The 72,089-nt window shown below is 38.1% G+C and overlaps 1 protein-coding gene across 1 annotated transcript; it reads left to right on the top strand.

The window, feature by feature from the left end:
- Positions 1-14,367: 14,367 nt before the first annotated feature.
- GPR37 (G protein-coupled receptor 37) lies at positions 14,368-38,749 on the top strand. The gene is made up of 2 exons (XM_019452617.2): positions 14,368-16,285; positions 32,987-38,749. The coding sequence occupies exons 1-2, from the start codon at positions 15,263-15,265 to the stop codon at positions 33,803-33,805; spliced, it is 1,842 nt and encodes a 613-aa protein (XP_019308162.2). The 5' UTR covers positions 14,368-15,262; the 3' UTR covers positions 33,806-38,749.
- Positions 38,750-72,089: the final 33,340 nt, after the last annotated feature.

Here is a 72,089-nt window from a genome sequence, read left to right as displayed (position 1 = left end):
AGAGATGTCAACTGTGCAGAATGGGGCATAGTCAGTTAAGGAGTTAAAATTATTCACCCTTATACAGTATTAGAAAAAAACGAAAGTATATATTATATATGTGTATATATCTATACATACAGCTATAAAGAAATAAGACCTATATGTTAGATACAGGTAGATACTAATACACACAAACATGGCCTGATAAGGCAATATGGAAATAAGAATATGAAATATGAAAATAAGAATATGGAAATAAGTAAAATGTACAAAAGCTGGAGACAAATAGTTTGTGGATAATAATTCTCTTCTGTTTTTTTCATGGCACAGTTTCTTCCAAGTTTCTTGAGTTAAAAGGAAACAAAATGTAAAATATTTCTATCCTGTAGAAATAAGTTTTGTTTCACTTCCAAGTTGAATGGACTACTTTGACTTAATTACTTAAGTCAAAAAGGTTTTCAGAAATTAATACATAAATTTTGCTAAGCAATCTCATTCTTCACTGTACCCTCAGCTCCTGGAACAAGTGCCCGGGGTTATCAGAGATGCTGAAGAAGTATTTGATGAATGTATAAGTAAATGGAAAAAAATATAGGATATGACCCCACCTTAATGGTCTGTATACCATTAAAGGCTGTATATGTTGAGACATTTATATCCTTAAACTGTTATGTTAATGCTGCCTGTATTAGTTAAGGTTCTCTAGAGAAGCAGAGAAAGAGAGAGATTTATTGATGAATTGGTTCACACGATTATAAAGGTCGGGAAGTTCAAATTTTGCAGGGTGGGCTGCCAAACTGGAGACCCAGAGAAGAGCCAATGTTACAGTTGAAGTCTGGAAGCAGTCTGCTAGCGGAATTCCTTCTTCACTTGATCTGAGCCAAAAGGCGGAGAAGCGATGCGGAATTCCTTCTTGTGTGGGGAAGGTCAGTCTTTTGTTCTATTCAGGCCTTTAACTGATTGGATGAGGCCCACCCACAGTATGGAGGTGCTTTGCTGAAGGTCCACCAATTTAAATGTAAATCTCATCTAAAAACACCCTCACAGAAACAGTACTTAGAATATATCCCCCAAATCACCAAACTAATCTTTTCACCTTAGTTAAGTAATGAAATCAGTCAGCTCAAAAGGCATTTTGAAAGTTTACAATTTTATTATTTACATGTCTACTACACGTGTGGCCCTTTGCTTCATACTGGCCTTACGTAGGTGAATGAAATAGACTTCCCATATTCACAGAACTTACCGTTTGATGGTAAGATAAACATATTTGTAATATCACATTATGATTTTCATGTGCAACGTGAAAAAAAAATGCAACCTAAATTTTCTCTCCTTAGTGTCACAATTACACACTTACGACACCGACTTCTTGTTCTTTGTGCAATGCTCACCCTATCACTGTGGCCTCAGCTCTCCTGCCTTTTCTAACAGTTGCATCCACAAAGGCCACACTTGTGTCGATCGGGACCTCGGCACTATTGCTTGTTAATTCGGATGAGTTGCCGTAATGCTCAGAGTCTCTCCGTCTTCATTTCTAAAGTAAGTGAAATAATTTCCACAATGTCACAATGGGATGGTAATGTGATCGACAGAAAGCTAGAAGGTTTTAGTGGCAGTTGGTTAGGAACTTTACAGAGATAGCAAGAACAGAGAGCAGTTACATACAATAGGGGTTGACACGGGTTTTAGAGGTGCAGGTATGGCTTCTCGTATTCCCCCCGGAGGCCTGTGGTATCCTGCAGCTTTGGATGACGCTGCCCGCGTGGAATAAGGACCCTACCAAGCAGGAGAAGCTTCCCTTGCCATTTTCAAGGTTCTTTATATGCTGCTGTTGGTATCAACCAGGCTGTTGTAGAGACTCTGGCTACGTGCCTCCCTCCTCACTAGGTGCAAATAACTAGTGCAAAATAAAATTAGCACCTTCCTGAGCGTTTATATGGAGGTGGAATGAAGTGAGGTTCTATTACCCACGATCAGGCTTCAGCAGGCCTGGGCTTCAAGCTCTGTGAGGGCCTTTCCTGCAAACAACTAGCTCACAAAGATCCAACGTGGAAATGTTTAAAGCACCTGGCATATAACAGGCGCTCAACCATTTAAAAACTGGAATTCCGTGACATATACGATGTGCATAATTCTGTAGGTGTATTACTGTATTATTAAATTGAGTTGAAAAGACAATATTCTGGGATCTGGGTTCTCTTTGTTGCTAATGTCAGCCATCACTGCAAGTTATTATATTACTACGAACATATTATTCTGTATATTATCATTGAGTGTACTGTGCTCACACTGTATTCAGATTTTTCATATTCCTAACCTCTTGTGCATTTGCTATATTTTAAATTCTCTAAAAGAGGAACACCGTTCACCTTTGAATGTCACCAGATATTTTATTCATTATTTTGCTCGGGAACAGCAGTGTATATGCTTAAAGGTGATTATTCAAACATTTAATTGGTTTTAGGATGAGTTTTTTTCTTGATTCTCTTTATCTTAAGAATAGCAAATTGTACTACTTTTGAACACAAATTATACATTTAAAAGAGGCATTTGGTTGTGTTATGTTACAAGTGAACAACATGCAAAACTTGTGATTGTGTTTTATGTCTACTGACTTAATATTCTCTTTATATATGATGCTATATTTGTGTTTTTCCACAATCTAGATATAAACCACTTTCTATTCAACTCCAATTGCTCTTACCATAGGAGAAACTGTTAGCAAGGACAGTTGTCTGTTGGTAAAATTCACAAGTGATCAAATAGAGTACAAAAGTAAACGTGACTTTGCCACTCAAATAGCCTGACACCGCCCCCCCCCCCCCCCAGCAGACACACACACGAACGTTCGCACGCACACCACTGAGCACTCCATTGACTTTATAGATCTTTCACGATGCAAGTAAGCCCTTTATCATGCCATGCCTTGATGCTTCATGGCTTGGCTCCTTTGTCTTGAGCCCCGTCTCCAGCCACAGCACCTTGGCACGCTCTGCTTTAGCCACAGTGGCCTTCTTTTAGTCTCTCAACTGATCACATGCCTTAGGACATCGATGTTTCTTCTGCCTGGAGTATCTTTCCCTTCCCTTGTTGAGTAGTTACCTTCTAAGAGTCCTTCAGAACTTCTTTATAGAAGCCATCTTAGACCCTCTGAATTGCTTAAAAGACTCCAGTCATAGATCCTAAGCATCACATAGCTGTCCTTTGTCAAATTTGTCTCTACTAAAATTTCACATTTACTTGTGTGAACTCTTAATTGCTATGCCTGCCTCTCCATCTCTGTTAAGCTATGGGCTCTGTGAGGGAGTATTTGTCAGTGTCTGCTCACCGTAACAATCCCCCAGTGCCCAGCACTGTGCCTTGGAGTAGCTGAAGCTTGATAAGACCCTGTAGAAAGAGTGAAAAATGAGTATGAGTAGAGCATGAAAGCATATAATGTTGGCCAAGTTTCAAGCCCACATATTTGTGCGATTGAATATCAGAAGACATAATAGATGGTTTAATTTATGTGTTTGGAATTTAAAATCAAAAGATTTCAATGAAGGAAGTGTTATTTATTTCTGCCCTTGCTTTTGATTCCTTAGGGCACCTGCTAATTTGTCAAATGCCTTTGATGAAACTGTTTGCATTTGGTTTAATTTTTATTTGTTTTCTTGTCATCCTCAGGGAGCAGAATGTCTGTCTGACTCACCCTGACAGATCAGCTATGGCAGGTCTGCTGTTATAGAAAATTCTCCACCCCAAAGGCTCTCCTGCAGGGAAGCCTCATGAGCAAATGCTGTCATTAGCAACCGTGCATTGCTGAAGACACACAGTGAGAAAATATGTCAGGCATTGTTTCGATGCATAGGTTTAAGTAGAAAAGTATAAAGATTTTCAGGATATTGAATACAGATTAAAGCAATAACAACCTTTAACCCGAATCTTGAGAGTTTCCCTTTTCGTTTTTATTTTTTGATTTTTCTTCCCCATCTTTTGAGAATTCATGCATTTGTCCTTGTATTTTTCAGGAGAAAGTACTTTCATCAGAGAATGTTTTAGCTATATGATTGGATTTCCCTTCACTTTTTACATAGTCTGTTTCATACTTTTTGATAAGATCTCTTTTTTCTTTTTTAAAAATGTACCTACAACCATATCGCACTGTCTTGTGCGTAACAGATAACCAATGAGTGTTTGTTGAGTTAATATTCTGCCCTCACAAACCATTCTGGGAAATAGTAATTTTTTTCATTTAATTTGGTGAAGGTGTAATGTTTATTTTTTAATTTTCGAAACTGTGTACTAGTGGGATAATACCCGGCTCTGCATGGGACAAAAAAGTTGGATGAATGAATTCCTGATTTGACCAAGAATGAAGTCTCTTAAAAAATAGCAGTAATTTTGGGTGCCTGGGTGTCTCAGTCAGTTAAACGTCTGACTCTTTGTTTCAGCTTAGGTTATGATCTCACAGTTTGTGGTTTCAAGCCCCTCATTGGGCTCTATGTGGAGACTGCTTCAGATTCTCTTTCTCTCCCTCTCTCTTTGCCCCTCCCCTGCTCACATGCTCGCTCTCTCTCTCTCTCTCTCAAAATAAATAAATAAACTTAAAAAATAGTACTAATTAGAATAATAGTCAGGATTAAAAGCAGATTATTAATGGGTACTTTGAGATAATTGTCTTACAGCTGTTTTCTTTCTGGTTGTTATAGTTCAGGAGGCATCTATGCTTTGCTGCTAATTAAAGAAGGATTTGAAAAGGGAGGATGGGTTTGAGATTCATTTGTAAGTCTAGTAGGAAAGGAATCACAGAAGTATTATTTATCCTACTATATCTAGAGAAATAGTTGTAATAGGAATTTTCTTATCTGATTCAAGTAGATCCTATAGTTGGTTACATCACTGAAGAAGAGTCAGTGTGAGGAATCATCAGAAAGTGATTCATGCCTGCCTTAAATATTTTAATCTTTATAAAACATAAATCTGTTGTTTATTTAAATCTATTTCTGAATATCCTTCATTTGTCTTTCTAACTATAGATTGCTTTTCTGTGTGCCTTTATCCTCAGTGGAAATATGGCTGCCAACAACACCTGTCTGAAGATCTACCTAAACGGGAGCAACTCCCCATACCTTCTCCCTGTTTCTTTCATAGTTGGAAAAGTTCCAGACGTGGGATTAATTGGCTAAACTTTGGGTAATTTGACAGAGCCAGTACTAGGACAATAAACTGGGTGGGCATACTTCCCAGAAGAGTGTGTGTGTGGCTGGTGGTAAGACAAAACAAGGGGTCCTTGCAAAAATTTCAGTATCTTCATTGATATTCAGCAACTAAAATAAATCAGTTAAATAACAGTTACCAGCTCTGGATGTATGTGAAAGTACACTCTGATTTTACATGCATTACCTTTTCCATCATTACAGCAACTTTTCTAGTCAATGCATTGAAGACCCATGACTTTTCCCATTCAGAACCCCTTCTCTATTGGGAAATGCCCCCACGATTTTTCCGTGAATTCACTTAGCCATTCTACATATAGCACACACATAGTTCCTGGCATAGAGGAGGTAAGCAATAAGTGTTATCGAATAAATAAAAGATTAATATGGATTTAAACATTGCTAGAATCAGAATAAGTAGATCTCTAAGTCAAATGTCATCTAAGTATTGCCCTAATTGAGCATCCCTCAAAAAGTAAAATTGACAGTAAACTTTCTTCCTTAAGAACACAAATTCTCATCCATTATTCCTAGAAACCCTGAACTGCTTGGTGTTCTCTATACTTCAGCCTTTTTTCTGTTCTCCCTATTTTTGCTGGACTCAATCCCTCTGCTTGCACCATGGACTCTTCCTCCTCCCACTTCAATAACTAACCCCTACCCTTCTGCCCTTGTACCATCCACCTCCTTCAGGAAGCCTCTCTGAACCACTGGCTGGTGGTTCTTTCTCTTCACTCTCAAAGAACTTGGGTTCTAGTCCAAGTTCTGTTCTGCACTGCATGATATAGGGGAAATTACCTCACCCATTTTGGTTTCAGTTATTTCTAAAACAAAGGAGGTTGTACTAGATGAATGGTGTTTAGTTTCTTTTTAGCAGCCAAATCCTCTTATTTTATAAGTAAAATTCTTTCATGGAGTTCAATCTACACATTAATGGAAGTCATGTCAGAGGGTGCAAGTATCGTGTTTTCTCTAATGATCTAAAAAGCATCTTGAAATCACGGAAACTACTCCACTCTACACTGCCTAAAAGAGGCCACCCTTGTGGACACCTTGTAATCCCAGGGGCACCTCGCTTAGAAGGTAGAGCACTGCAAGGGACTTCAATCATATTACATTATGTCCTCTCTGTCATACGAGAGGAGATAATCAGCTTCTTTGTTTTCTGATAGTTGAAATGAAAGCCTTCCCTTCTCCAAAAGGTAGATGCTCAGGAAAGGATATTGAGTTCATGAAGGGATGAGCATAAAACCAGTCCTAAAAAAGCACTCTGTGGACCAGCTGGGGCCTTGGAAATGGCTGCATATGGTAGCCTGAAAATGCAAACACTAAAGAACTAATCTCAAGTACAAATTTAATTGCCTTAGCCAAATCTTAACATTTTGTTAATTTAACCACTCAAAAATTTTCTGTTATCAGATCAGTTTGTTGTAGTGATAATACTCAGTCACACCCTCTCAATATATCAAGTTAAAAATCACATAAAGGAGGTCTTCTAGGGGTTGTCTGGCTGCCTCAGTAGGTAGAGCATGCAACTCTAAATCTTTGGGGTGGGGTTGTGAGTTCAAGACCATGTTGGGTATAGAGATTACTTAAAAATCACATCTTTAAAGGAGATCTTCTAAAAAGGGGAACACAAACCAGAAAAAATTATACTCAAAAGGTTTATTGTTTCCCTTTTGTTGACCAATCTTTAGGGTAGAGTTTTATGACTCTCACTCGCAAAGCAAACCTTGTTTTAGAACCGTTTATATTTCAGCTGCTAATCAAGAAAATAATTGTGAAAAGTGCCAAGACTCAAGGCTTAGATGTGTTCATTGAATTGATGTCTTTGCTGGAGCTAAAATTTAAAAGGTTGCTGAGAGACAGCCAACTCAGTGATGTATTCTCTTTTAAAATCCTTCTAACTATCTCAGCTCTTCACTTTTCATATAGAAATGCATGATCTTCCTTATTGGCTTGGTACAGAAAAATTGCATTCTGGTCAAATTTACTAGTATTTTTAAGTTTTAAATAAGATAATGCTTCTCTAGCATTAAAAGTTTGGCTTGACTTGCTTTTATGCTTGAGTACTATTCAGTGCCAATGTTACACAAAAACTGATTTGAAGAGTGATGTTTGGTCAGAGATGGGGCAACAGTAGAACAGGATGATTTGTTTTGGAGAGTCTTAGAAGGAATCTTATTGATACAATATACAACAACATGGATCCAAACATTAGAAGAAGAAGTATAATGTGTCTTTTATAATATTACATTTTCTTTGGATAACTGTTGAAAAGTTCTGCTTACTGTGATTATTTACAGGAATAGAACTAAAGTAATAAAATTGCTAGGGAAGACATATTATTTGAGAAGTTATGAGGGACTAAAGCCTGAGGTACTCTGGTTTCCTGGGATATCATTATTGGCTCAGTGCCAACTAAATATCATTGCTTCTCAACAAATTTTCATAAAATGGTGGGGCTGCATTTGATAAAGAATTACCTTGATGAAGAGACGTGAAAGGTTAGAATGTTTGGTTATATAATCTTCAATTTTATCCTTTTCTGCATTCAAGTTTCTTTCCAATTAACAACAACAAAAAAGATTTAGTTATGCAATATAGTGTAGTGGTCTAAACATAATTTATGCAGCCCAACAGCTACATAATTTTTTCTGGAATAAGTAAAGGACCATTTTAATTATTGTTTCATTTAAAATACTTTACATACTTTAATATTGACATTTTATTTTTAAGATAGACATAATCATATTAGTGTTTTATCCCAAACAGAACATTTTTTCCATTAATTCTAATTAATTCTAATTAATTCTAATATGTGGCAAAGGGAGGGGGTAGAGTAGGTAGTCAAGGAAGCTACCAAACTAACATTTAGTAATTTAGGGATAGAGTTCGCAATCACAAACTGTAAAAAAAAAAAAAAAAAAAAGACATATTTTGAATCTCAGAAGATAATAAACTATTGTTTGCATGTTATAATTTCTTTTAGAGAAGTGGTCCATTTGAACTCTCTGAAGCCGAAAGGAAAGAAATATTATTTGAGAAGTAAATTGGGTGCTGAGTAAAACTTCCTCTGTTCAGTCATGTATCTTAAAAGTTGAAATAGTCATTTCTCTGATTTTGTAATGTGTCCTAACTTCACACCAAACACTAAACAAAGTGTAATAGATTGTACAGAAATGCCAAGACATGTAATAATTTACATGTTCTGTTTTGTATATAAAAAAAATCAATATTATATATTATAAACCCTGTGGGATGCTGACACAGAGAAATCCATGTTCAAATCAGTTCTTGTGCAGATAAATGACCCCTGATGTAAATCAGACAATGATTAGGCAACATATTTTCTGATCTATATATCTATAGTAGAAACTACAGAAATAGATGAGTTGTGACTATTCCTATTTTAAAAATTATGGTTACAGATGAGATAAGCTTTGGGAAAAGATTCAAAGACATTTGTTTCTTCTTTTTTGCAGTGAATGCTTTCTAAATTTATCCTATTACTTCAGACTTTCCTTTATCAACCATGATCTCCTTCACAGCTTGTGTATTCCTGTTGTCATTTAAATTTTGCTAATAGCAACAAATAGTTGAATACTAAAAGGAACAAAGACAGATATTGTACATTTTATGAAGTGTTTTCATATTTGCCTAATCATAATGACTTGAGTGGGCACAGCTGAGAACAGGTGTGAATATCATTGTTGTACAGATAAGAAAGTTGTTGCCAAGAAGATAAATGACTTACATTGTCCCAGGCTCCAACAGCGTGGCTGGAGCTCTCCGTAGTTTTATTCGTGGCCACAATAAGCCTTTACTTAAGGAGCCAGAGCATGGTAGCCATCCTAATAGAAAGGCACTGTTGTTCAGGCAGGTTAAGGAGGTATCATCTCAGACCAGCAAAGGCAGCCAGGACTTCCCTAAGCAACTCCCCAAGCTGGATACCTTAGTTCTGCAGCTTACCACTCTGAGAATGCTGCCCACCTGAGGGCAAGCATGTGTCAGTTACAGTGGGTTTCTGGGAAGGGTGCAAAGAGATTTTTTCCTATTGAGTTTGGCTTCCTTTCTGGGTAGAGGTGAAAATTAGTGACACATTATTGTGATCTAGAGTAAAAAGGATATAAAAATATCTTACCCTTATTAACCCAAGCTTCAAACTAATGAGATAAGAGGGGAGGCAATACCTCTGGTTTTATTTTGGTAACTATTTTTTCTTGTTCTGGAATTAACCCAGATTACCCCCTCTTGAATTTTTTTTTTTTTAACAAAATACGAAATGCGACAGAGTAGAAGCTCTCTCTCATCCCATTCCCGTCCCTCTACCCCCAGAGGTAACTAATATTCTGAAGCTGATATGTATTTTTCCTCCATATATTTTATACTTTTGTGATATATCATGTGTGGCTTACCATAGTGTTTTCTGTTTTTTTAAGAGTTACACAAATGACAGCATAGTATAGTTGACATTGAATCTTGCTTTTTTCCCCTGACATTTATATTTCTCAGATTCAGCCTTGTTGATATGTGTAAGTCTGGTTTGTCCTTTTCATGAATATACTACAATTAATTTTTCCATTCCTATATTGATTGACATTTGCAATGTTTCCATTCTTTTTATTAAAAACAAGTATAAAGGTTTCCTTATGCCCACATTCAAGAGCTCCTCTAGGGTTTATTCTTAAGGGTAGTGTTTCATGTTCAGAAGGTATAAACATCGTCAACTTTTTTTTTTTTAATTAAAAAAAATTTTTTAATGTTTATTTTTGAAGGAGAGAGATAGAGCATGAGCAGAGGAGGGGCAGAGAAAGAGGGAGACACAGAATCTGAAGCGGGCTCTAGGCTCTGAGTTGTTAGCACAGAGCCTCATGTGGGGCTTGAACCCACAAGCCATGAGACCATGACGTGAGCCAAAGTCAGATGCCTAACCAACTGAGCCATCCAGGTGCCCCCTTTTTAATTTTTTTAAATGTTTATTTATTTTTGAGAGAGAGAGAAAGAGAGACAGAATCTGAAGCAGGCTCCAGGCTTTGAGCTGGATGTACAGAGCCTGACGCGGGGCTTGAACTCATGGATCCTGAGATCATGACCTGAGCCAAAGTTAGATGCTCTATCAACTGAGCCCCCCAGGCGCCCCGTCATCAACTTTTTTAAGGTATTGACAAAATACTGTCTTCCGAGAGCAGGTTATGACAGCTCCCATTTCTTCCTACCGTGTCAAACAGTTGGATATTGACATTCTCTATAATAGTCTAATAGAGGTAAAATGGCATCCCATTGTTATTATAATTTGCAGTTCTCTAATTATTAGATTGACCATAGTTCCACATTGTTTTTAAAAAGTTTTTTGATGATTATTTATTATTATTGAGAGACAGAGCATAAGCAGGGGAGGGGCAGAGAGAGAGGGAGACACAGCATCTGAAGCAGGCTCCCAGCTGTCATCACAGAGCCTGACACAGGGCTCGAACTCACAAACTGCAAGACCATGACCTGAGCCAAAGTCCGACACTTAACCAACTGAGCCACCCAGGCACCCCTATAGTTCCACATTGTTAATGGTCATTTGAGTTTCTAACTTTGTGAAATTCCTGATCTCATCCTTTGTCCATCTTTTTAAAATTAATATTTTTTGCTTCTCTTTATAGGTGTTTTTTTGTAGATGTTGGAGGCCAGTCCGTTTGCCCTGTTGCAGGACAAAAAGTAAGTTCCGAAGATCTCTGTGGAACGTGGATTATTTGAGAGAAAATGATAAAATGGTAGTAAATAACCTCAAGACTACAGCATGCATGAGTGTTCCCATATTTGCTCCTCTTCATCGTAGAGCAAAATTTTAATAAGTTGTCCCAAACAGGGATACTGCTAGGGGGACCACCTTGGGAAGCCCTCTCAGTTTTACCAAAGTGCATGCAAATTAATAGAAATTGTATCACTTTGTTATGATGATTTGTGTAATAATAATTCAGCTTTGAGTGAGTTTGCTGGGTGATTACTTTGTATTTCAGGTGGGCAGTTGTAAACCTGTACAGTAGCATGTTTTGTGTCTTTAAAAGACCCACTGGAGCTAGACTTTTCTCTCATTGATAGGCAGCACTAGATCTTACTGTTCTTTTTGTACCACAGTTGGCTTCAAACCTGTAGCTTGATTTTAACTTTGCTGTTGGTTTCCTTGTTGGTTCAGAAATGTAAAACTTGAAGATAATCATATTTATCGTTATTATTTTTTACACTTTTTCTTCTTCAATCATATGAAATCTTTCCTACTCTTACATCATAATATTTTCCTATATTTTCTTCTCAAAGTTTTAAATACTTGTTTTCATATTAAAATCTTTAATCTGAAATATATTTTATATATAGCATTAAAAAAAGAAATATAACTCTATTTTTTCCCTCTATGGATTGTCAATTTTTTTCAGTACCATTTATTGTCCAGTCCAACCATTCCAACTATTTGTTGTTGTTTTTTTAAGTTCATTTATTTTTGACAGAGAGAGAGAGAGAGACAGAGCATGAGTGGGGGAGGGTCAGAGAGAGGGAGACACAGAATCTGAAGCAGGCTCCAGGCTCTGAGCTGTCAGCACGGAGCCTGATGCAGGCAGGGCTCGAACTCATGAACCTTGAGATCATGACCTGAGCTGAAGTCAGACACTCAACCGACTGAGCCACCCAGGCCCATTCCAACTATTTGTAATGGCAGTTCTCTTGCTATGTCAAATTCTAACGTAAGTTTATGCATGCTTACCTCTTTTCTGTTCTGTTTCATTGATCTATTTGGCACACCCTGCACCAGTATCATGCTCTTTTTGTTACTGTAGCTATATAAGCCTTGATACCTTAATTCGCTTTAAATTTTGTATGTAGGCTTATCTAATCTACAAATAACACCAACTGTACTTCTTTACTGCAACTATTTCTTTTTCTTGTCTTATTGCATTGGTAAGTATTTTCAGTATAGTGCTGATTATAGAAGAGATGATCCTGTCTTGTTTCATTTTAAAGGGAATGTGTCTGTTATTTTGACATTAATGTTTGCTGTATTTTTAAATTAACATTTGTTATATTAAAGTGTTTTTTTTCTAAAGGAGTTTGCTAACAGTTTTAATAATGAATGATGATGGCATTTAACCAAATGCTTTTTCTGCATCTGTTGAGATAAATATATCTTTGTCCTTATTTTCATAAATTGCTTAATTTCATAAATTATAAAAAAATATTCTGTTAGGCTATCCTGATATTTCTGGGATAAACCCTATTATATGCTGTATTTAAAAATAAAACAGGTAGTGTTGAAGGTTCCTCAAGGTTTTATTTGAGATAATTGGATATATGTTTGATAATATAAAAATCACCTTTTATATTAAAAAGGCTTTCACTGCCCATCTTTTTAACATATTTCCCTGACCCATTACTCTACTTCCTTACTCTCCATTCTTTTCTCTCTAGCACTTATCATCATCTGATGTATTGTATATTTATTTGTTTATTATCTGTCTCCCCCAAGAGAATATAAATTCAGAGGGAGCAGACCTTTATTTTGTTCACTGCTCTTCCCTAAATAATGTGAGCAGAATATTTGTTTATTGGATTCATGCACTTGAGAGAATTATTATATGTAAATGAATTAATGTATAAATGAGTGCTATTAACCCTTTTTTTTCCTTTTTCTGGCATTTTCCAATTTGATATTAAAGTTATTCTGGCTTCACAAAATGGGTAGCTATCAAACATTTCATATAAAGCATAATTACTCCTTAGGATTTGATAATGTCTACTGCTTTCTGATAAGTAGAACGTGATGAATGATTTCATTTCTTTAATGTTAAGGTTCTACTTAGGTTTCTAAAATAATTCTTCTTGAGCTATTTTTGGTAGTTAATATTTTCCAATAAAATTGTTGCTGTCTACATTTTCAGGTTAATTGGTATATTAGTTTATTATTACTGCTGCAACAAATTACTACAAATTTAGTGGCCTAAAACAACACAAATTCATTATCTTATACTTCTGGAAGTCAGAAGTGTAAAATGAGCAAGCGGGGACTTTTCCAGCTTCTAGAGATTGCTTGACTCATTGCACCACTCTGAGCCTTCCAGTTCCCTCTTGTAAGGACCTTTGTGATTTCAGTGGACCCACCTGGATGATAATTCCTCCTATCTCAAGATCTTTAACTGTATCACATCTGCAAAGTCCCTTTTGCCAGATTTTCACAGGTATTGGGAATTAGGATGTGGACATCTTTTGGAGGGCCATTGTTCTATACCTGTCACAATTGGCATCATATTTTTCATTGTATTTTCTCTTCTTTCTAGATGTTGCCTTTTTTTTTTTTTCATTTCAAAATGTGTTTTTTTTTCTTCGTCTGTCACTTTCTCTCTTAATTAGTTTGCCCATTTTATGTTATATTTGTCTGTCTTACCAACTATACCCTGAACAGCTTTAGCAGGGTTCCTGCTAAAGGTTGGAAAGGCATGGTCAGCCATGCCAAGTTAATTTTCGCCCACCTGTCATTTCCCACTAGTTCATCAAACGAAACTACTTTCTTTGTACTCTGGGCATTCTAAGTAACCCCTGTTAGCATGCTTCCTAACTCGGCGTTAAAGGTAACGATGCATCCTGGACATTTTCACTGTGCGTCCCATTCCCGCAACTGCTCCTTCTCTGCGAACGAAACCTCTGAGCTTCCTTTCTCTCGAGTCTCGGCCCCCGGGAATACCGAACGAGGTGAGCGGGCTGCTCACCTTACTACTCCTTCGGGGCCGAGGCCTGGGCATGCGCACGGCGGATGGGAAGAGAAAGCACGGGTCTCGCCCCTGCTCCTCCCCACCCGGCTCTGGGACCTGTCAAGCTGGTTCCGACATCTGGGGAATTAACGTGTCCCGCCCATCTCCAGCTCCGCGCCCCGCCCTTGTTCCCTCTCCGCTTCCAGCTTCTACGAGTGAAAGCAGCTACAAAGGGCTTGAATGAAACGTGTGTGGGTTTAATGAGTCGTAAACCACCAGGGAATCCAGTCTCCCCACAAACCGGCATCTCTCGGAAGAGGCAGAGGAGGGGGAGGAGGCAAGGAGCGGAGCGCTGGGTGTCGCCCTCGCGCGAAGCGACAGAGCCGCGGGGAGAGGCCGGGCCACCTCCCCCTTTCCGGCCATGCACCGCCTCGCCCGCGGCGGCTCCAGGCACCACACTCTCCGCCCGGGTAGCGCCCGCTGTCGCCGCCACCAGCTCTTTCGGCCGCCGGCACGGCACCGTCCACCGAGGAGCGGCGCCCGCCCTCCTCACTCCCGCCATCGACTCCCTTCTCCGCCAGGACGCACCGCCCAGCAGCCGGCGCCGCCCCCTGGTCAACTTTGAGCTGGAGGAGAAGCAACTTTGACAGTGACCACGGTTTCGCATCCCGCTTCTCCACGGCAGCCGCGGCCTGGCGAGTCGCTGGGGTTAGGTGGGGCAAGAGTTTCCCGGGCGAGTCTGCGCGGCGTCTGGCTGTTTGCAACCTGTTTCCAGCGAGCCGGGAGCGGGATTGTGGCTGCCAGTCATCTGAAGAAGGGGAACTTGTTTTTCTCCCCCCGTAGCGACCTCGGCTTACAACTGGAGAAAGCGGTTGAAAGGATGTAAAAAGGCAGCACAACTGTTACCAACTGGATAAAGCTGTATCGAAAGGATGTAAATAGGCAGAGCAACTGTTACCAAGAAGGCAACCACCCAAAGGCAGGGAGGAACGTGGGGCTTGGTCCGGGCTTCTCCCGGTAGCAACATTCATCAACAGTCAGGTGTTGGTTACAACTTTTCAAGGTCAGCCGTCGGGAGCAGTGACTCCCTCTCTGAACCTTGCGGGGGGGATACGCAGCGCTCGGGGTGGGTTCGGCCGAGAGATGCACGGGAAGCCAAACGAGGAAGGATTGTAGAGGGGGAGGGTTTGTGACCCAAGACCCATCCCCCAACCTCCCCGTAATCTCCCGTCCCCCACAGCCGGGGCGGGGGTGAGTATGTGACATGTGTCTAACTCTCAGCAGCAACTTAGGCAGCAGGTGTCGGTCCTAACCGGGAGCCGCGGCCGCCGGGTGCGCCCTCACCGAGCCATGCGGGCCACGGGCTCGCCTCTCGCCCGCACCTTGCGGCTGCTGCTTCTGCTACTGCTCAAGGTTTCTGCCTCTCCTGCCCTCGGGTCCGCTTCTTCGCCAAGAAACGAAACTTGCCTGGGGGAAAACTGTTCACCTGCACTGAGCCACCGTCGCAGCAGGGACTCTTGGGGACTGGAAAATTCTGCAGAAGACCTGCTAGCCCGTGCGCTCAGGGAGGAGGAGCAGGGGGCAGCAGTGCGCACACCGCCCTTTAGGGACATAAGGGCAGCTCCGGGCGGTGACCCAGGTGCGGGCAGAGGGGCGGAGGCGTTGATCGCAGAACCCTCGGGACCTCCATCCAGGCCGCCTGGAGCCTGGAGGTGGAAAGGTGTCCGAGGTCAGGAGCCCCCTGGAACTTTGGCGAGAGGGAACCCCCCGGCTCTCCAACTCCTCCTTCAGATCTCAGAGGAGGAAGAGAAGGGTCCTAGAGGCTCTGGCATTTCTGGGCACAGCCAGGAGCAGAGTGTGAGGGTGGAACCTGGCGCCAGCGACCTTTATTACTGGCCAAGGAGAGGCGGGAAACTCCAGGGCTCCCACCACGACACCCCACCCAAGACGGTCAATGGACTGTCTGGGCACGAAAGGAGGACAATTGCACCCCCTGGCAGGGCGCTGGCCCAGAATGGGTCCTCGGGCGAAGGGATCCACGAGCGCGGGGGTCCCCGCCGGGGAAACAGCACAAACCGACGCTTGAGAATAAAGAACCCCTTCTACCCACTGACCCAGGAGTCCTACGGCGCCTATGCGGTCATGTGTTTGTCTGTGGTGATCTTCGGGACTGGCATCATTGGCAACCTGGCGGTGATGTGCATCGTGTGTCACAACTACTACATGCGGAGCATCTCCAATTCCCTCTTGGCCAACCTGGCCTTCTGGGACTTTCTCATCATCTTCTTCTGCCTTCCGCTTGTCATCTTTCACGAGCTGACGAAAAAGTGGCTGCTGGAGGACTTCTCTTGTAAGATTGTGCCCTATATCGAGGTAATGCCTTCCAGGGGGTCTCAAGCTACTGGCTTTACCCATTTCTGGGATTTATAGCATCAGAACTGCTGTTCCACGTACCTACCTGGCTGCTGAACCCCTTCACTTTTTTTCTGGGTACCTTCCTCCATTTCTCTTGCCAATCATTGAGAGAGAAGGAGGGAGGAAGGAGGGAGGGGGGAGAGAGAGAGAGAGAGAGAGAGAGAGGCAGCTTTGTTCCCCCACCTTCAAATTCATTTTCTCCTGGATTATGATATAATTAATTATGATCTCATAATGTATAGAATTGTTTAGATTTTAAATTTATCTCTCTGAATATGGCATTTATATATATTTTTTATTTGGCACCTATCAGAGATTCTAGGGTTAATAAGTGACCAGTCAAGGTTGTCTTACCAGAACTCAGCAACCACAAAAAACCATGTTTTGTTTATCCAGTAGGGCTCCAATATGATTTCTCCCCAAGAAGATTATTGCATTTTTTCTTAAATATATAAGTTGGAATACTATTTTATTTAATAAAGGAAATCTGCTTTTGTCGGTTGGCTTCATGATATGTTAATAACCTTCCAAAATTAGTTTACGTGTCTTTGGCTATCTGCCATGCTATCCCATCCAAATTCTTATGTCATTTTTGATTTCTTTCCTTTTCCTTCTCCATTTCTTAACAGTTTTATTTCTTTCGTGTGAATGCACTTAAGCAAGAATAACACGTTGGCCATCATGGCATAGAATTTATATATAGATATATAAATTCCCAGAAGCATACAACATACACTTGTCATTTGTTAGGGTATTGATTGGCTATTTTAAGGGATTGACTAACTCTAGAAAATTTCTTAAGAAGAAGAGGGAATATAACAGGTTCCAAACTTTGGAAACAAAAATATTTCTGAGGAAAATCTTTCTGTTTCTTCTTACAGCTAGTGTCCTGAACCATTATTACGGTGGTTGGAATTTGCTCTTTAAATGGCCTCTCTTTAAACACCAGCTCTTGGAAGGAGCCCAAGTGCTTTGTTGCCAGTTGTGTTTTTAGCCAGCTGGCCCTTGATTTCCTCCATTCAGACTGCCCATTTCATTTATGGAAGCAGAAGAAGGGAAACTGTAAATATTCCAGAGCCCCTGATCCTGTCTGGCACCAGGGCCAGTGACACTATGTTCAACATTGTTCCAGGGCCTAAAGCTAGGGGATAAGTAAACAGAAAACAGTACCTACTTAGAAGAAGTAAGGGAAGAGACAGTAAATGAGACCCTCTGTTATCCTGGCAGGGATCAGATGCAGAATCATTCCATGCTGGCTAAATCAGCTGTTGCTGCTTCACCAAGACCTAGGGTTTCTCTTGTTGCCAGGCTCCAAGTAGCTCTGAAATGTCTAATTTATTTGGTAGTTCATTTTTGAATTGCAGAGGAGGTAATTGAATTCATGTAAGAGAAATGCGCCTATCAATTGCAGCTTCAAGGTCAAGATTTAAGATTTCTCTGATTGTTTGCTTGAATAATGCAGAAGAAATTGACATACAAGAATGAGACAAAAGTAAACTATACAGTGACCAGGAGAGTTACCTGCTCCTCCTCCCTCCCCCCCCCCCCCCCCCCCCCCCCCCGCTGCCATACAAGAGAAGTGTATTGGCTTGTCTAAAATGTACTGGGCATGATAAAACCTTTATACATTAGAGGGGAAAAAACCATATAAAGAAGACAGAAAAAAAATGGGGAAAGAAAAAACCTATTATCCAAGTTCTTGAAAAAAAAAAAACTTTAAAAGAAAGGAATCCCATCCAAATTCAGAAAAGGATATAAAAACTCAGGTTTAATGCAACCTATGAGTTTTGAGTGATGATGGTATTATGTATGTCTTTTCATTGTTTTTCTAACTCTGAGGATTCTTAAAAAATGTGTATTTTCATTTGTATTTCATTTTTTAATTCTCTGCTTCTTAAGTTTATTTTTTACCTCTTTTATTATTAAAACAATTACTGCTTTTTTTGTTTTGTTTTGTTTTGTTTTTTGCTCTGTAGTTTTTCCTATTCTTTATAGCCCTATTTTTTTAGTTATTAGTACTAGGTTTTATTTTCCCTAGAGAAGCAAAGGTTGGAAAGAAATTTACTCATTTTTTTCTTTAAAAATTAGACTATTAATATACATTTTTTATTGTTAAAGTAATGAATATCTTCAGATGTAGTGTTTCTACATTCCTACCTAATCCTATTCTTCTGAAATAATTTTATAATGTGTTAGTATGTTTTGTGAAAATAATTATTGGATAGTAGTATCAGCTCCATAGTTCCTGATTTTGAGAACAAGAAATACAGTCCAAAACTCAAAATAAAACAGTTCTGCCTCCAAGAAGTAAGAGATTTAGTGCCTGTTCCGTGTCACGTCCCTGAGAAATCCGACCCAAATGTGGATATTTGCTTCACAGGAAGTTTATTGGGGTGTGTGCTTAGGTTCAGTGCCTCCTAGGGAATGAAGGAAGCAGAATTGGGCAGGGGGGAAAGTTGAACCGTGATCCCACTGAGACCTCAGCTGATACCACAGGGAGTTGCAGGGCCCCGAGGGCCTTGTACAATATCCTGAATTGAGGCAAGATGGCCCAGACTTTATGTCCCCTAAAGGGACCAGTCACTGGATGCAAGTTGCTTCCAGGAAGGGGGCATAACCTTGAGCTGGGTGGATCTCTCTAAAGGGCAGTTCCTAGAGAGGGATGCAGCTAAGAGCCGTCAATCACCACTAGTCCCAGAAGTTGGAATCAGCACTTTATACCTGAAGGAATTCTGTGGGGAGGCAGTCTGGAACCACAGCCCTCACTACAGTGGCTTTTGAATTATCATGTTAAATTAGAACCAGCGGGCAGTCTGATCCAACCCTCTGATTTTAAAGATGAAACATGAGACCCAGAGAGGAGAAATGATCATCTCAAGCATATATACCTATTCCGTAGCAGCCAGACATTTTGCCTCAAGCTTGTTTATTAGACAAACATCTAGGAGGCAAGAATGTCCAGGGAGTGTTTTCTTTCTATGTCTGCTCCTTGGTGTCTTTTAAAGAAGATTTTTATATCCTGTAGGTAGGGAAAAAATAAGCCCAGTTAACATCATTTGCTATATGATGAAGTTTATGGCTTTTTATATTCTTAGGTTTCATCTTGTTTGTCTTAAATTAACAGTAAGTTCCAGGGGTGCCTGGCTGGCTCATTCGGTAGAGCATGCAACTCTTGATCTTGGGGTTGTGAGTTCGAGCCCCACATTGTGTATAGGGATTACTTAAAATAAAACCTTTGAAAAAACCCAGAATATTAAGTTCCAGAGTTGGTAGCTCTTTTAAAAAAAAAAAAAAAAAATTTTTTTAATTTCAATAATCTGATACAATTGCAGTTTTTAATATGTCAAGCATGATTACTTTAGTTACCAAATCAAGTTATATAGGTTACATTTCATGTTCTCAAAATCACGAAGTGTTTTAGATTGGTAAAAGACACTATAAATAATTACATTTCTTTAAACTTTCTCAAAAACCTTTCCCCCACCAAATTGTTTTCTTCTTGACCACAAGACTTCTAAAATTATTTGAATTTTATTTCCTTTTATTTAGATTTTGCCTTCTCTTCACTTTTTACTTTCTTATATTTACTATATTTGTTGACATCCCCCCATGCACGTTATTATTGATTTATAGTGTATGATTTACCTTTTAGATAGTAATCTGTTTTGCCTTATCCAGTGTTTTTATTTTTAATATTTCTTAGTATAAAATTTTATCCACAATTAATTTTTATTTTTTATTGATGTATAATTGACATATGATATTAGTTTCGGGTGTACAACATAATGATTTAATAGCTGTGTAATCATGAAATGATCACCACAATAGCTCTAGTTAGTATCCATCACCTTACATAGTTATGACATTCTTTTATCTTATGAAAATCTTAAGATCTACTGTTTTACTTTCTTAGCAACTTTCAAATATGTAATGCAGTGTTATTACCTATAGTCACCATGTTGTACATTACATCCCCATGACTTATTTTATAACTGGAAGCTTGTATCTTTTGACACCCTTCAACCATCCCCAGAAATTCCAGCCTCTAGCAGACACCGGTCTCTTCTCTGTTTCTATGAGCTTGGTTTTTTGTGTTTTGAGATTTTTCATTCTTTAGATTCCATATATAACTGAGATCATATGGTCTTTGTCTTTCCCGGTCTGGTTTATTTCATTTAGCATAATGCCCTTGAGGTCCTCCATGTTGTTGCAAATGGCAAGATTTCATTCTTTTTTGTGGCAGAATAATATTCCATTGTAAATATATACACATACATACGCACACCACATTTTCTTTACCATTCATTCATCAGTGGACACTTAGGTTGTTTCCATATCTTGGCTAATGTAAATCATGCTACAATGAACATAGGGGTGTGTATATCTTTTCAAGTTAGTGTTTTCATGTTCTTCAGATAAATACCCAAAAGTGGAATTGCTAAATCATATGGTAATTCTATTTTCAAATTTTTGAGAAATCTCCATACTGTTTTCCATAGTAGCTAGACCACAGTTAATTTGTATTCACAAATTTTCTCTCCTCTCTTCTCTTTGCCTTCTTTTCCTCTTCTACCATAGTTCTTTCCCCACCCCCACCCCCCCCTACAACTTCAGTATTAGCATAATCTTAAGGAGACAGTGGACTTTTGGGGAAAGTTGGGCTTGTGTAGAAAAATAGGAGTTGTTTCTTCAGCAGAAATTACACATCTTTGCATTTTACATTCAACTCTTGTTTTTATTTCACTTTGTTGGCATAAGGCTTGACGAGAGTAGCCAGCTTCCTGGGTCTGTTGCTAGAGAGTTGTTTTATCATATTTAATGTTGCTATGAGTGGGAATATATTGGGAACTGTTGTACTTGATAACTTCTCTCTTTCTACTCCAGGATTCTGGTATCTTTGGGGCCTAGTGATAAATCCTGTAAGGACCAAGGTCAAATGGAATGGTAGGAGAAGGGGATAGGAGAGAAGAGAATCTGAGTGGATGGTGGTCATCCTAACAGACACATCATTTTAAACTCGTTTATTAGATAGTAGACAAAATAGACAAAATAAACAAATCTAGAAATAGTCAAAATAAACAAAACTATGCTCAAAATGATAGTTGTATGTGGAAAGAGAGGGGCAAGGGAGAGGGAGGGGAAAAAAGGAGGGAGAGAGAGAAAGATGGAAATGAAGGTCTGGGTATGGACTGCAATAAGAGAATGGTGTAGGAGTTTCCTACCATACTATTCCTTTAAGGATGTAAAAAATTATTAAAGCCAAATAATTCAGGCACTGAATATGGCAACTGGAACAGATCATTGCTCATTACTTGATGGAAGCCAACCAGTCAGTGTATCGTCTGATTCCAGTCTGCTGCCAAATATTTATTTCTGTTGGGACATTAATTGGAAGTTTTGAATGATACAGGCTCCCCCTTAGTTTAAAGAACTCACACCTTCATGATGTGTGATAGGGAAGAAGTCTTCAAATAGTTGTAAGATAATCCCAGATCGAACTTTATTTTTATTTTACTGGGACACAAGATTCCTACGTGAGGGTAGAGGATGGATAGAAGAAATGCATCTCCCCAGGACCCCTGGACCAGGGATGATTTGTGAAAGATCTACAATCTTTTGTGGTGAAAAGAGCCAAATTCTCCAATGGCTTTAAAAATGCTGTTTTTAAACTGAGTGGAATAGATGGCTCCTTAATTGCCTGAGGCTGTAGTTAGCACTGGCAGGTAAGAAAGGAAGGATCCTGGAAGCTGAAGATGACTTACCATACAGGTATGCGATTCCACACAGATTGCCCTAGAGCCCCCACATTCAAGTAACAGCGCACTTAACATGGCGGATGGCAAATTTGCTTGAGTTGTGGATTAGCCATTAGGCATTCTGATGGACTTGTAAGTGGAAACAAACAGTTTTTTGAGCAATTTGAAAGTTACTAATAATATTCTCTGGAAAAATAAACTCACTGTGTGAGAATGGTGCTTAACAAATATTTTATGACTTCCCATTAATCCTTTTATAATCGTTTTCTACATTTCCATGGAATAAAAATAGTTGATGATTCTCACAGACAAGTTTTAAAAAGTTATAGAATGAACTCTTATTTACAATGCCATTTATGAATAGTGTATGGCAAGGTTTACTGAATTTAGATTCTACATAAATAAAAGTTTTATGATAATCAAATGTGAAATTCAAATAATTTCCTTAACTATTTATTATACTGAGAAGCCATCCTTTTCTAAAGTTTGTCAGTGAAGACACACAGAAATATGGATTTTCTCTACTCCCCTTCTTGAGATATTCATTGGCATTCAGCTTGGAAGGATGATATATAAAACAGCAGCACTCAATAACTGATTAAAGAACAATTTGAGTAATTCATTATCTTCTATAATCCTTTTCCATGTATGTCATCATTCATTCATTTATTTACTATTCGTTTATTCATCAAACATTTATCGGACTTTTCTACTATGTCAGGTACCATGTTAGGTGGGGATGGGAGTAGAAAGCATGGGAGAAAAGGGGGGAGAGTTTCCAGAGATGAATAACATAGATTCCTTACTGCTTTTAAAGTTATAGAATAAGTGAGGCACCTGGGTGGCTCAGTTGGTTAAGCATCCAGCTCTTCACCTCCCTTCGGGTCCTGATCTCATGGCTCTTAAGATCAAGCCCCAAGTCAGGCTCTGTGCTGACAGCCTGGAGCCTGCTTGGGATTCTGTCTCTCTCTCTCTCTCTCTCTCTCTCTCTTTCTCTCTCTCCCTCTCTCTCCCTCCCTCCCTCCCTCCCCCCCACTCACACGCGCATGCGTGCACGTGCACATACACACACTCTCTCAAAATAAACAAAAATAAACTTAAAAAAATTAAGTTATAGAGAAGTAATGTTCTGCAGTGTAATGAGTGCTATAACAGGTTTATTTAATTTTTTTCATGTTTATTTGCTTATTTTAGAGAGAGAGAGAGTGTGTGTGTGTGTGCACACACATGTACATTTGCACACAAGCAGAAAAAGGGCAGAGAGAGAGAGAGAAAGGGAGAGAGAGAGAGAGAGAGAGAGAGAGAGAGAGAGAGAGAGAGAGAGAATTCCAAGCAGGCTCTGCACTGTCAGTACGGAGTTTGATGTGGGGCTCTAACTCATGAACCTTGAGATCATAACCTGAGCCAAAATCAAGAGTCCGACGCTCAACTAAGTCACCCAGGTGCCTTAAACCTATAACAGAGGTTTAAAACCTATAACAGAGGTTTAAAACCTATAAACCTATAACAGAGGTTTAAACAGGGTATTATGGAAGTCAGGAATGGGTCCTGGAATGAGTCCACTCTCAGTTGTACTCAGAACCAAAAATGGAGAAATACAAGTGAAAACTGTGCTCTAATTATTTTTCAATCGTATTCTTATTAATCTGCATAAATCTATACAGCCTAGGTCCATGATGAAAAGATACAAATATGAAAGTCTCTTAATTCTTGCTTTCTTATTTTCTCAATATTTCATGGGATAGGAAGCCCATTAGAATGATTGGCAAGATAATTGGGCAGATAGGACAGCCCTAGAAATTTCACTTAGAACACAGAATTATTCTAAAAGTTAAATTATTATCTGGAATACATTGCCTGAGATAACCATCTCTGCCTTGGAATTATGAGTCTATTAGCCATAAGGAATTAAGTTAATCAAATTTTAAAATTTTACTTAAATGAATGATTTATTTAACAGTGTAATAAATAGTACACTGATTTGAGTCCTTTCCTTCTGAAAAAATCTCAAAAATGTACCTCTTATTTAATTTGACCTTAGAGAACCTAGGAAGAAGGGCTGACAATGGAGATACTTTAGACCCTATTATAGATACTTCAGACCCTATTATAGAAAGAGTATAAGAAAGAATGGACTTTCTCAAGAATTGGATTAATCTTTCAAGCAAGAAAGATTCTGAGTGAGGACTTATCCTGAGTTCCCATGGATTGCCAAGATACCTAGTTATACTAACAAAGCATCCTTCAACAGCAAAAAGGAAGCAAATATACCTGCAAAAGCAAAATAGGTCTGAGTTTATGATTCCCAGGCTGAGTAGGTGAAGGCGTATGTACCATGCTTTTGACCCTTCCACACCATGGACCTTGATAGAATGTTTCCACCTTTAAAAGCTCTTTCCATGTGCTGCGACTAGATTTAACAGTGTCACATTGGAAGCGCAGGGATCTGTGTCTGGGGTGTGGACTGTGTGGGGAGAGGGATGGGCAAGCTACTATGCAGTGAGATTTGTGTCTGGCATTGCGCTTCTGATTTCATCCTCTTGGGATCCTCCTGTCCTTTAACTTCCCAACAATTGACCTGCCAAAGTCTACTAATTAACCCGACCTTCTTGTCAAGACTAACTCTCAAGTATCCTAATCAGAATGGCATTCTTTTTGCCAGAGGAGATGATCTCATCTAAACTTTCAAGGTAGAGTGGAAAATGGGGTTGCTGCAACTTCAGATATGGGGCCTCTCTATTTGAAAAGTAGGTATACATACCTTCCATAAAACTTCCATAAAACACAGGATGGAATCACAGTGCCAGGCTTATTCCCGAGATAGAATACTTTCAGTTTGTGAATTTATGATGGTTTTCACTGTTATTTGTCAGCACACTTGAATGGTTCATAGCATTAACAAGGCCAAGGTCACTGATTTGATCCAGGACTGGAATGAGTCATTTTCATTAGTCTATGACTGTGCTCAAGGCTGCCATTTTTTACTTCCTGCTCGTCACTCCTCACCCTAAGTGCCTTTTCTCCTACCTTCACTGTCTTCTCCTTGGCTCAACTTTCTCATGTATAGGAAAAGATCTGTTAACTCATTCACAGCAAGATGAAAGATTTAGAGGTACATACATTTTATAGGAGGATTGAGTGGAGAAAGAGTACTTCCTTAACAGACTACCAAGAGTGGAGTTTTGGCTAAGAGAAGACAAATTTTGTCTTCAAAATTTCGGGTTTCTTAGTGTCATTCAAATCATAATTACCCAGCCACAAATGGATGAGGAATATGTTTTTAGTTTAGGTTTTCTGTCATGCAAACTAATATTATTAAGGACAAAGGAAAATTGGTGAAATTGATTACTGTTCTTTGGAAGCTCATCAGAGCTTGGGATGGCCAAGCTTGGGCTTGGGATAAATATTACATTTTTAAATGGATTTTAATTATTGAGAATCAACATGGAATATATAAATTATATATATTAACATCTGTTGATTTCAATAGATTGTTTCCCTCCTAGGACAAATGATGTTAATCTTGCTTCGCTGTTATTTTTTATACTAATGAGCATTGACACATTTATAACCAAATTATAACATTTTACGCAAGTTGTAGTAAAATGTGTGTGTGTATATGTGTGTGTGTGTGTGTGTATACGTATATATATGTACTGTTATACTGTGTATATATAGTACACAGAAATGTACTGTGCTGCAGAAGCCAGAAGTCACAATTGGTAGGAAACCTTATGTCAAGGTGGGACAATAAGGTAAAGAAAGATTTATAACGTCAATACAAGTTTGGGGGTGATATGTTAGCTTTTAAATAGTCTCAATTGAAAAAAAAAGAGAGAGAGAGAGAGAGAGAGAGAGAGAGAGAGGGAGGGAGCCAAACCATAAGAGACTCTTAAAAACTGAGAATAAACTGAGCGTTGATGGGGGGTGGGAGGGAGGGGAAAGTGGGTGATGAGCATTGAGGAGGGCACCTGTTGGGATGAACACTGGGTGTTGTATGGAAACCAATTTGACAATAAATTTCATATTAAAAAAAATAGTCTCAATTGTTTTTAAAATAAGTAAGAGCGTGTTACTAAACTTAAGCAAAAGGGAGGGAGGTAGAGAATGAGACAATAGTAATAGTCAATGTCTTCAAAATATTTTGCTTTTCCATAACATTGGGAATCAAGTATAGATGAAATATATCGGGTATAATTGAAATAAATGGATATTTATAATATGTGGGTGTATCAGATTAAATCCTAGTGATTTTGATAAAGGTAAGAAGCCTTCTCTTTGACTGTGGAAGAGTGTCTGTAAATAGCTTTATTTTGTTTTAGAGATGCACGCATGCCTGGAAGGGGTGCGGCAAATCTCTCCTCCTTGCTCTATTTTGACTTGGAAACACTAATGGATGTGTGTTACTACCACAGTGTCATGACTTGCATGCTTTCTGAAATGAAGACCTCTTGAAAAAGGCCATCTTATTCACAGCAGAGTCTCTGATAACATGTTAGTCCCACTGGTGTTCAAAGAAGCGTCTCTTTCCTGGAAAAGTTGCCCTCAAGTGCTGTAAGCGTAAGGATTATGGAAAATGCAAGAGGACGCCAAAGACATACAAGCTGAAGACATTTAGAGTTTCAAAGGAAACTCTACCCTGTGCTCCTCCTGCTTTTTTCCTGACTGATTGTTAGGCCTGTAACCACAGACTTATAATAGATTATCATTCATGGTCCAAATGAATGGGTTTTCTTAACAGTAATGCCCTTGTTTTGTGAGTTACTTGTATACAAAGGAGTACACAGAAATAGATCTACTTAAACATCTTTTTGAGGTAAAATATAAGTTAGGATAGAGTACAGTTGTCATGACTTTAGCTAGAAATTTCCCTATTTTCTAAAAATCAGCCTATTCACTGTACTGAAGCATATAGACTTAATTTCATATGAAAGACATTTTGCTTTGGAAGTACATTGGTCTTCCCCCCCCCCCCCATTGTTATCACTGATTTATATCAGAAAGTTTAGCAAGAGATACTATTTATTTGGTAAGAGTTGTACTTTCATAGCTTACTCTCATTCAAAATGATTTCTTATTTGTCTGTCTGCAGTACGCTTCTGAGAAATGGAGCAACAGATAAGACAACAGCCAAGGATCTTCCTACAAAGATCCTTACCATTTTTCATAAAGCATCCGTGCATACTTTCTTCCTATCATTTTGAGGGAACGGGAAAAGTGACTATGATGGCCTAGGCTTTCTCATGGGCTGATATTTTTGTATTGAATTTGAACTTGAACAGTGGGAAGAACATTTTGACCCCAGAGCTGCTGCTTTCCCACGGTGAGTACTCATGTATCAACTTTGTGCCTGCCCAGTGCCTCGAAGCAATGCCACAGGTGGCTGCAGCTTGGAGAAGCCTCATCACTCGGGATGTGGACTGAGCGGGCGCTGAAGGAGTTTTATGGTTGTTCCTCTGGGATATGGAGAAGGGCAGAGCATTGCTGTTTGAAAGAAAGATTTTTGAATTGTTCCTTTTGATTCTCTTGTTTGTGTATTTTGATGCCAACACCCTCAAATGCTTAATATCTTTTTCCCAAATAGTTAAAAATTTATGCTTCCAGCTTCCCTCTGATCTTCATTTTCAAAATTAATAGTCTTGTCTATTAGAAGTGTTTACAGTTCTGCTTTTGTTGACGTTAATTATTTCTCCCATTGCAGTTTAATTAATAGGAGATTGCATCTTACTCATTCCATCTCTCAGGATGTTGCTTCAAAAAACCACCCCTTACCAGCTTTACTCCCAAGAGCATATTTCTTAGTGACGTTGAATTTTAGCAATCTGATATGGTCATTAAATGCAGAAGATCCAGCATTTATGGTACAGTTTTATAATTGCATATAATTGCACTATTCATCTCGGTAGAATTTCTAATGAGCTGTAAGTAAACAAATATGTTTGAAAATTGTGATAGAGATCTTTTCATGTTACACCAACATTTTGCATTTTTAATTGCAAGGATAGATTTCATATCTGAGATAGCAGAAATTAGCCCACCACCCATGATCCAGATGTTTTTTATCAATTAATTTCTGAAGTTGATTCTTTACAGATGTTTAAGGCCTTCTATAAATAATTTGGGGAAGTACTGAGCAGGGGCTTTGTACCTTTCTTGCTCTTTCGCTTCATAAAATCAAGTGCATAAGTGGATTTGCAGAAAAGTATCTGAAGTGATAGCACTGCAGGCAATGGCGGTAAGAGGGAGGAGACATCTAGGACCGGCCTTGGGGCTGCGGTTGCTGTTGGCAACTACATGGTAAGTGCCATCTGCATTTGGGGCAGCATTTTACTCCAAGGCCCCAGCTCTTGTGACTTTCCTGCTTCAGCTGGATCCTAACGGAGGAGAACACTATCAGAGAGAAGTACGATTTGACAACAAGAAACTAGGCGCAGGAGCCTCCTGAAACTTGTGTATGAAACTTGGGAAGCTTCCCTCAAACCGCGATTTGGATTATAGATCAAATATGTTCTTTTAAACATATTTGGTGCTCAGTCCTAAAGCTTTTGAGAATATGGCTGAAGAACTAAGCATCTGCAAATAAAATACAATGTAGAAGGGTGCCTGAGTGGCTCGGTCGGTTAAGCACCAGACTCTTGGTTTCTGCTCAGGTCATGATCTCACGATCAGTGGGATCGAGTCCCGTGATGGGCTCAGGCTTATAGCATGGAGCCTGCTTGGGATTCTCTCTCTCCCTCGCTCTCTCTGCCCCTCCCCTGCTTTCACATGCAAATAAACTAAAAAAAAGAATAGCATAGAATTCCTGAGTGAAAGTAGGAGCACATGTAAATTTTGCTTAAAACTTGCTCTGGCTTTTGTTATCATGTGCAATGAAATATACAGAACCTAGAAAGCATTTTTTGGTTTTCTAGCAAGTGAACTTCTTCTAATTAAAAGTGGATATGTATCACAGTTCATAAATATCTAAGGAGAGGCAATCTAACACACCCTTCTTAGTACATGTCCACCTACGTTCATCGGTTATTACCTTTCATGAAATGCTTTGCAACAGACTGAGAGTTAGGTATGCAAATGCTAGCTCTTGTGATCATTGGTCCAGATCTTAAATCTCTGTGTTTAAAATTAAGGAGATTAATCAGGGGAGAAGATGCTATCTCTTGAGTGTTATGTGTTCTTTGTAAAGAATGATAGAAAACTACCAAGCAAATAGATGTTCCAAGTCTCTGAGAGATTGCCTGTCGTCAGATTCCCTAGTGTTTTTGTCTTGCCAAGCTTTCCTTTTAATAGAAATGCTATTCATAATTGTAAAAGAATGCACAGCATTAACCTTTGTAGCTTTCTTTATGGACTGACTCAGGATACATAGGTGACATGCACAAAGATTTGCATTAGTGAAGATGACACAGAAAGCCTTGCTGAGGATGTGTGTGCATTTGATAGTTGGAGAACCTTTTGTTGTTTTCTGTTCTTCTAGAGAAATGAATCAAACTGCTTGAAAAACTAGTATGTAAATGTAATGTTTCAGAAATCCATGAAATAAAATACTGCAATTTCTAAGTAATACTGTTTGATACAGACCTTGAGAAGAGAGCAAGTCCTCGGGTTTCCATTCAATGTGTGGCAGTTACTGACAGATCTGATCTTAAGACAGTCGCACAGCAGGGGCCTCAATTTTAGAATTATTTTGAATCTCTGGCAGAGATGCAAAATAAATTACCATCAAGATGAACAATTCATTAATTTGAAGGTTAATTTTAAAAACGTGTATGTAGAGATGACTTTTTACGGCAGTCATATCGGATTGATATTTCTTGTACTGGTATGTATGCAAAACTTTCTGAAGATTTTGTACAACAGGAATTGTGCTTATAAGCTCAGTCATGTAGTCTTGATCTGCCCTGATGTGGATTGTGAGTCATACTTTTTCTTCAGTTTTGCTTTTCATACACTTAAGCCCTCATTACATCTCGTTTTTCAGACTGTCTCCACTAAGAGTTGTGAGAATAGTCAGGGCATGGATGCCACGTCCTTACTTTCTGTAGCGGGACTGGTAGACGTTGACTAATGTGTTGCGTGTAAAAAGGGGAGAACATTGGACATTGGAACTCTCGTAGAATCTGCAAGGCAAGTTGCCATCGTTACTGGGGAGAGTGACAGCTTGAATGTGGCAGATAAACAACCAATGTGTTGAGTGTCCAAATTGTTATGACAAATGGTTTTCCTTTTTTCAACATGATCCCTTTGAGTTCCAAAAAATTAGACATTAACATTTATAAAATGTTAATATCTAATTATATATATATAATGTTAATGTCTATTATATATATGTCCAATATATATATGTAATATATATGTCTAATATATATATGTCTATTATATATATGTCCAATATATATATGTAATATATATGTCTAATATATATGTATATATGTGTGTATACATATATATATGTATACACACATATATATGTGTATATATACACACATATACATATATATATGTATATATACACACATATATATATATATGTATACACACACACACACATATATATATATACATATATATATATATATATATATATGTATACACACACATATATATTTCCCCCCTTGCCCCTTTGCCAAGGCATGACCAATAGCTGCCAGAGGAGAGTGCATGCACATACCGAGTGTCCAGGGTACACCCCAAAACATCTTTCCCACCTAGCGAGTTTTTGTCTCCTGTTTCATCTTAAACCTCATGGACAGTTTACCATCTACCTTCATTGTCTTTACTTAAGTATATAAATAATGGCTACATGTATTAAACATTAAATTACTTCAATTTCCCCTGAATAATTGAGTAAATCTGGTGCTCCCAGATGACGACCGTGTTTATCTTGTGACCGTGAGAACCACCTTCCCCCTCTTGGCTGACTATGACCTCTCTGAGGGAAAGAACGGTTTCTTGTTTCTTTCTATATCCCCAATATCTAGCAGAGTGTTTGGCACATAATTGTTATCAATGAATGTATGCTTGCGTTGAGTACATGTCTGTGTACCCTATTAGAGTGTATGATGTTTGTAAATATTTTACAGACTACAGAATGATAGTATGTTTACATTAGGAACATGCATTTATATTCCTGGCAAAGTATCTGTGTGAAAAAGATGTGTACATAGTTTTGGTTGTTAACCTTTAATTGTTGATTTAGTTAGATGGCCTGGGCCATGCACATATATGAGTTTGGATACAGGGCTCTATGTGGGCAGCGTCAAAGGGTTCTTTGATCTGAAATTTTCCTATGACTGGTATATTTAGACATTATATCTGGCTCCTTTTTGCATATTTTCATGGTTACTTTTTATGTCTCCTATTTCTTTGACATTCTTTTAGTATCATATAATTTTAAATTTGATAATGTACTTATTTCATGGTAAATGTATACGGCTGATATATGCCTGATTCTGTACCTTGCTTCTTTTGGCACATAAGTTCATAAGTGGTGGGTTGTCTCTTGCATATCGTGATTTTTAATTGTGAATTCATGTTCCCTTGAGTTTTATCGGTGGATTTCTCTGAGGCCCGCTTTTAAAGTGCGTTTTTCCAGAGAGGTTTGTGCTTTCTTCCACCAGGTGCCTGGGACAATTTAAAATTGTAATTTGGGTTTTTCTGAGCCACATAGATGGTGTTAATTCTGGCCTTAGGCCAGTGTAAATTCGGGCTCCTGGTTAGAATTTGCCCTTTTTTTAATCTCCAGTTCACCTAGATCCAAATCATGTAATGCAGACAAGTTTCTCTACTATTTCCCTTTATGTTTTTTCTCTATATACCCATGAAGATGTCACTATTTGGGGAATTTGAAATTCATAAGGGGATCTTTGACCTAATCCCCACAAACACTGACTCTAGCCTTGTTTCTTACCTCTCTACCTGGGTACCTGGCCCCATCCCTCTGGCTAAAACCAACCTGAAACTCTCACTGGGAAATGCAGATGTCCCTAGGGCAACCATGCAATGTGCAGGGGGAGGAGTCACTGACCTGTTGGGCATTTGTTTTTTCATTGATTTCAAATTCTGGAGACTTTGCCTTTCTTGTTTTCCAGAAGTATATCATTTGAAAATAATATTAAAATACTTTATTTTGCATTAGGAGAAATTGGAGATCTCTACTCATCTCATTTGTTGGAAATAAACTCTTGTATGTTTTAAGTTTATTTATTTGAGGAAGAGAGAGAGACAGAGAGACAGAGACAGACAGAGAGACAATGGAGGAGGGGCAGAGAGAGAGAGAGAGAGAAAGAATCTCAAGCAGGCTTTGTGCTGTCAGTGCAGAGCAAACTCACAAACCGTGAGATCATGACCTGAGCTGAAACAAGAGTCAGACATGTAACTGACTGAGCCACCCAGGCGCCCCAATAAGCTCTTAAATGTTTGCTGTGTGTGAGGTGTGCTATCGGCCCCCACACTGGAAAACATGATTACCCTTTTAGTAATGAAAATGGGATACACTCAACTATCCTTCCTTATCTAGATCTTCTGGTGGCAGGCATTTTTGTGGTGACTGAAATTCTTGGGGTGTCTGTGTTCTTTTCAATAACAAAATGGTATTGGACTAGTGGGTCCTTATGGATCCTTCCAGCTGTAAATTTTTCTGACTGCATGACCCTGAACCACTACATTTCTTTCCTTTTTTTTTTTTCCCTGCCTATTTTCATCTTTACAATGATTTGGCAAATGTCACCAACCCAGTTAACCAGTTAACCGTGCCTCATTCCAGGAAATTGTTCTGTTTGTGTTTTTTCGTTTGTTTGTTTTGTTCCCCCCCCACCCCCCTGTTTTGCCAATCTGTATTTATTGCCTAGTATTCCGACCTTTCAGAGATCACCCGGAATAAATGCATTCTGTGCTCCTCCCGCAGGTGGCTTCCCTCGGAGTCACTACCTTCACCTTATGTGCTCTGTGTATAGACCGCTTCCGAGCAGCCACCAACGTGCAGATGTACTATGAAATGATCGAGAACTGTTCTTCCACAACTGCCAAGCTTGCTGTTATATGGGTGGGTGCCCTACTGTTAGCACTTCCAGAAGTCGTTCTCCGCCAGCTGAGCAAGGAGGATTTGGGGTTTAGTGGCCGAGCTCCCGCGGAACGCTGCGTCATCAAGGTCTCCCCTGACTTACCGGACACCATCTACGTTCTAGCCCTTACCTATGACAGCGCAAGACTCTGGTGGTACTTCGGCTGTTACTTTTGTTTGCCCACACTTTTCACCATCACCTGCTCTTTAGTGACTGCGAGGAAAATCCGCAAAGCGGAGAAAGCCTGTACCCGAGGGAATAAGCGACAGATTCAGCTGGAAAGCCAGATGAACTGTACAGTGGTGGCTCTGACCATTTTGTATGGGTTTTGCATCATTCCTGAAAATATCTGCAACATTGTTACTGCCTACATGGCTACGGGGGTTTCCCAGCAGACCATGGACCTGCTTTATATCATCAGCCAGTTCCTTTTGTTCTTTAAGTCCTGTGTCACCCCTGTCCTCCTTTTCTGTCTTTGCAAACCCTTCAGTCGGGCCTTCATGGAGTGTTGCTGCTGTTGCTGTGATGAGTGCATTCAGAAGTCTTCGACAGTGACCAGCGACGACAATGACAACGAATACACCACGGAACTCGAACTCTCGCCTTTCAGTACCATCCGCCGCGAAATGTCCACTTTCGCTTCTGTTGGAACGCATTGCTGAAGAACAGCCTTTTCTTTGGTTAGATCTATGTGTTTGATTTTCATATCCTGTCAATGTTTTTACTTCATATTTTTCCCTACCGGGGAAAAATGCAACGAAAGAGAGAAATATTAACGACTGTAGAACTGATTTTGCAAATTAATATTTGTGCTTTGAAAAAAAATGTTTATATTTAGTTATTTAAGACGTATGAGAAGGCCAATAGTTTTAGATCATTACATCTGGTATGGTGCTAATATTTTATTTGAAAAAAGTTACTGCACCTTAACTTAATTACTAACTTTCTTTTAAAAATATAATCAGTGTATATTGATGATAGCCATGCGATTTTGTAGGTTATTTTATGTTTGAGTTGTGATTGACAGTATATTGTATATGGTATCGTGAGATGATTTGTAGTTAAGGAGCATTCACAAAGTAGCACCAAATAAATTATACTTTATTGTTTAATGTCATTGTCAATCTACTTTTAACCGAGATTCAATAAATCTTTTAATTGCCTTAAATACACAATTACTGGTTCTACGCACAATTTAAAGTCAGCCTTATTGCTTTAAAGTTCTATTTTCCTTTAAGGCAGGTAATCACTATGTTCTAAAGCAGTTTTCCTAATAGTACTATTTTATATGCATGATTCATATACAACTATATTGTATGTTCAAACAAAATTGTATTTTTAATATTCAGATACAGATGTAAAATTACTTCCAAGTATTTATAAAATGTGAATAGACAGCAGAGCAGGAAGAAAGTATCTTTTTTATCATTATTATTCACCTCTGAACTAGCATATAGAGCTATAGATTTTCCCGTTATGAATTATGAGCAGAATCTAGGATTAAAACATGATGCACCTGTCATCTGATTTCCTCTGAACACTGACCTTTGAAGCACTCTGAATTCTAACTTTTCTCCACTTAAAAAATGAACTTGGTTACATCTGTGTGATTTAATTTCTCGAAGTAGAATGAAAGTACAGTAGTAGGATAATAAAATATTTATATATCTTGATTTGAACACTTGAATATTCAAATTTATTTTGAATTGATATTCCATAAGCTTCCAACAAAAAACTAATCCTCTCCATTTGAATATTAGATTCCCCTCAGGAGTTTAAGCTCCGGCAGTTGTGTAGGATGACTGCCTACCGTGCAGGACACGTGTCTAAATCAGGTGGCAGAGACAGCGGCCCAGCGATAGATGTAACGTCTCTGTCTTCAGACAGAGCACAGAAGGGAAACCAATTTGCTGGCCAGAAACCATCCTCTGTTTTCAGCTGGTCAATTTCTGTACATTGAGCATAACCGAGTGGTGACTTCTTTCTTCCAGATTATAGCATGATGTTTTTTCATTGTTAAGCTTTAGTGTTAGAAAAATTACTTAATCTAGACCGTTCATCTTCCAGATGACACTCAGATTAACTAAATGACAATGTCCAGAATATCTCCTTTTCCCTGGTCCAGTACTCTGTGAAGGGATTTCCACCCACCCCACTGCCCCACTATCTGTATTGTATGGAATTTGAGGGATTTGAGAATGAGAAGAAAAAAAAAAAAAGATACCATTGTCTTCTTATAGATCCCTGTAATAAATCTTTGGAAATCTTCTTGAGGACACCTAAACTAGGTTTTGGCTACTGAGATCAACAATTGTGATTTCACAGTGTCTCTCCTGAGACTTAGTCAACTTTATAAATCAAGAAATACTGACTGAGGTGGCTCAGTCAGTTAAGCATCCGACTCTTGGTTTCAGCTCAGATCTGGCAGTTCGCGGGATCGAGCCGTGCGGTGGGCTCTGTGCTGACAGTAAGGATCCTGCTTGGGATTCTCTCTCTCTCCCTCTGCCCCTCCCCTGCTCATGTCCTCACTCTCTTTCTCACTCCCTCTTTCTCTCAAAATAAATAAATTTTTAAAAAGAGAGAAAAACTGATTGAGAACATGATGTAGAAAATGTTCTATGTTATCACCTATAGTAAATAAAAGTAACCAGAGCTTAGTGTCAGATTTTCAAAATCAGGCAGGGGTGGCATGAGAAAGCAGGAATAAGACAAATGCGTGTACAATGATGGTTAAAGCTGGGACCTGCTAGGGAGGTGTAAAGGTCCACGATAGATCAGAAAAGAGAGAGAGAGCCCACCAGACTGGGAGAGATCGTGAAAGGCTGTGTAAGATAACTGGATGGATAGTCTGTCAGAAGTTTGATAAAAGTACTATGAGGAGTGAATACTCCAGGAGGAGGGAGCTGGTTAAAGGAAGAGAGAGAAAACTCGTGGGGTATGACTGAAGAATTAATGTTTGGTTTGGTCCGGTCTGGTTCCCATGCTATGTGTGCATAGAAGCCTCATGGAATATGCTGATGAAAATATGCACTGAAACCATATTATAAAAGGGTCATGCTTTGAAAGATGTTCAGACAGAGTCCTTCAGGAAATGTGGCTTGTTTTTTGAGCATTGGAAAAACATTGTCGCAACTCTGTGGTAGGAAGATCAATTTGAAGACAATTTAAATGGGCTATTGGGAAGAGTCTGAAAGTGAAAAAACAATTAGGAAAATGTTATACAGGTTGGACTCCAATGGAGGCAGTTGGGACTCAAATTTCTTTTTTCCTGGTATCCTTGACTTTCAGTTGAAACATATGCCTTCTTATTGAAAGCTATCTCTGTCAAAGTAGAAACTTTGATAACCACAATGAAGTCATCCCAAGGGTGAAGTAGCTTGGAAGTTTTCTCATGGCCTTGATCACAGCTTTCTCATAAGAATTCCTACAGCATGCTTTTAAAAAAAAAAATTAACCTTTTTTGCTCTACTTCTTAATAATCCAGATCCCGTCCCGTGTCTTCCCCCTCCTCAAAGTTTCCTTAAGAAGAGAAATTCATGCATAAGATTAAGTCTACTAAAATTTTGATTGATCAGAAAACTCTACAAATGATGTCTGAGCTACTGAACCAAATCAACTCTGTGGTTTCGGGATAGTCAATAAAACTCTTCAAAATATCTATGTCTGTATCTATATATCTAGATGTATGTCTATATAGATATAGATTATTCATTATATCTATTATATATCTATAACTGGATTGTATAATCAACTCAGCATTTCCTTGATAATTCACAATTCTGAAGACTTCAAATCTATGACTTCAAAAATCAACTCATTTACATTCAACTCAATGATCCTTTATTAAACCTCTTTATGCCTGGTGCTAGGCTAGGCAGTTGGAACACATAATTTAACTTTTTTTCATTTATTTTGAGATAGCTAGAGAGCACGAGCATGCATGAGTGGGGCAGGGGCAGAGAGAGAGAGAGAGGGAGAGAGAGAGAGAGAGAGGGAATCCCAAGCAGGCTCTGCACTACAGCGTGGGGCTTGATGTGGGGCTTGAATTCACGAACCATGAAATTATGACCTGAGCCAAAGTCAGATGCTTGACCAACTGAGCCACCCAGGCGCCCCTAACATTCTTAACCTTAAGATCCTTGCAAATAAAATTTCGTGTGACAAGTGCAGCATGCATGAAGCACAGAGTGGATGGTGGGAAGCTGAAAGTGAACCAACTCCCTTTGAGAGCTCAGTGGTTGGGAGGAAAGAGATAGGAATGAAGACTTCACAGAGGAGGAAGAACAAACGAGCACTTGGTTCCGTATTTTAGATCTAAGTGATTTACATCTGAATCCAGATGAATTTGTGTTTATTCTATGGACATGTTGATACTGTTTTTACAAATATATGCTTAATAATTCTTTTTTTTCATCATTTACTTTTTTCTCATAAAAGTGGAATTAGAATAAAGGTCCACTTCCTTAATAATTATGATAAGATTGATTTTTAGTGTGTTATAAAAAGTATGCAAGTGAAATTGAGTGCAGAGCATGGATGGGTGAAATAATGACTCTTCCATTATATCTCAATTCATTTATTCAACCAATGAATACCATTTATTCAACTTACTACTATATGTTAAGCACTGTTGTGTGTGCATGTGCCATAGCTGTTAAAAAATTCTGAAGAAGCCCTCCCATCTCTTGTTGAGAGAGACAGAAATTATACTAAATAAATGTTAAAGTATTATATACACATGGTATGTTTGATAATGAAAAGTAACATGGACAAAAGGAGTACCAGTGTAAGGAGGGATTAGGAAGAAGACATTAGTGTAAAAGTGATATTAGAGTAAACAAGTTATATAGCCATCTGGGGGAAGAGCAGAGGGAATAGGTGAGGTGCAAAGGCTCTGAGGTGGACACATGCCTTGATAGGTTTCGGGAATAGAAAGTGGCCAATGTGGCTCGAACAGATTGAGGGAGGGGAAGAGAAGTACCATATGAGATCAGAGAGCTGAAAGGATGCCACATGATAAGCTATTGCAATGACTTTGCTGTTTATTCTGGGTAAGACTCCGTTGGATGGTTTAGAGAGAGGACTGACTTGACTTTTTAAATAACATTTAGTTATTTAGTTTTAAAATTAAGATACATTTTTTATTAAGATATAAATTCACCCCTTTTAGCATATAGTCCTGAGCACATATCATCATGTAACCACCACCAAAAAGTATAGAACAGTTCTATCATTCTAGAAAGTTCTATAGTTCTATAGAACAGTTCTATCTTTCTAGAAAGTCTCCAAAGACACATGGAGGCATGTGTCTTTGTAGCCAACTCCTTATTTCACCCTCAGCCCTTGTACTGATGTTTTCTGTCCTTATAATTTACCTTTTTCAGACTGTCATATAAATGGATTATACAATATATAGCTTTTGAGTCTTTGCGTAATATATTGGATATTCATCCATGTTGCTGTGTGTATCAGTAGTTTATTTCTTTTTATTGTGAAGTAATATTTTATTGTATGGATGTATCACAGTGTATGCCTTTCCCAGTTAAGGGACATGTGCACTGTCTCCAGTTTCCAGTTGTTATGAATAAAGTCACTATAAACAATGATGTATAGTTTTTTATGTGGACATAAGTTTTCATATCTCTGGTAAACAGCTAGGAGAGGAAATTTAGGTAAGTCTACTTTTTAACTATGAGAAACGACCACCTGTTTGCCAAAGCTGCTGTACCAAAAAAAGATCAACAGAAAAATCAAAAGGATAATGAATATGTGTACCTTACTCACTTGGAATCACAAGTTATTAACAGTTTCCACACCTGCTCTCTTTTTTTTCTTACCGTTTGAAAATAAGTTACAGATATTAGTGATGCTTCACTTGTAAACACTTCATCATGTATCTCCTAAGAACAGGAACATTCTCCTGCTGAACTCAGCATCATTATCAGAGCCAAGAAATTAAACATTGAAACAGCCATATTTCCTAATATCCAGTACATTTTCAAATTTCCCAAATTATGCCCAATAATGTCCTTTATAGGAGTTTCCCTTATAAAACTTCTTTCCCTATTCCTCCACTCTTCTTTCTTGGTTCTTTTTAGATTTGGGACGTTACTATTATCTTAGGTGGGGTTCCTGAAAGCAAAACCAGAGAAGGATTTAAGTGCCAGTGACTTATTTGTTCCTTTTTTCCTATTTTTGAGGAATATTGGTCGATAGTTTGTATGTTTTTCCTTGTGATATCCTTCTCTGGTTTTTTTTTTTTTTTTTAATTAAAATTTTTTTTCATGTTTATTTTTGAGACAGAGACAGAGCATGAGCAGGGGAGGGAAGAGAGACAGGGAGACACAGAATCTGAAGCAAACTCCAGGCTCCAAGCTGTCAGCACAGAGCCTGATGTGGGGCTTGAAGCCACGAACAGTGAGATCATGACCTGAGCTGAAGTCAGACATTTAACCAACTAAGCCACCCAGGCACCCCCCTTTTCTGGTTTTATTCTCTGAGTAATACTGGCTCCAGAGAATGAGGTGAGAAATGCTCCACTCTTAATTTTCTGAAAGAACTTCTGAGGAATTCCTATTATTTCTTAAGTATTCAACAGAACTCCTGAGCAAACCATCTTGGATGGGGCTTTTAATTGTGGAAAGATTTTCAATTACTACTTCATTTTCACGATGTGTATGGCAATGATTACATTTGAATTCTTCACCTCTCTGAGTCTTACAGGCTTTTCATGTAGGAATTTCTGTTTCAGACTCTGAATATTTCACATTCAGAAAGTTCCCTGATTCTGTGAAAAGTCTTGGATCCATTATTTATCACATGAGACACTCTTTTCCAAGCTAATTCTCAGCCACTGGATCTGAATCTAAGTCTATAGTGGGCTAAGCACCCAAGTGGTTCTGTTGGGGACCTCTCCTGGAGAAACATTGCCATAGATGTTCCAAATAACTGTGATGATTCTTCCTTTGTTCATTCTAGCCTTTTACAATTCCTCAGAATTTCCAAGAACATGTAACTAATTTATAATTATACGAATATTCTCTCATGGTTGGTATTTTCAGGGACCTACAATATTGAGTAGATGAATTAACATATATATAGAGAACAGAGTCTTTTGTAGAATAAATGCTCACTAAATATTAGCCACTATTATTATATCTTATTAATATTATTCTTATGTATTAGCAACACTATGAACTTCAAAAAGGACACGCTTCAAATTTCCTCAACTTCATAGTTACTTAGCAATACTTACATTATTTGTGTCAACCAGAATGTTCCATTTTAGGACTACCTAGGTTAAGAACTGGTCTGATCTTACAGAAGATGCCTTTACCGTCAGATATTCAAAACACAAACTTACACTCCTGCAGACTGGTCCATATTCCTAAAGCTTGTATCAGTGAACAAGCAGTTATTTAAACTTATGTCTTTGGCATTCCAAATGTCCTGCCCTCCCTTTATCCTGTACTTGAATAGTATGTCTTAATTAGCAGCAGGTGTAGCAACTTTTCTCCTATAATCACTCCTGGTCCTGAATTGGAAAATGTTTGCCAGGGAGCTCGGTTCCTCTGAGAAACATTTAAGATACTTCTATTCAAGAAATGTTCTTCTCCAAACCTTGCCTCTCAGTTTAAAAACAGATGGCCTTGGGTGCCTGGGTGGCTCAGTGGGTTAAACATCTGACTTCAGCTCAGGTCAAGCTCTCACGGTCCGTGAGTTTGAGTCCCACCTCAGGCTCTGTGCCCATAGCTCAGAGCCTGGAGCCTGCTGCAGATTCTGTGTCTCCCTCTCTCTGCCCCTCTCCCACTTGCACTCTGTCTCTCTTTCTCTCAAAAACAAAACAAAATAAAATAATAAAAAATATATAAATAAAAACAGATGGCCTTTTGGAGTGCCTAGGTGGTTCAGTCGGTTATGCATCTGATTCTTAATTTCAGCTCCAGTCATGATCTCATGGTTTGTGAATTCAGAGCCCCGCCCTGGGCTCTGTACTGACAGTGTGGAGCCTGCTTGGGATTCTCTCTCCCTTCTCTCTCTCTGCCCCTCCTCCTCTCACGTGCATACATGCACTCTCTCTCCCTCTCAAAATAAAAATAAATTAATTAAAAAAAGAGATGAGCTTTTTCGAGTCTTCCAAGAATTCTTCAAAATAACAAGCTAAAGCCTCTTCCTGATGATTTGAATTCATCTTGTATTTTCAAGTACTCTTCAGTTATTTTCTGTTGGTTTGGGTTTCTATGTTCTCTTTCTAGAAAGCATGTTCCCAGCATATCTACTTATGGCTAACCGTTTTCATAAAGAGGAAGAAAAAACATGTTGAAGTTTCTGCAATGTCCCAATCATGTTTTATGAGTATCCCCTCTCTCTTTCTGAGAGAAGAATATTTGCTATATTTTCCTTGGCCTGGTCTTGTAGTAAATGCAATTGAAGAGTATGTACCGAACCCCAGTTTTGCTTTGCTACTCATACTGTCTATTTTTTCATTTGAAATCACCCAAAACAGGGCTTACATAATAGACTGGAATTACATTACTGGAGAGCGCAAAATGATCTCAAACTCATCCAGTATTACCCAGCTCTTTCTTTATATATATAGAATGAATTCTCTGAGAAGTTAACTGACTTACACAAAGTCATGTAATTTGACCCTTATTAAATATAGATTTAGCATAGGAATTCTAAGAAGTAGGAGATCTTCCAGGAATTATAGATAATAATAATTCTTTCCTACTTAACTGATACACTTAACAACAATCTATGAAATACTATGTTAATTTGGATAACATAGTAGGTGTTCAATAAATATCGGATCAATGAAAGAATAAATAAATCTTGAAACTGAAATAACATGCAGAAAACAGGCAAAATCAGCTGGAAACCAGGACTGTGAGATAAGCAGCAATAAAAGAAAAAGGAAGAAAGTACAGGTTTTTGTTTTTTTTTAAGAGTGCTCAAACTGTACAATTTTCAGTCCGGCATTAAGTGATATCACGAACATAGTTATGGCCACATTCATGGTATATATTTTAGGCAAATGGTAATATCTGAGTGCTACAACGAAATCTTCAAACTTCTTCATCCCAAAGTTACTGAGTCCAAGTATCTAAAAAGCCACTTAAATTTTTTTTAACATTTATTCATTTTTGAGAGACGGAGAGAGACAGCGCATGAGTGGGGGAGGGGCAGAGAGCGAGGGAGACAAAGAACCAGGAGCAGGCTCCGGGGTCCAAGCTGTCAGCCCAGAGCCCGATGCGGGGTGTGAACTCACCAATGGTGAGATCATGACCTGAGCTGAAGTACAAGGCTTAACCCACTGAGCCACCCAAGCGCCCCATAAAAAGCCCATATTAATATTTTGCCCACTTCGTGCCCTCCCTCATTCACTGCATTAAACACTTTGCTGCCAGACATTATGCTAAATCCTAGAGACCGAACAATATATGAATTTGATACAATTCGGACCCTTTTGGAGTTTACACCACGGCAGCACCTACAGGTTTTGAACATTATTTCCTCAATCAAGTATTTACTGAAAGTATGAGTAATGCCGAGACAGAAAGTTCAGAAAGAAAAGTGCTCCGAGAGTATTAATAGGGAAACAGACCCAGTGGTAGTGTCGGAGAACGGTTCCTTGAAGAAGCGCTAGGAAAGGATTGAAGAGGGATGGGCCAAGGTAGAGAGAGAACAGCAGTTTCGCTTTCTTTCCGAGTTTCGGTTCCTCCCCGCCCACTGCACTCCTGAAGCAGAGGATCCGCCTGACGAATCAGCAGAAGGTCAACAGCAGCCTGACCCTACGTCAGGCGCGCTCACGCCGTTCACCGTGCTTCTCATCACGTAGGCATTTTACCGTCTCACGTTATCGGGGGAAGGAGGGTGAGTACAGGACAGTAAGGTATTTTGCAAGTATGCGCTTGTGAGGCCACCTTCACATAACTTTTATTACAGTATGTTGTTATATAACTCTTCTGTGTTATTATTGCTATTAATCTCTACGGTGCCTAATTTACAAATTAAACTTTATTATAGGTGTGTATATATATATTCCAAGGTTCCCAGTGGATGCTTGAAATCACAGTATATACATATATATATGTATATACTATATATGTATATACTATGTATGTATATATATATGTATATACTATATATGTATATATATATGGATTTCATAGCAAATATATATATATATCACAGCATATATATATCACAGCATATATATACTATGAATATATATATGCCATGATATTGATATGTTTATAAAATATATAAAATGTGTATATATGCTGTGATAATATATATGAAATATCATATATATAAAATACATATAAATATATTTTATATAAAAAATATATATATATGCTATGATTTCAAGCTTCTGCCGGGAGCCTTGGAACGTATCTCCCATGGATAAGGGGGGACTGCTGTACAGTATTAAGATTCTTTGTGGAGACAGAACAGAGCAAGTTCAAGAACTGAGAAAGGCCAAAGAAGGCTGGCATGCAACAAGCCAAGTGAGAGTACCGTGAGATCAGGATTTGTATGAAGCAAATTGCAGTTCATCCACAGTGGGTTCCTGTTATATGTAGTTAGAATAACTTCACTTGATCAATGTTAGACTGCCCTTCTGTGGTTCATAGGAGACCACCTATCATCGTTATTAGAAAACTGACTTCCTACATATTTGAATGTAACAGCCTCACAATTCTCAGTCTTGATCTTTCATTACGTTTTGCTGAATTATGTTTCCCCACTTGCACCCCAAACATGGCAATCTCAAATAGGGTAATAATGCATTGATTGAAGAGATTGTATTGGTATAAGCAGAAGATAATTATTATTTACTATCATAGTTATGATATCTTTGATTCCTAGAACTTTGGTGCTAAATCAGTTTTCCATTGCATCCCATAAATTTGTAGAGGATTAGAAGTCTTGGCTCAAGGGCTCAAAACTTGAACACCAACTTAAAAAAAAACAGTTTTCCTTAATCAGTCTCAAAGTGAGTGTTCTCTTGAACTAATAATACTTTATAATCAATCAGATAGCTATTACATGACATTTTGACTTCCTACTAGTCCAATTATTATCAATTCTGGAAACTGAATTCAGTGTTTTTTCTTGAATGTTTAAGAGATATAAATAACTCATATTCAATACATTCTGTGAAATCCATAGAAACTTTTCACACTGAATGCCTTGCTATATGGACAGGGATGTGATTGGTTTGTTTCATACTTTGCATATATATACTGAATTTAAGTATAAACATACACATTTAAAATTTTTCTATTTAATCATCATTTATTTTCCTCAGTTTTAAGAAAAATGGTCTTTAGTAATTTTATTCTTATTTGAATTTGTGTTCATAATGTATTTAGAAATTTAAGTCCACTAAGGTTTCTTTTCCCTGATTAAATAAAGTATTTTGAACTTGATACAATTTGAAAGTTTACCTTAGACAGAATTTAGAAGTTTACAGGAACAGTGCCTCTGACAGAGAGACAGAACATTTGAAATATCTAGAAGAATGTGTGATTTCAAAGTTTATAAAAATGATATAATCATATTTTTCTTCTGTCTTCTTCCTCCACTAATGACTTTTATTTCTGAATATCTTATTGTTCTAATTCTGTTTACCAATTAAGTGGCCTCTAATTACCAGTGCTTCCAAGATGACCTAAGTGCAGTGACCTAAGTCATGAAGCATTTTGGCAATGGGAAGTTATGTTGGGATGTGCTTTATTCATTCTAAAAACACATCCATGTTTTTGTTTAAAAACAAGTTTTAAACATATAGACGTATTTAAAGTCTCCCTACAGCTTGTTTCTATCACATTGACATTTCAAGTTTAAAGTCTAAACATTTTAAGAACAGTTTGTAAAGATGAATATGTTCTTTTGTGAATTAGTGTGAGGACAGGAGGGACAGACAGCATGAATCACATTTGAGTCCTGAAAGTCATGAGGGTCATGTTTTCTTTTATTTTGGAAATACGCTTTTGTACCATATAGTTAGGTTAATGTGGACAGAGTTTTTAGTTCTATTAAGTTTTAATCTTGCCTTCCCTGCTCCTGGAATGAAGACTTTATTTTTTATTTGTTTGTTTGTTTTTTGTATCTCTACATTTGATTAGCTTCAGTGACTTGGTGTTAGGGCAGCCTTCTATCCTGATTTACTCTGATTTGAATTCCAAATTGATTGAACAAACCCCACATTAATAGGTTGGCATTATTCTATGGACATAATACAGTGATTGTTGGAGAAGTGTGGCTTCAAAGTCCACCCAGGGTGTCAGATAGTAAATGGGCCTTTTGTTGGCTTTGGGGGTTGGATTATTTTTCTTTGTCTTGCTGATTTTGAGATTGTTGGACAGAAATGTAACTTTTTCTTTTCTTCATTTTGGCAAGAGATTAAAAAATCTCAATAATGTTTCTTTAAAAGGCTTCTCTGACTTCCGTACAACTTTGTCTCCGAATTAACTTTTATCTCCTGAAAATGTTGGGGCTGGGGATAAGCCAGGCATTTACATGACATTTACAACAATTAGAAAGTTCACTGGTTGGGACTGATCTTTGGTCACTGAGTTTAAAAAGACTGGATGCTGTAATGCCAACTGATTGTATGATTGTTTAAGCCTCACTCATAAAGGATTGTAGCTGAAGAGTCTTTGTCTCGGGCAGGCCTGTGAGACCCAGCTGCATCTGTCTCTGGAATGAATGCCTTTGTGTAAATGGTCAGCCCTGCTCTGATATTTGATCAGCCCCTATTTGTATCTCAACCTATTTCTACATCAGCAAAGTGTGCATATAATGCTGGTCTTTGTAATCTGGTTGAGAATATGCTTGGGTGATCAGAGGTTCCCCCTATACTGTCACCTTTAGATGATTACGTCTAGTGGAAAGAAGTGTTATGTGAATAATTATAAGTGTTAAGTGAATGACTGATCCATACCAAGCGAGTGAGGACTGGGACTTTGTTTCCAAGTCTGCAATTCCCTGTAACCAAGGTGAGGTATCTGACTTGGCTGTTTTGATTGATCACATTAACTAGAAAGTTTAGAAGATTTTCATTTCCTACAGACCCAAGGACTATGTCATCAGGCTTTGGCCATTGAAAAAGGAGAAGAAATATTTTTTATTGTTAGAGCCTTTTGAAAAGTAAAGAAATTCATAGAAAGCCAGCTATACCCACACCCATCCACCTCCCCATCCCCTACTGCTGTATACAGTAATATGGGAGTAAAAAGTCAAGCTGGTAATACTATTTCCTGATTTCGCATTGGGAAATTCACTCAGACCTCCAAAGTCTTTCTGTTTTAAATCATAACCTCATAAAGTCACAATCAATCCTTACATCATAAAAAACTAGGAGAAATGTTTCCAATGGAAATACAATTGGCGTTTGGGGCAAAACAGTTTATGTTGTTCTTTCTTGTGTGTGATTCTCCCAATGTTGCAGTAAGTTGACTATATCTGACCCTTCAGGACCTAGATACCACCCTCTTCTAATAGACGTGACAAGAGAAAACTCCTTCCTTTGTATCACCACCTCCCACATTTACAAATGCCTCTGAGAAACTGTAGAGTGGTGCCCAACTGAGAACCATGGTAAGGTAGTATGAGTACTGAACTATTTTGAAAAATACAGAGGCATAGCCACATGCATAGTTTACCATGTTTTATAAAAAATAGAATATGAAAAGTAACATTCAGCTGTAAAACTATAGAGTACGTGTAGACAACTCCTGCCTTTGAAAATATTCCAAAAGGGTTTACATTTTTAAAAAGTAGTTATTTATAACTTTATACACACTTTTCTATAGAAACAATTAGGTTGCATCACCAAGATTTATTCAAAAAGTTGTAGAGTTTTTTGACTAGAAAGGCCAGAGACTCATAGAGGTGTGGCATCAAGCAAGAGTTGAATTTGACAAAGTCCAGATTCTGGTTTTTGGCCTTGAACTCTTTCAGTATTACCCAGGACAATGTGACTGCGTTGAGAAGCTTGCTGGCTCAGATATGACAAGAATATCAACTAATTTGCATATTGGGGGCCATAGAAGCATATTCTCAAACCCTCTATGGTATTATGTCCTAAGATCAAAGATCCTGAGGATTTGCATTAGTAACCATAGTGAAAGAAAATGACAGGTCCTGAAGCCCAGCTCTTCCAGTCCATGAAGATATCTGGGCAAATGTCCTTTCATAACTGAAATGCCCATGTCCCTCAGATTCTGATTCTCTATCCTTAGGACAGTGGTAGATAAGCTGCAAGAATTTACTTCTATATACCTCTGTGTTAACTTCACAGATTAAATTGAATGCTGTTTCTAGCCAAGTTCACTGTTCCCACATGTCTAGGAAATGATCTATTGCTTCCTATTTGGGGTTGACATTAATTTTACTTCAGAGGGAAATAGTCTTCCTCACATCTCAGAGTTCTTCCTGATGACTCATGAAGAAATGAGTCATCTCATATACTGCAGATACTCATATAGATAAAATAGCATTAATGACAGCAAATATTATAGAGCATTTACTATATGCCAGAAATGGAAATAAGCATAAAAAGTTAGAAAATAGGTCTTTGTTAATACACATTTAAAGAACTATTGAAATACCTCAGTGAACTAAGAATTATGTAATAAATTTAAATAGGTTGCTATAATATTTTTCATGAGTTTATCATCTTATATTGTTCTAAGTAGGAAAAACATTGTACTCCTGTAAACACTTAGTCATAGTTGTGTCTCACCCTTATTTTTCTTCCACTGAATCATTCTTTCCTCCATTAGGCATCAGGCAAGCAGTCTCCAAGCATGAAACATCATTCACCTCATTTCAGACAGACCCTGTGACAAATTACAGCCTCCTCAGACATTAAAAATACATTGATCAAGAGAAGTTGTAAGACATGGAAGAAAAATTAATCCATACCTCTCTTAGAAAGAAAAGAAGGAACCACTTTGCTGAATGACCTTTGAGCTGAACAGACCATCAAGTTTTAAAAGTACCTGCCAGTTTCACATCCCTTCTGAGGTAAGTGTACTAAAGAACATATTCTAGACTTCCCATCCACATTTATTCTTTATTGTGAAACAGCCGCGAATGGTGTGGATTGCTTCTGCCAGCTCCAAAGGGAGGCTCGTTGATTCTTACCCCATCTTTCTCTCCAGAATAATTTGTTTGGTTACTTACTGCCTCAGCCGACCAGCTCATAGCAGTTCCCTTGCCACTCTGATATGTTCAGCAGTGAGTCTAAATTTTCCCAACCCATGTGTCCGTATTCAGTGTATTAGTATTTTGTGGCTGTTGTAGCAGATTACCATAAATTTAACGACTTATACAATATGAATTTATTCTCTTACAGTTCTGTAGGCCTGAAATCTGATATGTGTCTCACTGGGTTCATATCAAGGTGGTGGATTTTTTTGTTGTTTTCACCTGAAGAATCCCAACATATACATACTCCAAATGGTTCCTTTTGGTATATTATATCATGATTTTTGAAACGTGTAGGGAAAAAACAGTTCAGCTATCTAGCAACAAACTAACAATTGTCACAAAGGCAAACCTAAACAGTAAGGTATATCACAACAGAAGTATATTGCCAATGAATTGACCTAGCAGAAACTTTTCCAGGAAGGACATCCCAGAATTGAGTAAGGCAACCTGGGCCAAATCAAATCTTCCCTTTGGGCTACATACTTGCTGGGTAATCAAATAAAAGTTAGGTCACTTGAGCTTAGATTATTCCACAAGCTTGCTGTCCATCTTACTCTTAAAAGTTTTGCTAACACCAAGACCAGAAAAATTCTAGACCAATTAGGCTATTGTGTCCTATTGCAGAACAGAACATGTTTGTCATGTTATACAACCTCAGAGGTTGAAGGAGATTTTTTTCATGTATAGCATGAGGAAACCAGAAAACCTCAGAGAGGACACACCACTGAATTCAAAGGAGAAAGGAATAGACACCCAATAAAAGAAACTTACTTAGGTGTTTTCTAAGAATGGTAATTACATTTCTTTTCATGCCGCCATTTTACATCAATCCAATTTAATTAAAGCAATCAAATAAGTTAAGTATGTAGATATATGAAGAACATAATGCCATAGACTGAGCCACATTAGTATACTTCCTTCTGATATTTCCAGTGACTAAGGAACTAGATTTTGTTATAATTTGCAAAGTGGGTGCCATAAAATAGGTCATCGTTGTTTGGAAAAAGAAAAATAAAGAATTATACTTTCAAGCTAATTCTTTCTCCCTTTGTTTTATTTTCCCTAAGGAAAAACTTTTAAACTGTAAAAAGTGATAATTAACAAGGCAGTGTAAGGAAATAATGAGAGGAAAACATTACTTAGGAGTAAAAGGGATTATTATTAACATCAGAGATTACTGGCTTTCAACTGGTTTTAATCACACTTGAGAATAGAACTGTAATCATATATTGAAAAGAGCAGAAGTACAGGTATTTTTAAATCTTCAATAATAAAAGTATATAATTACCTCCAATATATTTCAGAAAACCTATGTAAAATATTGCAAAACAAAACAAAACAACCCTCGTTAATTTCTGCAGTTTTTGTTTCCCCATAAAAATTGTTTCTTTATCTAATAAGATCCCTCCCAATGATTTTGTGTGGACCATGATTTTAAGCTTAATTTTAAACTATTTTTGCTACTTATAGTACAATATTGTTTTTTTCTCTCCAAACTAGCTGAGGAGGATTTAAAAACAGTTATCCACAATTCTACAGGCAGGATTCCTATCATATAATTCAAACAACATTTTCAAATATTCAGGTCACATAATGCTTATACATGAAACTGGGTGTTAACACTTAGTATTTTAAAATTCATGTTTTTGAACATGGCAGAAAAGTAGGGGGACCCTTTGTTCCCTTGTCCCTCAAGCACAGTAGTATTGAGGCCAGAAGACTTGGAATTCCAGGAATCTGGACTACAGAGTGACAGAAACATCTCCAGGGGCCCACGGGGACAACTTGGAGGGCCATAGGTGTGTAATCGCAAACTGGGAGAGATAAAACAGGCAGTGTAGGCACAGAGGAGAGGGATCCCCTTCTGTGGAGAGAGAAAAGGAAGAGAAAGAGAGGCTGTGGAAGTGTAGGATTGTATTTGGACAAGAGAAAAACCATGAACTAGGGAACGGAAAAAGCAGAGAAAGAACCAATTTCTAACTTGATCCAGGGTTGCAGGGCTTTCTCTGGACTGGGCCTGCCATCCTGTATGCCACCTGGGGAGGAGGGGGAGCCAGCCCCAGGGTCCTGAGCAAGCTCAGAGGCCCAGTTGGAGAGAGCAGTCTTCTCCCTTGAGTGCTGTGGGAAGAAGGCATATAGCTGCTCCGAGGACAAAAGACCCTACAGGTGCCCCCCAGCCAGAGGCCCTTTGTCAGTGGGCTGGGTGGAATGGCACTACCCTGGAACTGGGGCACAGGGAGTGGGGTCCTTTAAGACATCAGGGTTTGAATCACAGCTGAGTGCCTGGGAGGCATGGGAGACTGTGAGTGAGACAAACCAGAGCGCTCATGCCCCTGAGGCACTGTGAGGACAGCCTGAACAGAGTGATTTGGGTCACCCAGTCCAGGGAGGAGAGACTGGGGTGTCGCCATATTTCTCCCCATCACCAACAAGGTGGGGCTTCAGGGAACGGAAAAGGGGCCCACAGTGGAGGCAGGACCCACCCACACCAAACCATGCCCCTCCGTGCCTGGTAACTGTGTATCTACCAGAACAAGATTGACACTGACCAAACCAGATGGCCCCTCCTCCAGACCAGCACAGCCACCAGTTCCAAGGCACCATCTGATATGAGTCCAGTGGTTTTGCATTATCTGATTTGATTCTTGTTCAATTCTTATATATATATATATATATATGTATATATTTTTTTATTATTATTATTCTTTTTCCTTTTCTTCCTCCTATTTCTTACCTTCTCTAGCCTGGTTGTTGGTTTGTTTAAGCAGACGTTTTTAATCCCCTTCTGTATCCTTCTTTATTTTCCTCTCTCTCTCTCTCTGGATTAAACTGTATAGTTTCTCTGATTTTCTGCCTGGTAAAATTTTTTTTCTTCTTTTCTTTTTCCTTGCCCCTGTCATTTCTCTCTTTGTAGGAGATAAGGCTTCTTCCACCACCGCCCTCTTTATTTAAAATTTTTTCTGGGGTTACTTCAACAAATAAATCAAAGCACTCCTGGTAGAAGGTCCAAACCACCACTATGAGTAGGGCGATAAAGGAACCAGAGTCACAATGACAGGGAGCATGCAACACACTCCAAAAACATCTTCTGAAGGGCCAGGCCCTGGACAGTGTATGACCCCTTTTTAACATAGTAGTACTTGCAGGTGTGGGACACGTAACAAGCTATTAAAACACATAAAAGAAAACTAGACAAAATGATGAAATGGAAGAATTCTCCTCAAGAGAAATTCCAGAAAGAAATGACAGCTAGAGAATTGCTCAAAACAGATATAAACAATATATCTGATCAAGAATTTAGAATAATAGTCATAAGATTAATAGCTGGGCTTGAAAAAAGCATAGAAGACAGCAGAGAATCTATTGTTGCAGAGATCAAGGAACTAAGAAATAGTCATGACAAATTAAGAAATGCTATGGGGTGTCTGGGTGGCTCAGTCAATTGTGTCTGACTTTGGCTCAGGTCATGATCTCGCAGTCTATAAGTTTGAACCCTGTGTCAGGCTCTGTGCTGATAGCTCAGAGCCTGAAGCTTGCTTCAGATTCTGTGTCTCCCTCTGTCTCTGCCCCTTCCTGCTCAGGCCTCTCTCTCTCTATCTCTCAAAAGTAAATAAACATTAAAATTTTTTTTTTAAATTAAAAAAAAGAAATGCTGTAAATAAGGTGCAAAATAAATCAGATGCAGTGACAGCATAGACGGAGGAAGCAGAGGGGAGAATAAGTGAAATAGAAGATAAAATTATGGAAAATGATGAAGCTGAGAAAAAGATAAGAAAATATAGACCACGAGGGGAGAATTAGAGAACTAAGTGATTCAATGAAATGTAATAACATCCATATCATAGGAGTTCCAGAAGAAGAAGAGAGAGAGAGAAAGGGGCAGAAGGTTTACTTGAACAAATTACAGCTGAGAATTTCCCTAATCTAGGGAGGGAAGCAGACATCCTAATCCAGAAGGCACAGACAACTCCCTTCAGTTTCAACAGGAATAGGTCTTCTCCACAGCATATCATAGTAAAACTGGAAAAATACAAAAATAAAGAGAGGTTTCTGGAAGCAGCCAGGGACAAATGGGCCTTAACTTACAAGGGTAGACACATAAGGGTAGTAGCAGATCTGTCCTCTGAATGTTGGCAGGCCAGAAGGGAGTGGCAGGAAATAGTCAATGTGCTGAATAGGAAAAATATGCAGCCAAGAATCCTTTATCCAGCAAGGCTGTCATTCAGAATTAGAGGGAGAGATAAAGCCTTTCCCAGACAAACAAAAACTGAAGGAATTAATGACCACTAAACCAGCCCTGCAAGAGATCCTAAGGGGGACTCTGTGAGTGAAATGCTACAAAGACTACAAAGGACCAGAAACATCACCACAAGCATGAAACCTACAGATAACACAATGACACTAAATCCATCTTTCAATAATAACTCTGAATGTCAATAGACTAAATGCCCCAATCAAAAGACATAGGGTATCAGAATGGTTAAAAAAAACAAAAACAAAAACAAAAAACAAAACAAAACAAAAAACACACTAAGATCCATCTATATGCTGTCTTCAAGAGAACTGAGGACATCTTCAGATTGAAAGTGAGGGATAGAGAACCATCTATCATGTTCCTAGAAGTCGAAAGAAAGCTGGAGTAGCCATACTTCTATCAGACAAACTAGATTCTAAACTAAAGGTTGTAACAAGAGATGAAGAAGGGCATTATATCATAATTATGGGCTCTAGCCATCAAGAAGAGCTAACAATTTTAAATATTTATGCCCTAACTTGATAGCACCCAAATATATAAATCAATTAATCACAAACATAAGCAATCTTATTGATAAGAATATGGTAATTACAGGGGACTTGTTAATAATCCACTTACAACAATGGACAGATCATCCAAATAGAAAATCAATGAAGAAACAATGGCCTTGAATGTTACACTGGACCAGATGGACTTGACAGATATATTAAGAACTTTTCATCCAAAAGCAGCAGAATACACATTCTTCTTGAGTGCAAATGGAACATTCTCCAAGATAGATCACATAGTGGATCACAAAACAGCCCTTAATAAATATAAAAGAATTGAGATCATACCATGTGTGTTTTCTGATCACAATGCTATAAAACGTGAAATCAACCATAAGAAAAAATTTGGAAAGCCTCCAAATGCATGGAGGTTAAATAACATCTTACTAAAGAATGAATGGGTCAACCAGGAAATTAAAGAAGAAATTTAAAAAATATATGGAAGCAAATGAAAATTAACACAGCAGTCCAAACCCTTTGGGATGCAGCAAAGGCAGTCCTCAGAGGAAAATACATTGCAATCCAGGCCTATCTCAAAAAACAAGAAAAATCCCAAATACAAAACCTAACCACACACTTAAAGGAACTAGAAGTAGAACAGCAAAGAAACCCCACAGTCATCAGAAGAAGATAAATGATAAAAATTAGAGCAGAAATAAACAATATAGAATTCAAAAAAGCCGTAGAACAGATCAGTGAATCTAACAGCTGATTTTTTGAATGAGTAAACAAACTTGATAGACCCCTAGCTAGGCTTCTTAAAAAGAAAAGAGAGAGAACTCAAATAGATAAAATCATGAATGAAAGAGGAGAGATCACAACCAACACCACAGAAATACAAACAATTATTAGAGAATACTATGAAAAATTATATGCCAATAAACTGGACAACCTGGAAGAAATGGACAAATTCCTAGACACCCAGACACTACCAAAACTCAAATGGGAAGAAATAGAAAATTTGAACAGACCATTAACCACAAAGAAATTGAATCAGTTATCAAAAATCTCCCAACATATGAGAGTCCTGGGCCAGATGGCTTCCCAGGGGAACTCTACCAGACATTTAAAGCAGAGTTAATACCTATTCTTCTCAAGCTGTTCCAAAAAATAGAAGTGGAAGGAAAGCTTCTGGACTTGTTCAGTGAAGCCAGCATTACCTTGATTCCCAAACCAGACAGAGACCCTACTAAAAAGGAGAATTATAGGCCAATATTCCTCACGAACAGGAATGCAAAAATTCTCAACAAGATACTAGCAAATCAAATTCAACAGTGTATTAAAAGGATTATTCACCATGATCAAGTGGGATTCATTCCCAGGATGCAGGGCTGGTTCCATATTCGCAAATCAGTCAATGTGATACATCACATTAATAGAAGAATGGATAAGAACCATATGTCCTGTCAATAGATGCAGAAAAAGCGTTTGACAAAATACAGCATCCTTTCTTGATAAAAACCCTCAAGAAAGTTGGGATAGAAGAAACATTACTTTGACATCATAAAAGCCATATGAAAAGCCTGCAGCTAATATCATCTTCAATGGGGAAAAACTGAGAGCTTTCCCCCTGAGATCAGGAACATGACAGGGATGTCCACTCTCACTACTGTTGTTTAACATAGTGTTGGAAGTCCTAGCCTCAGCAGACAACAAAATGATACAAAAAGGCATCCAAATTGGCAAAGAAGAAGTTAAACTTCTACTTTTCACAGATGATATGATACTCTACATGGGAAACCCACAAGACCACCAAAAAGCTGCTAGAACTGATACATGAATTCAGCAAAGTCACAGGATACAAGATCAATGTACAGAAATTGGTTGCATTTCTATACAACAATAATGAAGCAACAGAATGAGAAATCAAGAAATTGATCCTGTTTACAATTGTACCAAGAACCATGAGATACCCAGGAACAATTGCACTGGCATTCTTCTCAGAGCTAGAACAAACAGTCTTAAAATTTGTTTGGAACCACAAAACACCCTGAATAGCCAAAGTAATGTTGAAAAAGTAAACCAAAGCGGGAGGCATCACAAGCCCAGACTTTAGCCTCTACTACAAAGCTGTAATCATCAAGACAGTATGGTATTGGCACAAAAATAGATATGTAAACTGATGGAATAGAATAGAGAATCCAGAAATGGGTTGGCCAGCTAATCTTTGACAAAGTAGGAGAGAGTACCCAATGGAAAAAAGACAGTCTCTTTAGCAAATGGTGCTGGGAGAACTGGACAGCAACATGCAGAAGAATGAAACTGGACCACTTTCTTACACCATACACAAAAATAAAAGGGTTGAAAGACATAAATGTGGGACAGGAAACTATCAAAAATCCTAGAGGAGAAAACAGGCAGTAACCTCTTTGACCTCAGCTGCAGCAACTTACTAGACATGTCTCTGGGGGCAAGGGAAACAAAAGCAAAAATGAACTATTGGGATCTTATCAAGATAAAAATCTTCTGTACAGCAAAGGAAACAACCAACAAAACTAAAAGGCAAATGATGGAATGGGAGAAGATATTTGCAAATGACATATCAGATAAAGAAAGTTAGTATCCAAAATCTATAAAGAACTTAAACTCCACACCCAAAAAACAAATAATCCAATGAAGAAATAGACAAAAGACATGAATAGACACTTTTCCAAAGAAGACATCTAGATGTCGAATAGACACGTGAAAAGATGCCCAGCATCACTCATCATCAGGGAAATACAAATCAAAACCACAATGAGATACCACCTCATACCTGTCAGAATGGCTAAAATGAACAGGTCAGGAAACAACAGATTTTGGAGAGGATACAGAGAAAAAGGAACCCTCTCGCACTGTTGGTGGGAATGCAAACTGGTGCAGCTGCTCTGGAAAACTGTGAAGGTTCCTTAAACAATTAAAAGTAGAATAACCCTGGGGTGCCTGGGTGGCTTGGTCGGTTAAGCGTCTGACTTCGGCTCAGGTCATGATCTCATGGTCCGTGAGTTCGAGCCCCGCGTCGGGCTCTGTGCTGACAGCTCAGAGCCTGGAGCCTGTTTCGGATTCTGTGTCTCCCTCTCTCTCTGCTCCTCCCCTGTTCATGCTCTGTCTCTCTCTGTCTCAAAAAAATAAACGTTAAAAAAAAAAAAAAAAAAAGTAGAATAACCCTATGACTCAGCACTAGCACTACTAGGAATTTATCCAAAGGATACAGGAGTGCTGATTATAGGGGGCACATGTACCCCAATGTTTGTAGCAGCACTATCAACAATAGCTAAGTTATGGAAAAAGCCCAAATGCCCATCAAATGATGACTGGGTAAGGAAGATGTGACTTATATATACAATGGAATACTACTTGACAATGAGAACGAATGAAATATTGCCACTTGCAACAATGTGGATGGGACTGGAATGTATTATGCTAAGTGAAAAGTCAGTCAGAGAAAGACAGAAATCATATGTTTTCACTCATATGTGGAATTTGAGAAACTTAACAGAAGAGCATGGGGGAATGGAAGTTTCAAACAGAGAGGGGGGCAAACCATAAGAGACTCTTAAATACAGAGAACAAACTAAGGCTTGAGGGGGGGTGTGAGGGAGAGGGGGAAATGGGCATTGAGGAGGGCATTTGTTGGGATGAACACTGGGTGTTGTATGTAAGCGATGGATTGTGGGAATCTACTCCCTAACCCAAGAGTACATTGTACACACTGTGTGTTAGCTAACTTGACAATAAATTATATTAAAATAAAATAAAATAAAATTAAATTAAAATAAAATTCATGTTTTTCCCTCTTAGAAATAAAGATATGATGGCTTAAAAATGAATATTATGAAAATAATTATTGCAAAGGTAAACATTTAAGCCTTAAATCTGCTGTCTGGAAAGGTACAATTTTTATATTCTCTTAGAAGAATATGTGTGCTTTTAATTACATGTTTGAGAAAATAAACCCATTTAAATCCCATTTGTCAGTTAAATTTGTCCCATGGGTGGTCTGTTTGTCATCCCTGTTCCAAAGGTCATCAGCCCATAACCTCACTGCCAGTAAATAAGTTCACTTTAATCACAGTTGTACATTCCACGGGTTGCAGCAATTTCTACATTATTTTCCCACTCATGCTGCCATTCATTGCTGTCCATTTTAGCATGAATTTTGTTACAGAGGGAGGTGTGAGGGAGAAGGTGGAATTGGGAGGGTTTTTCTCAGGGAATGACTCACACTGCCATATCGATTCCTTAGACCTTAGACTATCTATCAAGGTAAACTATCTTCAGAAATGCAGGCTGAACAGGGTTCTTGGAAGGAGGAGGAAAACGGAATTGTCTCCCCACCCCCCACATCTCCTCAAATGCTTATTCTACAAAATATTCGGCAAGAGACACATTGTAAAATCCAGGGTTTTCTTTTGTGACACTTGCTTCCTTCCTTTTTTGTTGTGCTTCTCAAGGTAAAGCTGTTCACGGGGAACTTCTGCTTTCTGAGTAAGATCTCTGCTGGGTTCTTATTCAGTGGTTAACACCAAAGGCTCCCTTTGTACTTTGGTTAGATTTTTGCAAGCTGCAATTTTTGGCCTCTGGGCAATTTTCCTCCAGCAGCTGGGCATTCTCACATGACACAGTGATGCCTAGAAGGCTCAAAAAAAAAAAAAAAAAAAAATCCGGTGTTTTTCAGAAGAACTTTATCTTATGTTGTAATGCTCCACAACATCTACATTAGTACTAGGCACAGAATAAATGCTTCTTGATTGATTAGTAACAGGAGTGACGTTATGTAGGTCAGAAATATAGGACCATGTCACTAAGATGCTTCAAACATTTCTCAAAATATCTACCAGTAAATATCCACCATCAGTATCAGAGCACTTCAAACTTATATCATTAGTGACTGTTTTCGACTTTCTCTTAAAAATAAAATGTAATTATTACCAAAAGTGAGTGTTATTCTATTAACTACCATTATTACAAACTATAAAATCATTGTAAAATAATCTGTAAAACTAGGGTTGCCTGGGTGACTCAGTTGGGCGTCCGGCTCTTGATTTGAGCTCAGGTTATGATCTCACAGTTCTTGAGTTTGAGCTGTGTGTCAGGCTCTGCACAGACAGCACGGAGCCTGCTTGTGATTCTCTCCTTCTCTCTCTGCCCTTTGTGTGCACGTGCTCTCCCTCTCAAAATAAATAAAGAAACGTTTAAAAAATAATCTGTAAAATTAAAAATGGATACTAAAGTAACCTATTCTGGACAATGGCTGCTTAAGGTGTGAGAGGGACCTTGGGACTGTAGGATGTGGGCAAAGTTCACAAGGACACAAGAAGAGGCTCTTTGATGGGAAATTAAGCCAATGGACATATGTTTTAAAATTCGGCCAAGAGTTTTGGTCTCAGCCTAGTTTCCAATGGATCTTGAAGGTTCAGAAAATTCATTAGTGTTCAGGCTACAACTCCAGTTATTTCCAGGACAGTCTGAGACCTGTGAAATAGGTGAGGATGAAAGAGTAATAAAATATTCAACATCCTCTAGTTTGTAGAGTATGATTGAAACTTGGAGGTGCATAGCCTCTCTCACTGAAGTCACCTCCCGTAAACTCCAGATATAAAGGAGAAGGGTGATGTGTCTTTCTGACTGTAAATGTTTTTCTTGAGTGTTTTTAACCTAATAGAGTATCTGTCTAAAAAGCATTTTGAGAAATTTGAGTAGGAGATGCATTGCAACCCACAAGGCACTTGCCACATTCCAATGGGAGTCAGGTGCCTTTCATGGTTTAATTGTAATTATAAACATTACCAGCAAATCTGTCACATCTCATTATTAATTATGGATTATTCTTTGTTTCTTCAGTTCTAAAACTACTCATTAAGGATTCCTTAATTACCCTAGAGACTCAGTGACCATTTTCTGCTGTCCTGCTTCAATCTTCTCCCTATATGAACGCCCAACCCTTCACCTTGGATTTATTCAATCTTAAGATCTATCAAATGGATATTTGATCAAAATTCCCAGGTTTTATAATACTGTATAAATATACCCTTGGCTAAAAAGTTAAATAACTTTATGAATGTGTACTTTTTTAAAACCAAACATCTTCTGAGCATTTCAGTGTTCAGTGTTGTATAACTGGGCTTTACCGGAGCTGAGTGTATGTGTAAGGTACAGATCCAATTTCAATTAATAATGGAGCTCTGCTATATATCTGGAGGCTTGTTCATGTAGATGGAGGTCACAAGTGAAGTCGCTGTTGCAACATCTTGACAGAGCTTGCCAGTATCATTAAGTTAACTTTACAAATGCATGCCAACCTGAAATAAGACAGGTATCAAACAGGTGTATCAAAACTATATCAGAGGAGCATGTTTTGCATAAAACATGTCTAGCCTGATGACATGACTATTGGCAAAGGCTCTACCAATGAGGAAGTAAACTTTAGGGTCCCAGGACCACGAGTATACACACCATTAAATTAATTGTTCTACAATACAGTTGATATATCTTTGATGACAAATATGTACTTATCAATTATTAGTTTGTGTGTATAAATCAATTAAGTAAAATGCGTTGCAACTATTATTAAATAATACCTCCTAATCATTAATTTTTTAGAGGAAGTAGAAAAATTACAAATGCATTTATACTGTACCTATACATTTATAGAAACATGTTACTTAATCACAACCATAGAATGATGTAGATGCAGATGATGAATCATGAAATTGCAGATTTTGTAGATGAAAAGTAGTCAAATATTGGCAGTTTCATATAGCTCAATGTAATAGTTGAAAAGCCAAAACTTAATGATTAATTTGCACAAGTTCATATAATTTGTGGTAGATGAGCTAGCTTTGATCCAAAGTCTATGTACACATCTCTTGGCCAGTCTGCTTTCAGTGTTCAGTCCTGTTCAGGCTCAGTGACATCTCCAGCTATGTGGCGCTTACACTGCAGTCAAAGTAACCTGAACATAGAAGCACTTCTACTTTTTGTTGGGACACAGGGGCACATTACAATCTATTTCATGCTTGAACCATTCCAGTCTGCATCAATCTATTTTCCTCCCTTTGAAGGTCTTGTCCTTGGTTATATCCTGAGTGAGCAATGAAGCGGTCAGGTGGAGAACTTATCCCAGTTTCTTTAGAAACCAACTGATGAGTATATTCAGGGGTTTATACAGGAACAAATGAACCAAGTACATTAAAAGACAAAGTTCATTCATGTGTCTTTTGTAAGCCAATAAAATTGATTTTAATTAGTGTTCTAGATGTGCTCATTGAGACACTGCACTATTGTGTGATACATATATATCTCTCCCCTCTCCCCCCCACCCATACACATGCTGTTTGAGGCAGAAAACAAAAATCACCTTGGGTCTTATCATAATTCATCTATTTACATAACTTTGTGCTTGAATTCACTTGCCATAGCTGGCTTCCTGTTTGCCCAGTAATTCAAAATATGTTGCATTAAAAGGGAAAAAAAAGAGAAATGAGGCAAACCAAGAAACAGACTCTTAACTCTAGAGGACAAACTGATGGTTACCAGAGGGAAAGTGGGTAGGGGGAAGGGTGAAATTGTGATGGGGCTTAAGGAGTGCACTTGCTGTGATGAGCATCAGGTGATGTATGGAAGTGTTGAATCACTATATTCTACACCTGAAACTAATATTACACTGTATGTTAACTAACTGGAATTCAAATGGAAACCTAAAAACATGTATTGTGTTAAAATAAATTAATTTGAGATTGAAATTAAAAAGAGTAAAACTGTTTTGTTTTCCTTCAAGGAGATTCAGGTATATACGCATTTCTTTTTTCTTTCTCTTTCTTTCCTCTTCTTTCCAACAGTCTCCTGTATATGTGGCTATTTTAGAGATGTTTTATTTTGAACTAATAAACACAGACCTAATTTGATATGGGCTAGTATTTTCCTGAGGGAGAGATGTTAGATCATGTCAGTCATGATTTCATTTTCTGAAAACAGTTTTACAGATCCATTCTGTTCTGTGCTGGCTACTGTCATCTCTTTCTCTCCTTTATCTCACTAAGATTTTTATCTCTTGGTATTTGTGTGAGGCAAAAAATAAATGTTTCCATAAAAGACGTCCATTTAAAATATAATATTGGGCAAAAATGGGTTTATGAATATCCTACAAAGATACAATATTTATTTTCTTTTTTTACATCTATCCCTGCAGAACGAGTATTGTATGAAATTATTTTTCAAAAAAAGATATTAAGCCCAAAGCATAAATAGAGTATGTATTTTGTTTCATGATTGTGAAGAGTATCAGATAAGTTGTCAGAGGGCATGGAGATTTAATTAATGTAGTCCCCAAATAAGCTATAATGATAGCTGATAATATGGAATTATATGGGTGTGACTTATACCAGAAGTAACATCTAAAGCAAGATATGGCAAACTATTATCCGTGGGCCAAATGCAGCCTGTTGTTAATTTTTGTGAATAGGCACACCCATTTGGTGTCTGTGGAAGCTTTCCTGCCACAATGACAGAATTGAGAAGTTTCAACAGAGACCATATAGTCCACAAAACTGAAAACATTTACTACCTTGCTCATCTGTCTTTCTGATAGGTTAGAAAGAAGTCCTATGAAATGAATAAAAGGCGGAAAATAAAATAAAGTCCTATTTTACATCTAAATTAAAGGACATTGAAGAAATCCTAGGGTCTTAGGCTAAGTTGGCATTCCTTTAGAGGACTTGCAATTCAAAGAAAGCCTAGTAAGTAGAGGTGAGTGGGTATATGGAATGCATTCAATAGGGCAGTTGTTTTGTAACTAACTTTATTGGGCCCCCAATTTTCAGTATATAGTTGCACTGAGGGCTGTGTTTTAATAAATATGTACTACTAAAAGGCGCAGTCTTGTAGTGATAAAGTTGCAAATGAGTCTTCTAACATAAAGTTATATGCCAACATAATTGTATGCCAGCTTTGATACCAAAGAACTAAGGTGTTTCTTTTGTTTATTCTGAGTCTTTGGGGAAGTTGGAGCTTGTATTAGTCTGGATAGGCTAGGTTATTGTGCAGTGATAGACGACCCCCAAATGTCAGTGGCCTAAAAACAAAGGTTTAAATCTTGTTCAAACAGAGTTCACTGCACCTCCGGTAACCTTCCAGGCACCTGTCCTCCACATGATAGCTCAGCTTTGCATCTCAATATTGGTATATGCTTCCATGATTGTAGTAGCCAAGGAAGAGAGTCCTGAAAAGTCTCCAATGGCAATTAAATACTTCTGCCCAGAGGTGACATATACCACCTCCACCTGCATTCTATTTTTTTTTTTTTTTTTTGAGTCATATGGCCATTCCTGACCTCAGGGAGGTAAGGAAATATAATTACCCCATGTATCCAGAAGGATACTAGAAAATTTTGAGAGGTAGTTCCAGACAGTTGGACAATAGGCTGGCTCAGTAGTAGTTTTGCATACCCCCCTCAACCTCCTCTTACTGATCACCCAGGAGTGTCTTCATAAGATCATAAATTTAGCCTTTCATGAATTGGAGAGAATCAGTAGGAAAAATGTTAGTATTCAAAGTGCATACAGGTAGGCAAGCGTATAGACTGATAGTACTATTGCAAAGATCAACTAGATTTCTGAATTAATGGTTATTATATGTTTCTTTCTCTGCTACACTTGTCTGCTTCTCTTAACTGCCAGTGTTTGGTGGAAAAGTAAGGCCCTTTTCTGACTGAGTTCTCAGTATAACAACTAATTGAAAATAATACTATTATCTGTATACCTATAAGCTCAACTTCAGTAAAAAGCAAAGCAAAATAAAACTGAACTATTTACTCCTCACTGAATTCAAGAGCAATATAATCAGTTCTCTCCTTATCCTTCAACCCAAGGTCAAATTCCAAAAGCCATTCTTCTAGTGGTTCTTTCTTGGTTCACTCAGTTCCTCTTCATTCGCTATATGGAAGATAAACATCAACATTCTTGCGCCAGTGGCTTTGTTCTAGTTGACATTTTTACTCTGGTTTCTCCTTGGTTCTAATATATCTTTGTCCCTATTTTTCTCATGAGTCAACAGCTGTGTTATGGACTGAATGTTTGAGTCCATATGTTGAGATCTAATCCCCACTGCTGCAGTGGTATTTGGAGGTGGGGCCTTTGAGCAATAATTAAGTGATAAAGGTGGAGACCTCACAAATGGAATTATGCACTGATAAGTTGAAGACAGAAAGCTTGCTCACCCATCTGTCCACCATGTTAGGATGCAATGAGAAGTCAGCCATCTGCAACCCAGATGAGAGCCCTCACCAGAACCTGACTGTACTGGCACCATGATCTCAGACTTGTATCCTCCCAAACTGTGAGAAATGAATGTGGTTTAAGCACCCCAGTCTATGGTAAACTGTTATAGCCACCCAAACTGACTAAGGCGGGTTGCTTTACCACAAATGTGTAACATCACATAGCACTCATGACATAACTTCAGCCTCCTCACACACTCCTCACACACAGCTGGGGAAATGTGTTATTCGTGTTTTTTTTTTTTTTTTTTTTTTTATTAACTGCATCAGTTTTATTGAGATTTTGTTAGAACATCAGGTGATTTTCTCTTTTTTCTGTAGTGCAGATGGAAATGATTGGTGGTGGGTCATGCTGTTTCAAACTTTGTAAAACACTTTACGCTTGTCCTCACCTAATTCACATATACTTATTTTGTTCACCAAACTTCCTTTTTCTCAAATCTCTTATTTTTCCTTAAGTTGATGAATTTCTATTCGGTTCTTTAAACATTCACATCTTAAAATGGTCTCAAGTTCTTTCACATTAAATTTCTTTTTCTAAAAATAGCAAGTGAAAATGAAAACACTTACTTTAAACAGATTTAGAGTGATTTCTATGTATGAACTAAAAATTAGTGCTGCAGGGGCGCCTGGGTGGCTCAGTCAGTTGTGTCTGACTTTGGCTCAGGTCATGATCTCGAGGTTTATAAGTTCAAGCCCTGAGTCATGCTCTGTGCTGACAGCTTGGAGCCTGGAGCCTGCTTTGGATTCTGTGTCTCCCTCTCTGTCTGCCCCTCCCTGCTGTGTCTCTCTCTCAAAAATAAATGTGAAAAAAAAAATTAGTGCTGGAAATTTCACAGTATGTACAATTGTCCATGCTTTGAGATCACTTACAAAGATATTTAAATTCTGTTGGTCACTGGTGTCTTCAAATGTTAATAAATATTACTGTATTTTCTTCTCATTTCTCATGTGAGGTAATAGGCTTACAACTTGAGATTTAGCCCAAACTAATTGGATCTCTGTTCTGCTGTTTAGCTTTCAGCACTTTAATATCAACTTAGATCCCTCATTAATCTTATATATCCCTTTCCCAGTAACGAATCTGGAAAGGACTGAGCCATCTGAAACTAAAAAAAGCTAGAGTTTGATTAATATTCTGCAGGTGACTGATGGGGCAGCATGTGAAAGCCTGCTTCAAAATGGTGTCCAAAATTCATAAGTCTCTGTCTTTCCATAAGAGCAGATCAATGATCATCACCAGTAGGCAACTGAGCTTGGGTCTGACAGTTTTCTATTAACACTGGGTATTATAGATGATGCCCTCTCACATCCAGATATTCATGTGATTCACAGTTGGCATCTTGTTGAAGATTAATGGCCCAATGTGAAATGATGGGTCTGTGATGGATTTCACTTATGATTGTTTTGGGACTATTTCACTTAATATTCTTTTCTGGCTATAGTCATTCACCAGTTAGAGTCATTGAACTCGATCATTGCAACATTTAAAATTTGCACACATTTACTAGCCACATCTTTTTAAAACTTTCTTTTCTCTAAAATTGCATATCAAAGAAAGAAAATTGGTGTTTTTCTTTTCTCTTCTACCCAATGGAAAATTTTCTTTTCTAGGTATAAATCTTTGAGTGACTGTTTCAAATTTGGATTCGTTGTAGGTATATGCTTATATTCATTATGTGCTTTGTAATTTTAAAAATTCACGTACATACTAGTCACAGGCTAGCTATAAATTCCCATTCTTTTTATTTTTTATTTTATTTTATTTCATTTATTTTTTGTATTTGAAGTCAAGTTAACATATAGTGTAGTACTGGTTTCAGGAGTAGAATTTAGTGAGTTATCACTTACATATAACAGCCAGTGCTCATCCCAACAAATGCCCTCCTTAATGCCCATCACCCATTTAGGCCATCCCCCTACTCACCTCCCCTCCAGCAATTCTCAGTTTGCTCTCTATATTTAAGAGTCTCTTATGGTTTGCCTCCCTCTCTGTTCTTGTCTTATTTTTCTTTCCCTTCCCCTATGTTCATCTGTTTCACTTCTTAAATTCCACACATGAGTGAAATCATATATTTGTCTTTGACTGACTTATTTTGCTTAGCATAAGCAAAAGTTCTATCCACATTGCTGCAAATGGCAAGATTTCATTCTTTTTGATTGATAAGTAATATTCCAGTTTGTGTGTGTGTGTGTGTGTGTGTGTGTGTGTGTGCGTGTGTGTGTTTATACCTCATCTTCTTTATCATTTTGTCAGTTGAAGGACAACTGAGCTCTTTTCATAATTTGTCTATTGTTGATAGTGTTGCTATAAACATGGGTACATGTGCCCCTTCAAATCAACATTTTTGAATCCTTTGGATACATGCCTAATAGTGCAATTGCTGGATCATAGGGTAATCCAATTTTTAATTTTTTGAGGAACCTCCATACTGTTTTCCAGAGTGGCTGCACCAGTTTACATTCCCACCAGGAGTGCAAAAGGATTCCCCTTCTTCCGCATACTCTCCAAAATCTGTTATTTCCTGAACATTCATTTTAGCCATTCTGACAGGTGTGAGGTGGTATCTCATTGTGGTTTTGATTTGTATTTCCCTGATGATGAGTGATGTTGAGCATCTTTTCATGTGTCTGTTAGCCATCTGGACGTCTTCTTTGGAAAAGTGTCTATTCATGTCTTCTGCCTATTTCTTCATTGGATTATTTGTTTTTTTGGGTGTGGAGTTTGATAAGTTCTTTATAGATTTTGGATACTAACCTTCTTAATCTGAAATGTCATTTGCAAATATCTTCTCCCATTCCATCGGTTGCCTTTTAGTTTTGTTGATTCATTTTATGTGCAGAATCTTTTTATCTTGATGAGGTCCCAATAGTTCATTTTTGCTTTTGTTTCCCTTGCCTCTGAAAACATGTCTAATAAGAAATTTCTACAGCTGAGGTCAAAGAGGTTTCTGCCTGTTTTCTCCTCTAGGATTTTTGATAGTTTCCCATTTCGTATTTAGGTCTTTCATCCATTTTGAATTCATTTTTGTGCATGGTGTAAGAAAATGGTCCAGTTTCATTCTTCTGCATGTAGCCATCCAGTTTTCCCAACATCATTTGCTGAAGAGACTGTCTTTCTTTCATTTGATATTCTTTCCTGCTTTGTTGAAGATTAGCCAGACATACATTTGTGAGTCCATTTCTGGGTTCTCTGTTCTGTTCCATGATCTATGTGTCTGTTCTTGTGCCAGTACCATACTGTCTTGATGATTAAAACTTTGTAATACAACTTGAAATCTGGAATTGTGATGCTTCTAGCTTTGATTTTATTTTTCAACATTACTGTGGCAGTTGGGGTCTTTTCTGGTTCCATGCAAATTTTAGAATTATTTGTTCTAGCTCTGTGAAGAATGCTGGTGTTATTTTGATAGGGATTGCATTGAATGTGTAGAATTCTTTGAATAGTACAGACATCTTGACAATATTTGTTCTTCCAACCCATATGCCTGGAGTATTTTTCCATTTATTTGTGTCTTCCAATTTCTTTCATAAGCTCTCTATAGTTTTCAACATACAGATCTTTTATCTCTTTGGTTAGGTTTATTTCTAGGTATCTTATCATTTTTGGTGCAATTGTAAATTGGTATAGATTCCTTGATTTCTCTTTATGCTGCTTCATTATTGGTGTATAGAAACGCAACTGATTTCTGTATGTTGATTTTATATTCTGCAACTTTGCTGAATTCATGTATTAGTTCTAGTAGTTTCTTGGTGGAGTCTTATGAGTTTTCCACATCGAGTACCATGTCATCTGTGAAGAATGAAAGTTTGACTTATTCCTTGTCAATTTGTATGCCTTGTATTTCTTTGTGTTGTCTGATTGCTGAGGCTAGGACTTCTAGTACTGTGTTGAACAACTGTTGTGAGAGTGGACATTCCTGTCATGTTTCTGACTGTAGGGGGAAAGCTCTCTCAGTTTTTCCCCTTTGAGGATGATATTAGCTGTGGGTCTTTCAGATATGGCCTTTAGGATGTTGAGATATGTTCCTTCTATCCCTACTTTCTTAAGGGTTTTTTTTAATCAAGAAAGGATGCTGTATTTTGTCAAATGCTTTTTCTGTATCTATTGGAAGGATCATATAGTTCTTATCCTTTCTTTTATTGATGTGGTGTATCATGTTTACTTGCTCATAAGAGATATAAACAATATATCTGAACAAGAATTTAGAACAACAATCATAAGACTACTAGCTGAGCTTGAAGAAAACCATAGAAGACACCAGGGAAACCCCTGCTGCAGAGATCAAAGATCTAAAAACTAATAGGCTGAAATTTTTTAAAAATGCCATAACTGAGATGCAAAAATGACTGGATACAGTCACAATGAAGATTAAAGAAAAAGAAGAGAAAATAGGTGATATAGAAGTAAAATTATGGAAAATAATGAAGCTAAAAAGAGGGACAGAAAACAATTAGGTGATGGGAGACTTAGAGAACTTAGTGATTCCATAAAGCAATATCTGTATCACAGGAGTCCTAGAAGAAGAGAGGGAAAAAGGGGCAGAACATTTAATTGAACAAATTATAGCTGAGAACTTTGCTAATCTTGAGAAGGAAACAGGCATTCAAGTCCAAGAGGCACTGAGAACTCCCCTATAAATTCACATTCTTTTTTTTTTTTAGGTATATTTATTTGTGAGAGAGACAGAGACAGAGTGTGAGTGGGGGAAGGTCAGAGAGAGAGAAAAGGAGACACAGAATCCGAAACAGGCTCCAGGCTCTGAGCTGTCAGCACAGAGCCCTATGTGGGGCTCAAACTCAAGAATGGCAAGATCATGACCTAGGCTGAAGACAGATGCTTAACTGACTGAGTCACCCAGCCACCCCTATAAATTCCCATTCTTAATTGTTTAATTGCATTAAAAAAAGCAAAGAAATAATTTATAAAAGATGAACATTTTAAAAACTGTCTGAGTGTTCAATATAAATGAAAACAGAGGCTTAAACCTAAGTCAGTTTAGTAAAACTTGAAGATTTCAGCTTTAGCTTATTGTCTTTTGCAGTACTTTTCTTATTATGTTTTTTGTTGACTGATTTCAGTATATCCATACATGATATTTTGACCTCTCATTTCCTTGACTTCCTGTCCATCAATAATGTCCTTCACACAGTCTTAGTCACTTACTCTCACACTTACACCTGGATATTTGAGTTCTCTCTCTCTCCTTCTCTTTCTTTCCTAGATGACTACTATTTTTTAAGTTTATTTATTTATTTTGGGTGAGGCAGAGACAGCATGAGCAGGGAAAGGGTAGAGACAGATGGAGAGAGAGAGAGCGAGAGAGCGAGAGAGAGAGAGAGAGAGAGAATCCCAAGCATGCTCTGCACTGTCAGAGCAGAGCCCACTGCTGGGCTTGATCCCACCAATAGTGAGATAATGGCCTGAGCCGGTACCAAGAGTCAGATGCTTAACCAACTGAGCCACCCAGGCACCCCTAGATGATTACTTTTTACCGTCACCTCTTTCTTCACATGGCCAACTCTGCTTCCACCACCCTCACTCTCTACTGAAAACCTCGCTTCCCATTTCATGAGTTAACAGGAACAAAAACACTACACTACATGGCCCTTTCTATCAACTACATTCTCACAGCCTATACCCTCTGTCTTCATCACTATGGATCCACTGTCCACACTCCTAATTGAACAACTGTTTTTGTTGTGTACTAGCTCTCATCCTCTCTCATCTACTCGGTTACTTTGGCTATTTATGACCTCTCTCTCATATCATTTTTTCCTCTCTGCTATATCACTCCCATCAATATTAAAAAATGCTATGATTTCTCCTTATTAAAAAACAAACAAAAAATAAATAACCTTCTCTTGACCCTACTTCCTCTCCATCTACTGTCACTTTAAAGCAAAACTGTTCAGAAGTGTTTTCTATAATCTGTGTCCAATCCTTTCCTCCCCATGACTCTTAAACCTGCTGTAAACAGGCATTTGTTCCTTCCATTCCCCCAAAACTTGTCTTGTTAAGATGACCAATAACCTCCCATCCACTCAATCAGCACATCCCCTTGGATCTAGCTTCACATTATATCCCAAATCTCATCACTTTATATCATTTCTATTGCTATCACCCTGGTCCAAGTCACCTGGATCATAACCCACCTGGATCATTGCAATAGCTTCCCAACATTGTCTCCCCGTTTCAACCCTCATAACGTTCCCTCCCCCATCCACCTATTTTCAGCACAACAATATGATCTGTGACAAGGTAACAGACAAGTAACAGATCTACTCACTCTTTGAAATGTTCCAGTGTTTCCTATCTTCTTCAAAGTAAAAGTGAGTGTCCTTGGGATTGAATCCCCTCCTTAACTTTTGCACCCTATTATCCTACTTAGCTCCTTCACTCACTTCACACCAGTCATTTGGGCCTCCTTGTTTCTTTAACACAAGAGAACACTTCCGCCTCAGGACTTTGCCCTCATTGTTTTGTTCTTTTTTTTCTTTGCCTGGAGTGCTCCCCCATCTAGTTCACCAGCCCACCAGCTCACTTTCTTCAGGTCTTTGATCATTGAATATCTCCTTCTCATGGAAGTCTTTCCTGATCATCCATTTAGTTTGTGTGCCCATTCTCCCTACCTTCCACTCCTGCTGCATTCATGATCTGGAATACATATATTTTACTTAACTTTTTTGACTCTCTTTCCACCACTGCAGTGTAAACTCAATCGGGGGATTTTTGTTATTTTTATTTGTATATCCAGCAGAACAGTGCCTGGCAAATAGTAGAACTTTAATAAAATATCTTCAATCATAAACAAATGGTATTGTATATTGTGCTTAGTTGGAATTACGTGGTAGATGTGGCAAAACTACCAAGGCATTTCTCCCTTGTAGTGTTTCCCTCCACATTCCAACAGGACACTCTGTTACAAAACTGATCTCTGTCCTCTCTCTCCCTATGACATTTTTTTTGTTTCTTGAGGGCGTATCTGATGGTTTTAGTTTTTATATTTTTATCACCTAGAAAAAGAGCAACGAAACAAATGCTGAGTGGGTAAATATGAGAAAGAACAAAGTATACCTTGATGAACAGCAAAGACCCAGGCATGTCTGTGTTCTGCAGCAAGCAAGGAACTGTGCCAGAAGATTGAGGCTCTAATGTACTCATCAATGATGTTATGAAAGTAATAATGCCCCAAATTATTCTCTGTCCATAAAAGACATTCTTTGCTTCTCTGAAGCTAGTTCAGAAATGAACATTGTGGATAAACTTGGTTGCTATAGAAGTCAGGTAACAGCAAATAAACTTGATTTTAAAAGAGGTAGAAACAGAGCTGGTTTTCAAGGTTACCTTTACTTTCCTCATTTAGGCACAAACTGATGGCTGCTCTCCATATGTCATCATCATTGCCATTGTCATTTACACATGCCAGTCAGAATCCAGTATTTGCTAGTTCAGCAAATATTGAATATTTACCATATATTTGGCATGATAAGGGGCAGAGGCAGTACAACAAGCAAAGAAGAAAACCCAGATATGGTTTTGGCTTTTTAGAACTTACATTGATCTCAAATATGATAATTGCTGCCATGATACAGAAGGCAGTATTTTTTAAATATAAAAAAAATAACTTTATGGAGATATAATTCCCATACTATGAATTTTACCCTTTTAAAATATACAGTTCAATATTTTTAGTATAGTATAGTATAGTATAGAGTTTTGCAACCATCACTGGAATTTGAGGACATTTTTGTCATCCACCAAAGAAACTCCAGTATCTGTTATCGGTCACTCCCCAGTCCCTACTCCCTCCATGCCCTGGCAACTACGAATCAAGTTTGTGCCACTCTGGATCTGTCTGTTGTCTATTCTGGATATCTAATGTAAATGAAATTATACTATATGTTGCCCCTGTCACTGGCTTTTCTCACTTGGTATAATGTTTTCAGGTTCATTTATGTTGTAGTATGTATCAGTGCTTTGTTCATTTTTATTGCTGAATAGTATTCTGTTGTATGAGCAGACCATATTTTATTTATTTATCAGTTGATGGACATTGGATTGTGAACACTTTTTGGCTGTTACAAATAATGCTGCTGTGAACATACATGTACAGGTTTTTGTGTGTCCATATGTCTTTATTTCTCTTGTGTACGCCTAGGAGTAGAATTGCTGGGTCATTGTTCACACTATTTTTTTTTTTTTTATTGAAGGAGAGTTGACATACAATAGTATATTATTTTCAGGTGTACAACATAGTAATTCAACAATTATATACATTATGGAAGGTAACTCTGGTTAACACTTTGAAAGACTGCCAAACCGTTTGCCAAAGTGGCTGTGCCACTTTACCATCCCACAGACAATATATGAAGGTTCCAATTCTTCTCAGTCCTTGCTTGACACTTGTTATTGTCTGTCTTTTCTATTTTAACCCTCCCTGTTGTTACCTGGTGGTGTTTCATTGCGGTTTTGGTTTGCATTTCCCTGATGACTAATAATATTGAGCATCTTTTATGTGCTTACTGGCCATTAAGAAGAAGATATTCTGAAAGAGTTTCTGCTTTCAGGGAAGGCCTTTTTAAGAACAAGATATTTTAATAAATTTGAAATGTAGGTAGGATTTAGCTGGGATAAGCATGACAGGAAAAATCCCCAT

Source organism: Panthera pardus, unplaced genomic scaffold (genome assembly GCF_024362965.1).
Source record: "Panthera pardus isolate Hobbes unplaced genomic scaffold, ASM2436296v1 HiC_scaffold_8, whole genome shotgun sequence".
Taxonomy (NCBI): Eukaryota; Metazoa; Chordata; class Mammalia; order Carnivora; family Felidae; genus Panthera; species Panthera pardus.
Note: the sequence above shows the minus strand (reverse complement) of the source record. Positions and strands in the feature narration are given on the sequence as shown.

Coding starts and splice junctions, on each gene's coding strand:
- GPR37 (XM_019452617.2), top strand. CDS start 15,263: ATGCGGGCCACGGGCTCGCCTCTCGCCCGCACCTTGCGGCTGCTGCTT. Junction 16,286..32,986: donor AGATTGTGCCCTATATCGAG/GTAATGCCTTCC, acceptor CTCCTCCCGCAG/GTGGCTTCCCTCGGAGTCAC.